Source organism: Heptranchias perlo, chromosome 3, assembly GCF_035084215.1.
Source record: "Heptranchias perlo isolate sHepPer1 chromosome 3, sHepPer1.hap1, whole genome shotgun sequence".
In the NCBI taxonomy this organism is placed as follows: domain Eukaryota; kingdom Metazoa; phylum Chordata; class Chondrichthyes; order Hexanchiformes; family Hexanchidae; genus Heptranchias; species Heptranchias perlo.
Window position 1 is genome coordinate 93,112,517 of NC_090327.1, and position 72,089 is coordinate 93,184,605.

The 72,089-nt window shown below is 43.4% G+C and overlaps 1 long non-coding RNA gene across 2 annotated transcripts; it reads left to right on the top strand.

Moving 5' to 3' along the window:
* The first annotated feature begins 15,292 nt into the window (after nucleotides 1–15,292).
* On the top strand, nucleotides 15,293–44,038 carry LOC137306877 (uncharacterized). 2 transcript variants are annotated; one of them, XR_010958960.1, is made up of 4 exons: nucleotides 15,293–15,417; nucleotides 15,631–15,828; nucleotides 25,260–25,792; nucleotides 43,943–44,038. It is a non-coding gene; the product is annotated as an uncharacterized lncRNA (long non-coding RNA). The 2 variants fall into 2 exon arrangements; XR_010958959.1 differs by lacking the exon at nucleotides 43,943–44,038 and having other exon boundaries at nucleotides 25,260–25,967.
* The last annotated feature ends 28,051 nt before the right edge of the window (nucleotides 44,039–72,089 follow it).

Genomic DNA, 72,089 nt, shown 5'->3' on the forward strand with positions numbered 1-72,089 from the left:
TATGATAACATAGCTTGTAGTTACTTATCTTGATCTTCGCAAACACATACCACCGAGTAAATAAATATTTTTAAAATTGTCATCAGTACAGCTGAAAGTAACAATGTAATGAAATCTTATTCCCTGATCATTTTTTAATTAAATTGCAAACTCATTTTAATTTTTGGAACTTCTAATCAGTTTGAGTAAAGTTGTAATCTTGCTGTCAGTAAAGAAAATAAGTTTTTACACACTTTCCTATGTTAGATTTAATTGTACTCCTCATTATTATATATGCTTAATGTTTCTTTCCCTTGTTTATTTCTTTCCCTGCCTGTTTTTGACTCATTTTTTTAATGTTTTTAATTTTTTTTCTTCCTTTCAATTTCCTCCTCTCCAGCGTTATGGCTCCAATGATTCTGGCTGCCTCATGGTAGCTTAAGCAAGTGACCATTCTTTATGTGTTGGCAGGATATTTGACTTGGAGGGCATCACACCCAAATTTGATTCTGTCCTTGTCCAATATCTACACACGAGGTCCAGATATATACCCTGAATGGATTTAAACCCTTCCTAGCCGCAGGTCATTGAGGTCAAATCCAGCATCTCAATGGTTGATTCAATCAGTATCAGTTAAGTAAGTCATCAGAGAAGCTAACAATTCTTTAACTTTTCATTTAAAAAAAGCAAAAATACCCAGGATGCTGCAAATCTAAAATATAAATAAAAAATGCTGGTAACACTCAGCAGGTGTTTGTTGCAGAGCGTTTCCTGCATTTACTGTTTTTATTTCTTTAATTTTTCATGTTTTTTGATCTCATATTATTCCGAGCCTATCAATGCTCCTGCCTCCCCTACCTCAGCTCAAATGCTGCTGTAACTCTCGTCCATGCCTTTGTTACCTCTAGACTTGACTATGCCAATGCTCTCCTGGCCAACCTCCCATCTTCCACTTCAGCTCATCCAAAACTCTGCTGCCCTATCCTAACTCGCACCAAGTCCCGTTCACCCATCACTCCTGTGCTCGCTGACCTACATTGGCTCCCGGTCTGGCAAAACCTCAATTTTAAAATTCTCATCCTTGTTTTCAAATCCTTCCATGGCCCCGCTGCTCCCTATCACTGTAACCTCCTCAAGCCCTACAACCCTCCGAGATCTCTGCGCTCCTCCAATTCTTGCCTCTTGCGCATCCCCGATTTTAATTGCTCCACCATTTGCGGCAGTGCCTTCAGCTGCCTAGGCCCTAAGCTCTGGAATTCCCTCCCTATACCTCTCCGCCTCTCTACCTCTCTCTCCTCCTTTAAGACACTCCTTAAAACCAACCTCTTTGACCAAGCTTTTGGTCTTCAGTCCTAATATCTCCTTATGTGGCTCACTGTCAAATTTTGATTGATAATCGCTCCTGTGAAGCACCCGGGCCGTTTTACTTTGTTAAAGGTGCTATATACATACAAGTTGTTGCTGTTGTTGCTGCTGTTGTTGTTGTTCTTGTTGTTGTTGTTTTCTATACTTTACATTGTTGCCTTTGATTTCACCTCTTCAAACAAAAATAGTATGGCCCCAAAAATCCATGTTAGAAGTCGCAAGACTGGAGTGTTTTGGGAGCGCAGCAGAATTTGGTGGCCTGTAATTGTTGGCAATACCGATTCCCACCATAGTTCCACCCATTTCTCAATCTTCTGAAGTATTCCATCAGCATGGGAGGTCGCAGGAGCTGTTCCCAGCCCATCACTGGTATGCCCATGCCAATGAGTTCTTTGTCCGAAGAAATCAGGGTGCCTGAGATGTGGACCCCTTATACATGTCTTTTCCATTGGGGAGAGTTAGACATATATAAATGAGGCACAGCGTTATCATCAGCTGACCTGACCAGCGGATGTGAATGTTTTAACGCTGCTTGTAGCATTCTGAACTTTTGCCTGTTTCTCATGTTTATTAACATCTTTTGAGAATTATTTCTTTTGCATTGCGAAGCTACTGAGCTGTGCTTCTAACTACCAGAGTGAGAGTCTCTCTGGAATACAGCCTTTTTTCAACCTCCACCTACACTTAGGGATACTATTGACCAGAATGGGATTCCCAATGGGAATTACTGTGTCTGCCATTCTAATGGAGGAGGAGAAGATCAGAAGGAAGCAAAGGAGAGTGACAGCATCAAAGGAGGATGATGCCCACTTTTACTCCTCAGAATGAGTATATAGGCTCTGTAGATCTTATGAGGTCTGCCTTCAGCGATTGGATGAGCTATGCTACCTCCTGCATGATGGCCTGCAGCCCAGAGTAGTTCTTGGCTGTCACATTGAGTACTGCTTTCAACTTCTTTGCCACAGGGACCGTACAAGCTACAAGGGACTTATACAATGTAAGCCAGGGAGCTGTGCAGTCCTGAATATAACAGGTCACCAATACTCTATTCAACAGAGCTTGGGATTTAATCCAGTTTGGCAGCATGACAGGGTTATTGAGTTCTTTAGCACTGCCTTCAGTACTATAGAACTCAAAGTAGCTGACCCTGCAATTACAGCAGTAGGGTCAGCCACTTTACATAAGCAGAGAAATGCTATCCACAACTGTAATGCTCACGTATACTAGAGGGTGGGGCAGAAAATAGCACAGGTGCAGGAATTAGGCCCCAAATGAGGCATGGAGAAGGTTGGGGGGGGGGGCGGTGGGGAGGTGGGCGGGCAGACAATACCTGGAGAGGGGAAGAGGGGAGGGGGAGTAAAGTACCAGGGGCAGAAAGGGGAGAAAGTGGTCGGGGCCAGAGACTCAACATGAATGTGGTGTACTCAGTGGAAGGAGGTGGCTGTGGCAACGTGTGCCACCTTCTTACACTTCAGGAGACTTTTGCTTTTACCTATTCATTCTTAGGATGGCCGGCATTTATTGGCCATCCCTAGTTACCTTGAGAAGGTGGCAGTGGCCTTCTTCTTGAAACACTAGTGATTTTTATACAATTAAGTGGCTTGCTAGGCCACTACAGAGGACATTTGATGTGCGACTGGACTCACATATAGGCCAGACCAGGTAAGGATGGCAGGTTCCCGTCACTAAAGGACATTAGTGAACTAACTGGACTTTTACAAGCTTCATGATCACTTTTACTGGTACCGACATTTTATTTCCGGATTTTCTAAACTGAATTCAAATTCTCAAACTACCATGGTGGGATTTGAACTCATCTTCTCTGGATTAGTTGTCCAATAACCAAGAAGCATTCAACACAATTCAGCAGTACCTGGAGTGGGTGGTGGCACCAAGAACATTCGCATTTGTCCCCCCTGATAGAGAGGCCTCCAGACTAGTCAGTCCATCCAAAGTGGATGCTTTCACCAGGGGCCTTCAGGCCTTGGAGGGTTGTTTAGAAAGAGCGATGGAAAGCGGCTGCCAGGAGCTTTCAGGCAATAGGAGAACATGGCATGTGCAATATTTGAAGACTAGAGTTTAATGGGGCTATCCCTTAATCAGCAGCTATCAGATAAAAGCAAAACAAGGCTAACAATAGCACACAATACCATCAAAAGTTAGACAGTAATTTCAGACCAAGCGGAAACCGAGTGAGGATTGTGACCCACAGTGACTCCCCACATCGCTGGCCAGTATTGTACACTTGCTGCAGGTGTAAAGGTTTACCCTGGCAGCAATTTCGAGGCTATTGTTTGTTCTTTGTGAGGAGTGTAACCACAAATAAAATCCTGATATTTTCAAAGGACTTGCTTGTGACATAAACAGTGTTTATGTCACATTTGAATGAACTTCAGTGTTGTTGCAGTTTTTAAAACAGGTTTTTACAGGTAACTTTTTCAGGATGATGCATGGCTGCAAAATCCTAGACATAAAAATGGCTCAATAGCACAATTAGAATAATCACTAACGTCAGCTTCCTCAGTGTCAGATAGATTAATCAGGATCAGCACTCATGTTTCTTATAAATTGTTCTGCTATTTCATGCATGAAAAATTACAGTTCCCAGAATTATTGCTGTAGTGCTGTAATATACTTTCCATAATTGGCCCAATGCTCTGATGACATCTTAAGAAAAGTATCCTGCATTAGATTTTTGATGTTCACTGTTTTAAACGCATGATACATTTGAGTGCACCCCTAACTTCACTCCAAACCACCAAATAAGAGTTTATAACAGCACAAAGTGGCTTACTTGTTTTACTATCTCATCAATGAGAAATAGCCCACGAGTCTACTTCATGCATGAAGCAGGCTGTTAAAAACTCATTCTGTTCATACCTGTTATATAAAGCACATTATACAAAGAAAGAACAGGAGTTAAAGTTCTCAATTGGGGAAAGGCCAAATTTACTAATCTGAAAAGTGATTTAGCAAAAGTGGACTGGAAACAGCTACTTGAAGGTAAATCAATGTCAGAGCAGTGGGAGGCATTCAAAGGGAAGATTCAAGGGGTGCAGAGTAAACATGTACCCACAAAGAAAAAGGGTGGGGCTGCCAAATCTAGAGCCCCCTGGATGTCAAGGAGCATATAGGGTAAGATAAAGCTGAAAAGGAAAGCTTATGTCAGACACCGAGAACTCAATACTATAGAAAACCTAGAAGAGTATAAAAAGTGCAGGGGTGAAATTAAAAAGATCAGGAAAGCAAAGAGAGGGCATGAAAAAATATTGGCAAGTAAAATCAAGGAAAACTCAAAGATGTTTTATAAATATATTAAGAGCAAGAGGATAACTAAGGAAAGAGTAAGGCCTATTAGAGACCAAAAAGGTAACCTATGTGTGGAAGCAGAAGATGTTGGCATGGTTCTTAATGAATACTTTGCATCTGTCTTCACAAAAGATAGGGACGATGCAGACATTGTAGTTAAGGAGGAGGAGTGTGAAATATTGGATGGGATAAACTTAGTGAGAGAGGAAATGTTAAGGGGATTAGCATCTTTTAAAGTAGATAAATCACCAGGGCCGGATGAAATGTATCCCAGGCTGTTAAAAGAAGCAAGAGAGGAAATAGCGGAGCTCTGACCATCATTTTCCAATCCTCACTGGATACAGGCATGGTGCCAGAGGATTGAAGAACTGCTAACATTGTACCATTGTTTAAAATGGGAGTGAAGGATAGACTGAGTAATTATAGGCCAGTCAGTCTAACCTCGATGGTGGGCAAATTATTGGAATCAATTCTGAAGGACAGGATAAATTGTCACTTAGAAATGCATGGAGTAATCAAGGACAGTCAGCATGGATTTGTTAAGGGAAGGTCGTGTCTAACTAACTTGATTGAATTTTTTGAGGAGGTAACAAGGAGGGTTGATGAGGATAGCGCGTTTGATGTAGTCTGCATGGATTTTAGCAAGGCTTTTGACAAGGTCCCACATGGCAGACTGGTCAAGAAGTAAAAGTCCAAGGGATTCCATGGGAGAGTGTCAGTTGAATCCAAAATTGGCTCAATGGCAGGAAGCAAAGGGTAATGGTCGACAGGTGTTTTTGTGATTGGAAGGCTGTTTCCAGTGGGGTTCCGCAGGGCTCAGTACTAGGTCCCTTGCTGTTTGTAATATATATTAATGATTTGGACTTAAATGTAGGGGGCATGATTAAGAAGTTTGCAGATGATCCAAAAATTGGCCATGTGGTTGATAGAGAGGAGGAAAGCTGTGGACTGCAGGAAGATATAAATGGACTCGTCAGGTGGGCATAAAAGTGGCTAATGGAATTCAATCCAGAGAAGTGTGAGATAATGCATTTGGGGAGGACAAACAAGGCAGGGGAGGACAAACAAGGCAAGGAAGTACACAATAAATGGGAGGATACTGAAAGGTGTACAGGGAGTGAGAGACCTTGGAGTGCATGTCCACAGATCCCTGAAGGTAGCAGGACAGGTAGGTAAGGTGGTTAAGAAGGCATATGGAATACTTTCCTTTATTAGCTGAGGCATAGAATATAAGAGCAGGGAGGTTATGCTGGAACTGTATAAAACACTGGTTAGGCCACAGCTTGAGTACTGTGTGCAGTTCTGGTCACCACATTACAGGAAGGATGTAATTGCACTAAAGAGGGTGCAGAGGAGATTTACAAGGATGTTGCCAGGACTGGAGAATTTTAGCTATGAGGAAAGATTGGATAGGCTGGGGTTGTTCTCTTTGGAACAGAGGAGGCTGAAGGGTGATTTAATTGAGGTGTACAAAATTATGAGGGGCCAAGATGGAGTGGATAGGAAGGACCTATTTCCCTTAGCAGAGAGGTCAATAACAAGGGGGCTTAGATTTAAAGTGACTGGTAGAAGGATTAGAGGGGAGCTGAGGAAAATAATTTTTACCCAGAGGGTGGTGGGGGTCTGGAACTCACTGTCTGAAAGAGTGGTAGAGGCAAAAGACCTCAACTCATTTAAAAACTACCTGGATGTACACCTGAAGTGCCGTAACCTTCAAGACTACTTACCAAGTGCTGGAAAGTGGGATTAGGCTGGGTGGCTCATTTTCAGCTGGCATGGACACGGTGGGCCGAATGGCCTCCTTCTGTGCCGTAAATATTCTATGATTTTATGATTCTTTATATTCCCTAATTGTCACCTCACGTCAGTCTTTTCAAAATGCTTCTGATGTTTTCTATTATTTTACAGATCATCACCATAATGATCGCTAACCTGGGCTCCTGTCTGTAGCTGTAATTCACTGAACCACCTTTAAAACGTGCGTTGTCTTTTTTATTAATAAAGAAGGCATATAATTGTGTCTGAATTTTCTGAAACTGCTGACAGATCAGTCTGCCAAATTATTGAAGTGTTAATATGGTACCCATTTGTGCCCCAGACCTGACTTAATAGTAACAGGGCTCTTAAGTATAATATTAAATTATTGCTTAGGAAGATTTACATGTTATTTAATGCACCGTGCTTTTCTAGTAACAGCAACTGATATTAATCCAAGGAGACACACCAAACAGTTGAATCCAACCCGTTCCAAACTATATTTGTTGTGTATGCCTAAACTATGGAGTAAATACTATAATTAACTGTAGTATGGTGTGTTGTTTACGGTTGTTGTGGAAACTGTTAATAGCCGTTTGATAAAAGCTGCTTAGTTATTTACTTCAATTGTAGAATGCTTCAAAATACATATGAACTTTCCTCTCTTGCTCTCCCTAAACTCAACTATTGCTCCTCCCTACATCGTCACCATATTGAAATCAAGACTTATGGCATCAGATCAAATTCTAATTCATTCTTTGTCTGAAAAAAAAGAAGATAGCTTAATGTTTCAGTTAGCCGAAGGTTAATGTTTCAGTTAACCAATGTCAGAGCTGAAAAGGAAGACAGACCCCTGTAAAGGGGCCTGCGTTCCTTTTTCAATTCCAAGTCTCAACTCAAAATATTGCCTGTCCTTTCTCCTTTAATATTCTGGTTTTCTGTTTTTATTTCACATTTCCAGCATTTGCAGGTTTTTTCGAATTCACTCTTCCCAGGTCCTCCAAACCATAATTTGTTATTTCTATGTCTTTCTTTCCTCTTACAGGCTTTTAAAATCCCAAGCTTGTCACCACCCAACCACTAGTTCTTGGCTTGCCGAGTTTTCTTTCCTACTTTTTTCAACCTCAGTAGTGTTCTGCACCAAGCAGCTTAACTTTCCTTCAATTTAACAAAAGCATTAAGAGTCTTGCAGGAACTGGAAAGCATTACAGAAGTTTCTACCAAAAGTAGAAAGCCTGCAGTTAATTATATCCCAAAGTTCTGTTATTCCTTGTCAGTGTAATATTTCCACATGATGTAAGACTATTCCTTCTGAATGTAACCAATTCATATATCAGTCTAACTGTTCATGCAATGTAAGGGTTTCCAATATGAATTACTAAAGTGGCACAGTGAATATTTGACTGAATACTGGAAAATATTCACCTTAACTAAAGTATGTGAGTAAATAAGGCGAAAACTGTTCCCACTGGCGGGCAGGTTGGTAACCAATGGACGCAGATTCAAGATAATTGGCAAAAGAACCAGAGAGGAGAATTTTTTTTTACTTAGCGAGTTTTTATGATGTGGAAGACACTAACTGAAAGGGCGGTGGAAGCAGAGTCAATAGCAATTTTCAAAAGCGAATTGGATATATACTTGAAAAGGAAAATATTTGCAGGCCTACGGGGAAAAAGTATGGGAGTGGGACTAATTGGATAGCTCTTTCAACAAGCCGGCACAGGCACAATGGACTGAATGGCCTCCTTCCGTGCTGTAAGATTCTATGATTCTATGACATTCAGCCAAGAATACTATGAAATAAATGGTAAAGATTTCCACCGTTCACTATTTATAGAAAAATCGTTAATGTGGGCATAAAGAAGGTATTTAGGATTTCACTATTGCTAGCAAACAGTGAAAATCTTTACCTAGAAAAACAGGAGGGTTCTCTCCCTGTCGGGGAACACTTCAGCAGTCATGGACATTCAGCCACCAACCTTCGGGTAAGCATACTCCAAGGCGGCCTTCGAGACACACGACAACGCAAAATCGTCGAGCAGAAATTGATAGCCAAGTTCCGCACCCATGAGGACGGCCTCAACCGGGATCTTGGGTTCATGTCACACTACACGTAACCCCACCAGCGAACAAATGTTATCTGTTTTTAATATAACGGGTCATTGACTGTCTTCCTTCTCTCTCTCTCTCTATTTTTTGGGGGGTTTGTATATTCCGTGGCCTTTTAGGTGACACCTTTCTGTCTGCTCACTGTGATTGCCTTGGCAACGGGCAGTAATCACCGGGCATTGTTCTGTGATTTTCAAATGCGAAGGATTCGAAAATGTCATTTCCATACCGTTCACCTGAGGAAGGAGGAAGCCTCCGAAAGCTTGTGGAATTTAAAATAAATTTGTTGGACTATAACTTGGTGTTGTGAAATTATTTACAATTGTCAACACCAGTCCATCACCGGCATCTCCACATCATAGAAAAACTAGAGCCATGCATGCAGTTATAGTGGTCCTGAACTAGCAGATCTATAATAACTTTTTAATAGAAAGCTGCTTATTCCTTTGAGGACCTCCTGAACCATATCCACAACATTACAGCACTAATGTGTTAGATGAAAATTTTCATTATTTAATAAATATGGATTTTCTAAGTTATATAGCAACACTTTCAGAATTGAACTTGTAGTGGGAGGAGACAAGGGGGTTGATTTTCCAAGCAGCTGTTTTTACCGGCCTATACCTCAGCCTACTAACACGACCAGAGTTGGATTAAGAATTCTTGGGGCCCTCCGCGCCATTCCTCCCAACCCCCACCAACATCACAACCCTCCCTGATCAATTAGAACATAAACATGGGCTCGATTTTAGCACCCGCGATCGGGTGCGTTGGTGGCAGGGGGGCTACAGAAATCGGCGATTCCCGGGGCGGGTCGGGAGCCCGGCTCCAACCCGCCCACTTCCGGGTTTCCCACAGACGCGCTCACATCCGCACGCAGCTCCCGCATGTGGGACTCCCGCCGGCAATTAAAGCCGGCGGGGTGCCACTTAAGCTATTTATTTAGGTATTTCAGGTCGTTTAGAGACCTGATTAACATGATATTTTAGGAGGGGTGGGATTTTGCAAGCAACTGGGACTGTTTCCCGTACTGGGGGAAACACTCCCAGTTCAAATGGACGTGTTGCTGCAATCAGCCTGTGGCAGCTGTAAAGGTCCATTTGACTGGTTGGGGGGAAGAGACCCTCACTCATTGCAGGAGGCCACTCTGTCACTTTGGACAAAGTTTGGCCTCCACCACCCTCCTCCTAACAATAAAATTCACCAACTTGCACACTTACCCCGGTGTCCAGACACATGTACCTACCTTGCAGACCCCCTCAGATGTATATCTTCCGGATGGGGGCCGCCGTAGCTGCAGTCATGACCTCCTCGGAGGGTGAACAGCATCACCAGCCTCGCCGGCCACGCCGTCCACCTCTGACACGTGGAGCTCCACAACACCGTGCTGTGACACATCCACCTGCATAGCAGGAGGGAGGGCAATGGCAGAGAGAGATGCGTCGCAGAGGGCACTACCCTCGCCACGGGGTCCACAGACCGAGGCTCAGCTTTTTGGACCTCTCTGAGCAGCAGTGCACATGGAGGCTCAGAGTCACTCGACATGTAGTCGTGGACATCTGCAGCCTCCTTCATGCCGAGCTTCTCCCGGCTGGCCCGAGCACCATCTTCTTACCTGTCGCTGTCAAAGTCACCACTGCCCTCAACAACTTCTCCTCCGCATCCTTCCAGGGTGCCACCGGGGACATCGCTGACGTCTCTCAGTCGTCTGCACAAAAGAGACCTGCAAATACACCTACACCCACTCTGCAGTGACACAATGGGTGGCATCAGTTGTGGGTCTTCATTGTGATCCTCAGGAAAGGGCAATATTGCACAAGCCAGACAAGATTCGCAAAGACGTGGCAGTAGTGGTGCCAATATAATATGTAATGTGAGGTGATCAGAAATTAAATATAAGTAACAACCGTGACAAACCCTCAAACACCCTTGTGCATCCCCTTCATGCTCACGACACGTTTGCCTTACGCTGCCTACTGCACATATGTGATGCATGCCCTGTGGCTGCAGCACAGGAAGTGGCAGGTTGAGTGAGGCTGACCGTGAAAGAGATGCACGAGAGGGTGAGTATGAGATAGAGCCATGAGACTGTATGAGGATTGGGTTGAGTGGTAGTGGCGGGATGAGTACTGGTGAGGTGAGTAAGTGCAGGTAAGATGAGGATGAGGTTTGAGTGGGTGTGAGGAGTGATGTGACAGAGTAGTGTTGGCAGTGCAGAAGGAGATGTGGGGTGGGGGCGGTGATGTGGCAGACGGAGTGTAGGGGAATGAGTAAGTGTACTCACTTTGGCTGACCTACTTAGGTCATTGCAGTGCCTCCTGCACTGTATGCAGGTGGGCGATATGTTGGTGGTGCAGGTGACCTCCTCTGCCACCTCGAGCCAGGCCTTCTTGGTGGCAGAGGCAGGCCGCTTCCTCCCGCCCGCCGGGGGGACGATCTCTGTCCTCCCCCTCCTCCTCACCCCATCCAATAAGAGCTGGAGTGAGGCATCATTAATCTGGGAGCAGCCTTCCCCCTGGGATGCTCCATGCTGTAATTTTTCCTATTTCTTGCAGCATCTTTCAGTGGAGGACTGCCCCTTTAAATAGAGCTTCTCCAGCTGACAGAGCTTACTGCGCATGCGCAGTCCGCCCGCTGCACAGCTCAGCAGCGGTGAACCCGGAACAAGAGGTATGTGGATCCAATCAGCCTGCGATTGCGCGCGGGGCAGACTGATTTCACCGGGCGTGTTACGCACGCGCCCAATCGCCCCCCACCGCCGCGAACCCGCCGCCCTGGTAATATTGGGCCCATGTAGTGAAATGCATGAAGAACTAGGCCTGGAGAATGTTGACACTTTGCATTAATAATAAAGCAAATCATATCACAATATGCTACTCTTAAATTAAATCTTCTTCATTTTGTGACACCCAAATAAAGTAACAGCTAACAGTAAATTCTGAAAGTTTATTACAGCAATTATCAATTATCAATATTGAATTATAATTAAGCATACAAAACACCAAACCAGTGAATATTTCAATTGCAGTATTTTCTCAGTAAGAACGATCCAGGATATATCTACTACATGCATCATCTCCTCAAAATAATTGAATTTGCCTGCTATCAGATATTTATTTCAACTGAATTTAACAGGAAACATTTTTTTGGGGAAGGAAGGGCAGGAAACAAATGTGGAGCGTTTATTAAATGCTAGACCGGAATCCATTGAGAGGCAGAAAATCCTGTAATTACCACGAATATTTAAGATTAATAGAGATGCTAAAATATTGCTCCTTGACTTTTAAGTGACATCATTTGCTCCTTGACTTTTAAGTGACATATATAAACAAAGCCTAGCCCATTGCTAACCCTAGAGGTCATACTGCCGTACCAGCCATTTCTCTAATGTTGACTGCTCCGCACAGCAACCTTTTGTGAGTTTTCACGAGACTGGCAATGGGAAGGATTTGGCACCAATAGCTGTCGCGCCTCATATGAGAAGTTCTGAGAACCGGGAAGCCACAAGCGAACACAAAACACAGGTGCAATGCATGAACCGTGAACTTTCCTGGTTTATTCGCAGCAGTGCCCGGGAGCTGAATCTTTAATTCCCGGAGTCTCCAGGACAATCCGGGAGACTGGACAATCCTAGTTATGGTGAGTTTTAGCGGGAGGGTCCCATATTTGCTCGAGGCCCCTGGGTACTGGCCCCATTGGCCTGTGTGTTAACCAGTCCCTGGGCTCTTCCTGATAATATGGTGTCAGCTTCGTTTACATAGCGTGGGTAAGCTCCCGCCCCATATTGGGCCTGATGTTGGAAGCTTACAAGAAGAGCATGGGCAATAGCATATAGTCAGCCCTTAAAGGGTGATTGATAAATTTAAATCTATGTGGCCACTTACCTTTAAGTGGCCACACCTTTTAGGCAGCTAATATTTTCATGTATATTTCAGCTTTTGCAAAGGCTGTCTGGGTAACAATCATGCCTGGCAAAACTTAATGGCTGGCACAGTAAATGTGGAAGCACAAAAATGAGTCTGTGGCCATGTGATGGAGTGGTGCAACACTGCAGTCCTCTGCTTAGCAAATTGAAAGTGATGCAAAATGAGGTAGTAGCGAGAAGGGTGGCCCTACTTGTCTCTCTCGACACCTTTCTCATAGGATACATCGTAGGGACCCAGAAGAAGACTGGGGAGTGCAGCGGACCATTATTGCCACTGGCAGTGCTATCCCAAGGTGCATGTTAACTGCAGGTGTCCTTGCAACAGATGGCACAGCTCCGTAACAGGCTGTAGGCTGACTTGGAACCCGTGCATCCAGTTCCACACAGCCATTGTTAGCTGGGTGTGCCTCAGCCTTTAAGTATGGGTGGGAATCCATTGGCAGTAGATGCAGCCTGCCTCTGGTGCAGTTTGACCTACCTGGCATCCTTCCATTATAACCTACCCTTTTTTTCTCCAAAAAATCATAAGTAAAGTAACTTGTCCCAATACTGTGGATGTACCAAAAAAATGGCAGTGTCAGAACACTTGGCACAAAGCCTCCTGACCAACAAAGTGGAAACAGGAAACAAAAAAGCCTCAAGATACTGCTACAAATCTTGCTATATGTCTTTTTAAATGCAATTCTATAAACAGCACCATGGCAGCCCTGGGTGCCTATTTTATATGTGCTTGTAGAGGATTGATTGCTATACTGGTATAAAAATCAGGAAATTGCAGGGACAGCTAAATTATATCACTGGGGCCTAATTTTAATATTATTAATTGCAAACTGATGGGCATGTCTGGAGTTAGTACAAAACCTGACTGGAAAATTTGATGGGATACCAAATGAGCAGAAATCTGATGTAATGGATCTTTGCTCATTATTTTGATCGCTGATGCTTATTTAATACCTGTTAACTGATTAGAAAATCGACCCTATGAGTCAGGTTTTTAAAATGCTGAGAGAAATGGAGAGTGTAGATAAAAGTTGATTATTTAACTTGGACTGTGAACATAGAACTAGAGGACAAGTATAAAATTAACAAGCCTCAAGTAAGTTTTGAAACTGGATGGAATTTTTTTTCCCAGCAGAATCATGGATATGTGGAATAGATGTCCAGATAAATTAGCGCTCGGTTGATTAACATCTTTAAGAAGGAATTAGTTGAATATCTGGTTCAGAGCAGGATTGAGGGTTATACAGATGGATATGATTGAATGCTACGTGTAACATGATGGTTCCAGATCTCCTGGGACTATTAAGATGTCATACCAAGAAAAGCAGCTGGTCCAGGATGTGTAATGTAAGTGCATGGTTAGACAGACATTCTGGAGATTTGCTTCATTTATCTTTGGAGGAACAGGGAGGAAACGAGCAGAACCTTTCCTTAGGCGATGAAATAGCTTCTGTAGAGTCAATGATAAACCAGTTTGTATGTGGCCTGTGAAAGAAATGGGCTTGATGGGTAGAATGGTCATTTCTTGTTCCATGCTATTTTTACGTTCTTCATTTAGCAACAGTTCAGTTGTTGAGTACTACAGGCCGACATCTCAATTACTTAGAAAATCCACATTTAAAATATCTGTCGCTGTGCCCTCACAGCAGGAGTCCATGGTAGCATGGTTTGCAGCTTTGGTGGAAGCTCAAATGGCTGCCATGCAGACTCTGGGCTCTACAATGGAGAGATTGCTGGATCGAATGGATAGGGACTTTGAAGGGGTTGGTCACCTTCTCAATCTGGCCTGTTTTTTACTGCTTCAGGAGCTCTCAAACCCCAATCCCGCTGGGTTTACTGGCGTTTCTGAGATTTGGCGGGGGATCCGCGATTTGGAGTTAAAATACTGTGGGTGCTGGAGTGATGTCATTGGAGCGCGACTTTGGCCTTCTAATTAAGGCGCCACTTGGCTGACACGCAGCCAGAAGCAGGTCAGTTAAAATGCTAGAGGTGGGAATGATGCGGGTAGCCCCTTGATGCAATTTTAACCCCACACACCCCTTTCCCATTGGGTGGGCTGGGTTAAAATCAGCCCTAAAATGTCTATTCCCAGGCCACCTCTAATCAGCAGTTTGAAATCTTAAAACACCAGTATGTGTACAACTATTTTCCTTTATAACATTGAAAGATTGTACAGTAATTCATTAGAATATACTTCCCCTTTAAACTTTAAGCAATTAAAGTGTCCTGTATCATACAGTGTTCAGCTCACTTTGGCACCTGCAGGAGGTAAATCAGATCACAACAAAGTGATGATACCAGCTTTTTTCAATGAATATCATGTATGAGTATGTAGTAATATGCAGAAAGTAATTTTTTAAAAATTGAATCCAGATCTACCAAAGTAGTTTTCTGCCTTCATTTCACGGGATTTATGCTGCCCGACCATGTTAAATAGTGTGATGTTATTATTTTGAGGAATACTAATATTCATATATGTATGCACAAGTTCAAAACGGCACCTAATAATAAAAGAAAAGTATAAACATTTCCAACAAGATCATCTCCAGTTTGTGTGTTTAAAGAATGCAACCAAAATGTGTTCATTATTAAAGATTATGAGACATCTTCCTAATGAAACATTCCACTGTGATTGAAAGGTCAGTGTGAAAGGAATTCAATGCTCTCTCTCACTCTCTCTCTCTTTCATTGTACCTTAACAGAACACTTTAATTTAACAAGATGAGTAAAGGACAGAATTAGCTGCAGTCCAGTCATATGACATCCAGTCTGGAAAATCAGTTAAGAGTCATGATAAATATTGGTCGTGGCCGTGCAATGGCACTTTGCCCTTAGGAAAGTGACCAAACATCTATTCCTGTATATCAAACGTGTATTGATAAGTTGTAAGAGGTGAGACCAACAAGGCTATCAGTAGAGGTTTTATGCTAATACTTGTCATAAGGAAAGTTTCAAACATCTGTTATATATATCAGGTATGCATATTTGAATCTTGCAAAACACTATGTACTCTTGAATATGACGATGCATGTTTGGGTAATCATACAGAAACATTATAATGTGTTGATTATCTTTATTATTTTACAGTTAAGAAGGGTGTGCAGTCTCAAATGATTAGTTTTATTGATCTTCCATTATGTTGTAAAGGATTTTTTTTTAAAAGATGAAACTGGTGCTTGTTTTTTCAGGGATAACTTGTTATCAATGACTGCTCTTGGTGTTCACTAATCGTATTTAAGGGAAGATAAAACACTTTGGGGTACAATCCCTAGGCCTGAATGATGAAGCCTGAGGCACCCCTGATATTGGACCTCAGGCCTCATTACCATCAAGCTGGCGTGAGTCAACGAAGATCGAGCTACTGTTAGCATCACAGCAGCCCTCAGGTTAGTGAAGGCCGGGGTGGGAGGGGGAAACGGAGGCGGGGAGGGAGATCTTGAGCCGGAGGGTGGGGGAATGGAGGCTGCGGGGGGAAGAAAAGGAGGCCGGGCGGAGATCGGAAGCTGGAGGAGGGGGAATGGGGGCCACGGGGGTGCGTGGGGAGATTGGAGGCCAGGGGGAATCAGAGGCCGTGGGGGGGAAATAGAGGTGGGGAGATTTCAGGCCTGGGGGAAGGGGAAAATGGAAGCAGGGGAGGCCGGATCGAAGAGATTGTACGCCAGGAGGATCGGAGAGATCGTAGGCCGGGGGGATCAGAGAGATTGTAGGCCAGGGGATCGGAGAGATCGTAGGCCGGGAGGAACGGAGAGATCATAGGCCAGGGAATTGGAGAGATCGTAGGCCGGGGGGGAATCGGGGAGATCGTAGGCCGGGGGGGAATCGGAGAGATCGTAGGCCAGGGAATTGGAGAGATCGTTGGCCAGGAGATCGAAAAGATCATAAGCTGGGAGGATCAGGGAGATCGTAGGCCGGGAGGGATCGGAGAGATCGTAGGTTGGGGGGATCAGAGGTCAGCAGTGATCAGGGAGCGAGGAGCGGCAGCAATCAGTGGTGGGGGAGAATGGCAGCAGCCCGAGTTCTTTAAATGTGGGGTCAGGAGGAGCACTACTGCTTGGTTTTCCTGAGTGCACTCAGAGCAAACCAATCGTGAAGTGGGGGCTTGAAACTGGCATTAGACCCCTTATTTGCATATGCAAAGGGTATAATGCCTGTTCCAGGCGTGGGCACTGCACAACAATATTTTTTTCTCTCCCAATATGGCGGGTGGCGCATTCTGCCCGGAAATGTGTGTGCTTCCTGCCCACCATATTGGGGGCTTAGTTGGCCAGTTAGTGCCGGATAAACAGGCATTGTGTGGCTGAATTTATAGGCCTACTTTAGGCTTTTTTAAAATGAGTATGACATGTACAAAATTACAATTAGCAACCTACTGTTTCACAAGGCAAAACTGAAACATCATTTCTGAATTTCTGCTATCTCATATAATCCAGTAACTACCTGCTTCCTCATTTAGTTCACAAAAACCCAAGCTTTATCAACATACTGCACGCAGAACAAAGAATTTGTTTTGAGATCTGGGGACTAGTATTATCTATTTGCGCCCATAAACATAAGCAGACGGAGTGCACTGGATTATGAAGTCAGGCAGCAATTAGTTTTGCTGGATGGCCATCTATGTTTGACCCTGCCCAAATTTCCAATTAGGCCTGGGTAAACTTTGGAAGCTCTGGTCAGAAACAGGCAAGAACTTCCTTGGTATATTCAAAAGTGGGCAGGGGAAGTTGTCACTCCATTTTGCTAGGTTCCCACCATGCCCAGGGGGACTTCAAATAAGTCTTTTTAGGCCATTTCTAGGCCTTTCCTGTTCATTTTTAAAGTTAATTTCCACTGGAATTTTTTTAGCCTTTGTACCAGATGTGGCTAATTATCTTTTGCCCCCAGTTCCCTTTCCTGGCACCAATGGGAATCCTCTGAGCTAAAAGGAGAGGAGGACCTCTGAAAGGATGCCAGGCAGGTCATACTGCCTTAGAGGTGCTCTGTACTTTCCTGCGAGTACTCATGAACTCACATCTGGGCGATGGAGATTAAATTACCTCTGCCGCAGCAGTAACAGCAAATCCCGATGGCGTCATTAAAATATATGAATGCCCGACTAGCTATTTTGCTGGATGGTTCTTCAAAAGCAGGCCTCACGGTACGTTATGCTTTACACGGCTCTGCGTGAAAAAAGGCATGCAAGGGTGATTAAGAGCGAGTATTGCCTGATTGGCTACAGCCAACAAGATGCCAGTAACTATTCCTACAGTCATTGGCAAACCTACCTACCAATGACTGCGGGGATCTGGGTCAGCAGAAATGGAGCTGACTAGTTGAGCTGTCTGCTGGAAAAGGACACCTGTGGCAGCCATGCCATAGAGGACTGGAACAAGCAGAGATGGCAATGGTCAGCTGTGGCCTGAAGCCTGGCCGCACCATCTTGTAGGCACACTACAATGCTGACCTATGGAATGGTGCTGTGGAGTGGCACAGTGAGCAATCCTCCTCCTAACTAACCCTCCATTTAACACCAACTTGACTTCAGCAGTCCCTTGACATCAAGGCAGCATTTGACCAAGTGTGGCACCAAGGAGCCCTAGTAAAATTGAAGTCATTGGGAATCAGGGGGAAACTCTCCAGCGGCTGGAGTCATACCTAGCACAAAGGAAGATGGTAATGGTTGTTGGAGGCCAATCATCTCAGCCCCAGAGAATTGCTGCAGGAGTTCCTCAGGGCAGTGTCCTAGGCCCAACCGTCTTCAGCTGCTTCATCAATGACCTTCCCTCCATCATAAGGTCAGAAATGGGGATGTTCGCTGATGATTGCACAGTGTTCAGTTCCAGTCGCAACCCCTCAGATAATGAAGCAGTCCGAGCCCACATGCAGCAAGACCTGGACAACATCCAGGCTTGGGCTCATAAGTGGCTAGTAACATTCACGCCAGACAAGTGCCAGGCAATGACCATCTCCAACAAGAGAGGGTCTAACCACCTTCCCTTGACATTCAACAGCATTACCATCGCCGAATCCCCCACCATCAACATCCTGGGGGTCACCACTGACCAGAAACTTAACTGGACCAGCCATATAAATACTGTTAGAGGGTATTCTGAGGGACAGGATCTACAGGCATTTGGAGAGGCAGGGACTGATTAGGAACAGTCAGCATGGTTTTGTGAGAGGAAAATCATGTCTCACGAATTTGATTGAGTTTTTTGAAGGGATAACCAAGAAGATAGATGAGGGCTGTGCAGTAGACGTGGTCTACATGGACTTCAGCAAAGCATTTGACAAGGTACCGCATGGTAGGTTGTTACATAAGGTTAAATCTCATGGGATCCAAGGTGAGGTAGCCAATTGGATACAAAATTGGCTTGACGACAGAAGACAGAGGGTGGTTGTCGAGGGTTGTTTTTCAAACTGGATGCCTGTGTCCAGCGGTGTGCCTCAGGGATCGGTGCTGGGTCCGCTGTTATTTGTTATTTATATTAATGATTTGGATGAGAATTTAGGAGGCATGGTTAGTAAGTTTGCAGATGACACCAAGATTGGTGGCATTGTGGACAGTGAAGAAGGTTATCTAGGATTGCAACGGGATCTTGATAAATTGGGCCAGTGGGCCGATGAATGGCAGATGGAGTTTAATTTAGATAAATGTGAGGTGATGCATTTTGGTAGATCGAATCGGGCCAGGACCTACTCCGTTAATGGTAGGGCGTTGGGGAGAGTTATAGAACAAAGAGATCTAGGAGTACAGATTCATAGCTCCTTGAAAGTGGAGTCACAGGTGGATAGGGTGGTGAAGAAGGCATTCAGCATGCTTGGTTTCATTGGTCAGAACATTGAATGCAGGAGTTGGGATGTCTTGTTGAAGTTGTACAGGGCATTGGTGAGGCCACACTTGGAGTACTGTGTACAGTTCTGGTCACCCTATTATAGAAAGGATATTATTAAACTAGAAAGAGTGCAGAAAAGATTTACTAGGATGCTACCGGGACTTGATGGTTTGACTTACAGGGAGAGGTTAGACAGACTGGGACTTTATTCCCTGGAGAGTAGGAGGTTAAGGGGTGATCTTATAGAAGTCTATAAAATAATGAGGGGCATAGATAAGGTCGATAGTCAAAATCTTTTCCCAAAGGTAGGGGAGTTTATAACGAGGGGGCACAGATTTAAGGTGAGAGGGGAGAGATACAAAAGGATCCAGAGGGGCAATTTTTTCACTCAAAGGGTGGTGAGTGTCTGGAACGAGCTGCCAGAGGCAGTAGTAGAGGCGGGTACAATTTTGTCTTTTAAAAAGCATTTGGACAGTTACATGGGTAAGATGGGTATCGAGGGATATGGGCCAAGTGCAGGCAATTGGGACTAGCTTAGTGGTATAAACTGGGCGACATGGACATGTTGGGCCGAAGGGCCTGTTTCCATGTTGTAACTTCTATGATTCTATGATTCTAAGAGCAGGTCAGAGGCTGGGTATTCTGCAGCGAGTGACTTACCTCCTCATTCCCCAAAGCCTTTCCACCATCTACAAGGCACAGGTCAGAGTGTGATGGAATACTCTCCACTTGCCTGGATGAGTGCAGTTCCAACAACACTCAAGAAGCTCGACACCATCCAGGACAAAGCAGCCCGCTTGATTGGCACCCCATCCACCACCCTAAACATTCACTCCCTTCACCACCGGCGCACAGTGGTTGTAGTGTGTACCATCACAGGATGCACTGCAGCAACTCGCCAAGGCTTCTTCGACAGCACCTCCCAAACCCGCGACCTCTACCACCTAGAAGGACAAGAGCAGCAGGTACATGGGAACAACACCACCTGCATGTTCCCCTCCAAGTCACACACCATCCCGACTTGGAAATATATCACCGTTCCTTCATCGTCGCTGGGTCAAAATCCTAGAACTCCCTTCCTAACAGTACTGTGGGAGAACCTTCACCACACGGACTGCAACGGTTCAAGAAGGCAGCTCACCACCACCTTCTCAAGGGTAATTAGGGATGGGCAATAAATGCCGGCCTCGCCAGCGACACATCCCATGAACGAATAAAAAAAAACAGGGGGTTAGGTGCTGGCTGTTCCATCACTTGTCTGCAGACACATGCCTGCATCCCCTTCAGTTTCTCTTGCAATTTCTTAATCCCCTGCCCCATCAGCCTCGTAATGGATGCTGATGGGTTGAGCTGTGTTTTAAAGCTTTCCAAAATGTTTATCCCCTTATCCATTGCGACATTCCCCTTTAATTATCCTCCACCCTTTAAATTTTCCTCTCTCACCACTTGTGTCTTCCCTTGACCTATCTGAGATTGCACCTGAAGTTATGAATAATTATTCAAATAAGCTTAGACCAGAGAATTCAGTGCTTTTTGCACTTGCCCTTTCCGTAGGGTTTGGCACCAGTTCTAAACCATTTAGAACTGACTTCGACCTGAAGACAAAAATTGGCCTCTTCCACTCAGTGCATTTAAAAAAAATAATGCCCCTGAAAATCCACGGGGCTATTTACAATGTTGTTATTCACGAAGGGCAGGTGATCAGAGGAGGTATTTTAGGTTTGGAAGAGTTAGCCCTTTATGAGGAGCAGGCCATTGAGCTGTTTTGGAGACATTCGAGTCTAGCCGTAGAGATGGCAAGATCAGTGCAACTGTGCAGGCTGTGGGTTAGTGGGGACAGAGCTAAGCATACACCAGTTGCAATGTTCTCAGAACACGAAAAATATTTCTTGAATAGATCAGTACTATGTACAGAAATAAAAACAAAATGCTGGACGTGCACAATAGGCCAGTCAGCATCAGTTCTGATGATGAGTTATACCTGAAACGTTTACTTTCCGTTCTTTCCACAAATGCCGACTCACCTGCAAAGTGTTTCCAGCATTTTCTATATTTATTTCAAATTTCCAGCATCTGCAGTTTTTTTGCTTTTTGTTTAGTAATATATGTACAGAATACTTCATTCTACATTTGTATGCATTAAATTCAGCTACTGTAGAACACATCAATAGTGTCAGTGATAGAATTAACGTTTGCAAACTACTTTCCACCCTTCATGCTGTCTGCCTTATAAAGTATATTTACATGCTTCATTTCTGTAAACATAATTAGGATTCTGTTCTTTTGTACTTTTATGTAAATGGATAGACAGATCCGGACAGGCTGATAAATAAATACTAAGTATATGTATGTATGTGTATATAGATAGACAGATAGTAAGAAGTACAATTTGTCAACTATATTTTTTCCAATTTTTCTTCTTTTCTGAAGAAGCTGACAGCTGCAGAAGAATGTTTCACGGACAAGCCTCAGCTATCTTTCTCAAGTGACCACTCTTTATTTGTGAGCCTGGGCGGTTTCAGTGGGCTATTTAACTATGAAGGTAGCTACATGACCTCTCAGCCAAGCTTGATCCTATCCTCAGGCAATGTCTAGGGAGTATTTTCCAACAGAGGTGAATGGATAGTTGATCAGGGGCAGGAAAACTAACTGATTTCTCCCTTCCTAGATAGAGGCACTTTGGCCAGTTGCAGTAATCCCACAATGACGACTGGTATGTCAATTAAACTTTAGAAATTGTTTCAGTCCATTATGAACTAATGCCATTCTCCTCATGCTATAAGATAGACAAAAGTGTCACATCTCTACTCACCAATTCTGTAATACTGTACATTGAAAAGCAACAGCATTCATTTTGTTATTTACCTACTGCTTTCATTATCATGTTTTATGGTCCTGGCCTCAACTTGCTATGTTAAGATCTGAACTCATGAATTATTGAGTTACTATTTCCAGTATGGTAACCACTAGGCTACTGTACACTGTGGGCTAATGGGAACAGGGGTCTTAAAACAATGGTCAGTCACCAAGTTCCCCATTCGCACAATCAGCTGTTCAAATGTCCATGTAGCTCCTATCGATCTGCTGCTAGTGATACCTTGTAATTATCACTTGGCCTTTCTAGGGTGTCAGAAACATTATAAATAAAGTAATCCTGTCATACACTTTAAAAATATACTGAATTTATACTAAGTAAACTATTCTTTAAAACATACCATCTATCTATAACCTATCTTTGTGCATGTATCTATGGAAATCATCTATTTATACATCTTTCTAAAGATATATTTTTGTGTATAAAAAGGTTTTACATTAAATTTCCCAGTTTTCAAAAATCCTTATTGTAAAGGTCACATTGCATTTCTACGGCTGCCTTCAATTGAGCCAATCTCATTGCCATGGTAATAATTTACATTAGGTTATTCTAAGTTGTTGCCACCTTTGTTGCTATCTCTCCACCTTCCCTGATGGGTGAACTCTGACCTTTCAGGTTATCTAAAGTAATTGTTGCTATATACCAGCCTATGACCATTCAGGTCATACTTCTGTATTGAAACTGTTACCTCTAAAACAATTTTTCATAGCATACAATTCCAAATATGGTCTAGACAAATGTAAATACATATAGATATATGGGTGTAAATTTGGTGGTTTTTCATTCATATTTTCAAATAAGGTATAAGTCGTGCATATCTCCTACAAAATGGTTTGATGATTATCCTCTATGCTTGACTATAGGTAGAACTGTTATCAATGTAACAAAAACAGCATGTTATTACTATTAGCATTTTTCAGTACAGAATCTTACTCTGCAAGATAACAAGACACAAGTGAGCTTATATTTTCTCTGAGCTGTTCACATACTGCTGAGAGTTGCTCAGCAATGATGTATGCTGTTATAAAAAGAAAATGTGTTTACACTTCTCTCTCTGCAGGCAAAGCACCTTTGATGTTCCTGTATCTCATGTCTGTATTAGAGTAATTGACAGGTTTACTTCAAGGCCAAAATGTATTTAATCATGAGGTGCACATGATCATCTGCACCCAGTTCTGCAGTAGGCTACACTGGTGCTCAATGCCTTGTAATGTGATCTGTTGCAGATTGTGCTTTAAAATAAACATTATACTGAAGCAGATTATGTGTCGCTGGTTTATTTTCCTCTCAGCTTACAACACAATGTATCCATATATGGATATATTATATCATGGAAGTGGTCCCAGGACCTGCTGAATACAATGGAATTTGGGGCGCCTTTGAAACTGGGCAGATTATCTAACTGTATCACTATTAGCTAACACTTGTACTTTTTGCAAGAGCGAGTACCCACACATATTACAATACTGAAAAATGGTCAAAAGTGGCGAAGATCACTTTAATGAAATAAAAGGCTGCTTACCTGTTGGTGACAGTCAACTGAATATCAAAGTATTAAGCTTATTGGTAAATCCCAACCACCACAACCAACGTATGACTTCCTTGCTTGCAGATTTTTGAGTCAGGTTACTCCCAAAATAGAATATTTTTGGTATTCAGTAGTTCCCTGCTGCATAACATTTCCATTCCCATCTTAAAGTTAAAATGATAAGTGAAATAAACAGGAATGCTTGGTGACACCTTTGAGCACCTATGAAATCTATAAATCCTTTAAAAATCTTAGGTGGCCATCATAGAATTTTACTGAGTATGTGTTTGATGGTGAGGAACACATTGCAGAAAATCATTTTCAGTCCACGTTGAATGGTAGAGGGTTTGATCTTCTGAAGCGCTGGTGCATACTCAGATAATTTGAGCCTAGCTCACAAAAAGAAGTTTATTTTCATGATAAAATGCAGAAGTTAAAAGTAAGGTCCTATAGTCTTTTTTGGTAGGGCACTAACAAATGTCATTGCGTAAAGAGCTTAATGTCAAATAAGTTGTTCAATCTGATCACTTAACCTTTGCTTCAACATGATACTGCTGGCACTGTACAAGTGCTAACTACAAATCCTGACAGCTTTAGAACACATTTAACAAGACCACACTCCCAGCGAAAAGCTTCACTCGCCAGCAACGCAAATCAGAAATTCAACCAAACATCGCCCGCCATTTTCTTATAGTTTGTATATTTTTACTCAATAGAGATGTATCCTGTAGACCTCACCCAGGCTGGCAGCTTCCCTAGATGCATGTAAGAAAAATATATCAAATAACCCAACCCATGTTCCAGTTGTAGCTCTTATCCATTTAGTATTTTGAAAAGTAAAAGAATTAAACATATTAATACAGCAAAACTTTTAGTTGGATCTCCCAGTTACTCAGTGGGTAAAAATATCACAAAACACTGTTCAGATCAACAAGAACCCAGGATCAATCTGTGATCTATGCTAAATTAACTGATCTCAAGTAGGAGCATGGTAGAGATACTACAAATGGCTTTGGTGTCATTAGGCTATGGAGCAAAGAAATGAGCCATAATTTCCACTCCTGATTGCTTGACAGTGGCTCTTACTTCATATATAAGTCTAGAAAGTAAGGCTTCGATTTTTGTTTTAAAAAAACTGCCCATTTTCAGGCAGTGTGCCAAATTAAAATGGGCAGAGGCCAAATCTCCACCCCTAAAAATGGCTGCCACGATTATTCTCCAGTGGCCCAGTTGTGACCCTGATCCGCCCTCGAACAGCATGCCCTACTGTATATACATGAATCTGCAGGGGCTTGGTCATGTGCCCTCCTCTCCTCTCCTCCCCCGAGATTTCCCTGTATTTCAACCCACCCAGCACCCCTGCAAATCACCACCACTATAAAGCTGGCAGTGCTCAGCCTGCACAGTGCCTCACAGGCAGGAGGAGATTGGGAAGGTGAAAGGTCACGCAGGAGTTCAATTCCACAATATTGTTTTGACTGGGAGTCACTTCCATTATTTTGAAGTTGCAGTTTCTGAGCATTTAAAGGTACTTTGTGACTTTAAACAGAGCTGTGCATGGTGAAATAATGATATCCCTTTTCCATTGTTCTGTGTTTTAAGGAGGAAAAGGATGAGGACATAGAGGAGGAAAGGATGGAAGCCAAGTGACCATCATGCATGTAAGCAACACCTGACCCGCAGGTAACCACATCACAGGGCATACAAACCGTGGAGCACTGATCTGAGTGCATGGATTCCCACAAATCCAGGGTGTCATTGATGCCACATATGTGGCTATAAAGGCCACGTCTGAAAGTCCCATCAACTTTATCAACAGGAATGATAGTAGCCACTGCATTATGTATGTCAATGCATGCTATCAGGGGAGCAGCCATGATCAGTTTATTCTCAGGCAATCAGAGATACTTGTACTGCTCAGCCAAAACAATGTGAAAGAGTGACTGAAAGGAAACAAGGGGAACCTACTTCAACCTTGGCTGATGACATCCAAAGACAGAGGCCGAAAACAGGTTCAAAAAGGCCTTGATTGCTACCAGGACCATTGTGGAACAGACCATTGGAATTCGCAAATCCCATTTCTGGTGCCTGGAAAGGTCAGGCAGAGCCCTGCAGTAAAGGTTTCCAAAGTTGTGGTAAGTTCCTGCAGTCCCATAATTTCGTCAAACGCAGGTAATGAAAAAGAGGAAGGTGCTGGAGATCAATCCCCTGTTTGCGATGACGTTGCCCAGGAGAGAGCGAGGAGGTGGATCCAGACATTCTGCTGACAGGAGTACATACCATCAGGCCAGACATCATTACCAACTTCTTCCAATAAAGAGGATACCCTCTATCTGCATGACACAATAAAACCCTTTAGGATCTCTTGCCTTGTTTTCAGACAAACATTCAGCTAAACTGTAATACCTTGAATATATACTCTGGGAGAGGAAAGTTAGAGTGGTAACATGAGGCTTCAATAGACAAAAGGCACAAACACACCATAATACCAGAAATGTGCAAGTTTATTACCATTGTGTACCTTCATTGCAACCTACCACAAAGCGACACTGCGACCATCTCTCACATACGCATATATATCACAGAAGGAGGCCATGCAGCCCATTGTGCCTGTGCCGGCTCTTTGGTAGAGCAATCCAATTAATCCCACTCCCCAGCTCTTTCCCCATAGCCATGCATATTTTTCCTTTTTGAGTATTTATCCAATTCCATTTTGAAAGTTACAATTGAATCTGCTTCCACCATCCTTTCAGGCAGTGCATTCCAGATCACAACAACTCGCTGCGTAAAAATATTTTCCTCATGTCGCCTCTGGTTCCTTTGCCAATCACCTTAAATCTGTGTCTTCTGGTTACTGACCCTTCTGCCACTGGAAGCAGTTTCTCCTTATTTACTCTATTAAAACCGTTCATGATTTTGAACACCTCTATCAAATCTCCTCTTAACCTTCTCTGTTATAAGGAGAACAACCATAGCTTCTCCGGTCTCTCCATATAACTGAAGTCCCTCATCCCTGGTTCCATTCTAGTAAATCTCTTCTGCACCCTCTCAAAGTCCTTAACATCCTTCCTAAAGTGTGATGCCCAGAATTGAATACAATACTCCAGCTGAGGCCTAACCAGTGTTTAATAAAGGTTTAGCATTTTTTTTATATCCGTTCATGGGAGGTGGGTGTCGCTGGCAAGGGCAGCATTTATTGCCCATCCCTAATTGCCCTTGAGAAGGTGGTGGTGAGCCACCTTCTTGAACCACTGCAGTCCATGTGGTGAAGGTACTCCGACAGTGCTGTTGGGTAGGGAGTTCCAGTATTTTGACCCAGCGACGATGAAGGAAGGGTGATATATTTCCAAGTCGGGATGGTGTGTGACTTGGAGGGGAACGCGCAGGTGGTGGTGTTCCCATGCACCTGCTGCCTTTGTCCTTCTAGGTTGTAGACGTCACGGGTTTGGGAGGTGCTGTCGAAGAAGCCTTGGCGAGTTGCTGCAGTGCATCCTGTGGATGGTACACACTGCAGCCACGGTGCGCCGGTGGTGAAGGGAGTGAATGTTTAAGGTAGTGGGTGGGGTGCCAATCAAACGGGCTACTTTGGATGGTGTCAAGCTTCTTAAGTGTTGTTGGAGCTGCACTCATCCAGGCAAGTGAGGAGTATTCCATCACACTCCTGACTTCTGTCATGTAGATGTTGGAAAAGGTTTAGGGAGTCAGGAAGTGAGTCACTCGCCACAGAATTACCCAGCTTCTGACCTGCTCTTGCAGCCACAGTATTTATGTGGCTGGTCCAGTTAAGTTTCTGGTCAATGGTGACCCCCAGGATGTTGATGGTGGGGGATTCGGTGTTGCTAATACTGTTGAATGTCATGGGGAGGTGGTTAGACTCTCTCTTGTTGGAGATGGTCATTGCCTGGCACTTGTCTGGTACGAATGTTGCTTGTCACTTATCAGCCCAAACCTGGATGTTGTCCAGGTCTTGCTACATGCGTGCACGGACTGCTTCATTATCTGAGGGGTTGCGAGAGGAGCTGAACACTGTGCAATCATCAGCAAACATCCCCACTTCTGACCTATGATAAAAGGAAGGTCATTGATGAAGCAGCTGAAGATGGTTTGAAAATGATTATGATTATAAATGATTATAACAGGATTATGTGAATGGATGGAAGTCCTTCCCCACCATTTTTCCAATGATCTCAGGGAAATCCAGCCCTAAGTGTTCAGGATTATTCTGGAGATGAAAAATGAATGAAAATGGAGTTCATGCTTAGCTGTGATATGTGACCCAACTGCATAGCTTGGTGGCACTTACTCTTCAGGATCATATATGGAGAAATGTAATTTGGGTTAGGTACTGGAGGCCACTGTGCCTAAGGAACTGCATCCTCACTTGAGGAGTATAGGTAAATTGTGGGGAGCTAGGGATGATGGACTTTTAACAGGATAGAAAAATAGGAATATACAGGACCATGAAAGACCACTTTGGTCCATCTGGCCAACCCCAGAGTTCAAAAACAGTTCAGTACCTATATCCCTCAATTGATTTTCTTACCAACTTCCAACATTGTCAAAATGCTCTTCCTACAATATAATGACCAGAACTGCACACAGACCTTCAGATGAAGACGAACTAACATCCTGTAGAGGCTCAGTATCACATCCTGTGATGTGTTCTATTCAATGCACTATACAACAATCTTATTGACTGCTACCACAGACTGTACACATAGTTACAACGATATGTCTACCAAATCCCCCCAATCCTTTTTCTGTGTTGTATTCTGTAGAGTAACACCATTTAGTTTATAGTTCCAATTCTTCTTCTTCTCTACCTTCATTGTTTTGCATTTATCCACATTGAATTTAATTTGCCATTTCTCAGCCAACTTTCCAATCTATCTAGATTCCTCTGCACCTGATCGGCCTATCCTTGATGGTTTGCAAACGCCACTTTGGCGTCATCAGCAAATTTCCCCATTTCCAAATCATTGACGTGCAACATAAATGTCAAAGGTGTTAGCACTGACCTTTGAGGCATCACATTAATCACTTTGCACCATTCTGACACAGCTCCATGCACAACCATTCTCTCTGTCTCATTTGGTAGAGCCAGTTGCCAATCCACTTCAGTAACTGCCCACCGATTCCATACTTTCCAACCTATTGGCAGGAATTTCTATCTGGTACAGTTTCAAAAGCCTTACTGAAGTCTAGATAAACAATCTCCACAGAGTTCCCTTTATCCAAAAGCTCCGTTCCCTCCTCAAAGAATTCCAACAGATTTTTCAAGTACGATCCTCACCCCAAAATGTTATGTTGATGACTTCATACTTCTCTAGGTGTGTAATAGGCTTCTTCAAGATAGCCTCTAACATTTTACCTGTGACAAATGTCAGGCTACTTGGTCTGTAATTTACAAGACTGTTCTTTTACCTATTTTTTAAAGATAGGTGTCGGGATTTCCACGGGGATTCTCCCGATCGGCTGCTATAGCTTTGGCGGAAGATCGGCGGAAACCCTGGATAGATGTGTAAATGTAAAATTCCCAACAAGGTACTACATATCCTTATCTCCACACTTTCCTTCAAGATCCAGCCAGAGTGTGACCAATTTCACTGGTATTTCCGTAAATACTCTTGTGTGCAGACCATCTGGCTACAGGGCTGTGAATGAAACAAAAAGTAACAGTGCAAGCAGCTTGGATGTTGGGAACAAAGATTCTCTAAAATATATAAACATGTAGCTGTAAGGAAGGATTGAGCTATAAGAAGGTTAACTGGAGTTCCCTTGGAAAGTTGATTTTATCCCTGTGTGTCTGTCTGGATTTACTCTATAAAGAACGAGGAACCCCTAAAGGCGAAGAAAGGAGCCACTTTTCCAAACCTGATTGACCAGAATACTTCAATAAGCAGTCTGTTGCAATACTGGACAACTCCCTCTAATCAACTTTAGTTACTGACTTTTCTGCCCTGTTTGTTGTATAAAGTAAACTCCCTGCTACTGTCAATGCCTATCACATTCCGAGCTTAACCAAGCCTGTTACAGGAAGCTAAACCCATAATGACATCAGTCCTTTTATAACACTGCTTACTTCTTTCCATTTTTTTCACTGTTAGTTTTTCCCTTTACTTTTGCTTTGGCTTACTTACCGGGTATGGTGGCATGGTGGTTATGTTACTGGACTAGTAATTCAAGGGGCCTGGAGTTATGAGTTCAGAATCCTACCATGGCAGCTGGGGAATTTAAATTCAATTAATTAAATAAAAAATTGGTATTAAAAAAAACACACTAGTATCAGTAATGGTGGCCCATGAAATACTGGGAAGGAAACCTGCTGTCCTTACCCAGTCTGGCCTATATGTGACTCCAGACCCACAGCAATGTGATTGATTCTTAATTACCCTCTGAAATGGCTGAGCAAGCCATTCAGTTGTTCAAGAAGGCAGCTCACCACCACCTTCTCAAGGGAAATTAGGGATGGGCAATAAATGCTAGCAATGCCCACATCCCATGAACTAATAAATAAAAAAAACCTTCTGCTTTGCAACCAAAAGGCATCTTTTTACTGATGAGAATTATTGGTGTGTGAGCACTGGTAAATCTTGTGCCAATTTTGTATCGGGAGGTTAATGTTTTTTGGATGGTCATTAAACAGCAAGCACCAGCACATGCTGATATCATATACTTAGAATCCTGAGCATGAAAAATGCGTAACGTATAGCAATGAATGTGGCACAAATAGCCCAGTCTAAAATGTAGCTCACACAGGGATAAGAGAAATGAAATAAGGGCCCAGAATTTTCTCAGAACGGCTCCTACTCCTCCACCGTGACTTCGCCGCAAGTGTAGCGAAACCTCACTTACGGTTTAAATGGCGTTTCGGCTGCTCGTCTGGCAAAGTTACAGTAGTGGAGTGGAAACAGCTCCGAGGAAATTCCAGGCCATTTATCACTGAGTAGAAATGTAAGTATCCTGCTCACATGTGACTTTGCATATTGTCTGTTAGCTACACTGTTTACACAATAGTTTCACATCAGTGGCTCTGTATTCACACATGTATAAAAATTCTGGATCTTTACATTGCAGTCAAGATGTGGAATGAGGTATCTTGTTCGCAGAGATATCTTTCTTTCCTTGTTTCCCTGTGTAAACTGCATTATACAATGGGTTATTCCATTGTCACTTTTCTCCCCACTGTTCGGAGAAATCTTGGTATGATGTGTTCTATTGTTTCCTCCTTCCCTCTCTCTTTAAGAGAAAGTGCCTCACATCCATTCAGTGCCATCCATGGATGGTACACCTAAGATCAGACACTTTGCCCCCGATATTACCAGGGAGGCGGGATGGCAGCTGGGTGGGGGGGCTGGCGACTGGGTGCGTGGGTAACCTTCCCAGTGAAATCGGTCTGTTCCCCACGCGATCGCGGGTAAATTGAAGGCACTTACCGTGGCTTCTGGATTTCCCGTTGTCAACCTGCGCAGCGGGCGGACTGCACACCCGCATCACAGGCTGTCAGCTGGAGGAGCCCTATTTAAAGGGGCAGTCCTCCAATGCGGCTCCTGCAGCAACCAACCAAAAGTGCAGCATGGAGCAGATCAGGGGAAAGGCTGCTCCCAGATTTAACGATGCCTCACTCCAGGTCCTGCTGGATGGGGTGAGGAGGAGGAGGGAGATTTTCTACCCAGCGGACAGGAGGAAGTGGCCTGTCTCTGCCACCAAGAAGGCCTGGCTCGAGGTGGCAGAGGAGGTCAGCAGCACCAGCAACATCTCCCGCACATGGATCCAGTGCAGGAAGTGCTTCAATGACCTAACTAGGTCAGCCAAAGTGAGTACACTTACTCATTCTCCTACACTCCGTCTTCCACATCACCGCCCCCACCCCACAACTCCTTCTGCACTTCCAACACTACTCTATCACATCACTCCTCACACCCATTCAAACCTCATCCTCAAATTACCTGCACTTACTCACCTCCCCAGTACTCATCCCACCACTACCACTCAACCCAATCCTCATACAATCGCATGGCTCTGTCTCATACTCACCCTCTGATGCATCTCTTTCACGGTCAGCCTCACCCAAAACAATGCATTCAGCGGTTGGCCACGTCACCATCCCTCACTCACGCCTCTCTACTTTCTCCACTTATAGGAGAAGAGAGCCCAGAATGCAAAGGAGAGGGCGAAGACCGGAGGGGGGCCACAACACCTGGTCGTCCTCACAGACGCGGAGCAGGAGGCTCTGGAACTAAGCCGCACCCTCGAGTGCCTGTCCGTCGGGGACGCCAAGACTGCCACCCGACAAACGGCTGGTGACAGAACTTTAACATTCAGCACTCACAATAGCAAATGATGTTAACATGCCTTGCCGCCTTCAGAGCCTCAACATCTGTCATCATGCTTAATATTGCCTTCTGTTCTCTTACAGGGCCTTCAGTGACCGCCGTATCAGCGGAGGGCGATTCCTCAGAGGACCTGCCAGCCTCTGAGGGGGCACCATCACATCTGAGCGAGCCATCCGCCAGCGCAGATACACACACCTCGGTGGATTCCAGTCCGCAGTTAGTTGGGGTTGCACATGGTAAGTTACCACACACGTGAGCACGAGCAGACACTGGTGGCAGGGGCAACTGTGGAGAGTCTGCGTCGGTGGGAGCACTTTTCTCCAGGCTCTGCTCAGCTGGACACAGATGCTGAACCCTGGGGGCCATCCTTTAAAAGGAGAATGATTGAGGGGCAGCAGCACATTTGCGAGTTGCTGGAACAGGTGCCACACGCACTCTCCATAATCGCGCAGAGGATGGAGGAGTCCAACTCCTGCATGAGTGGAATGATGGCACAGGTACAGGAGGGAATCTCTGAGATACTGTCACAGGGACGTGAGAGCATCTCCGAGATAGTGTCGTGGGTAAGTGCGGGAATGTCTGCGATGGATGGAAGGTTAACCTCCATCGAGCTTCAAGCACGGCTCACCAATGACTCCATTGAGGCCCTGACAACTGCCCTTCGGACTCAGGGTGAGCAATTTTCTGCCGCCTTAAACAGGCAGACGGATGCACTAGCACTGGCCTTACAAGGTTTCACACATGTCCATAAAACTGTCGACCAACAGGATGATAGGAGTGATGTGGGCCTGGCCCAGGAGAGGGATGATGGCGAAAGGGGACATGGAAGTGGGAACACCACTCAAAGCGCTCCCACGTCTCACCCGTTGCCCCCCTCTCAACCAGTACCCGCAATGCTGCCTCCTCTCCAGGTGGTCGAGTCTGCCCCTGCAGGTGGAGCAGTCTTTGGAGGGGCCCTCACGGGCACTGAAACCCAGAGGGCGTAGGCCCAAAGCGTCTAATCGGTCAGGGCATGGACAAGTGCAACCTGCCACTACCTCTGCTGCAGCCACAGGGGAAGCACCACGTAGGAGTACTCATAAGCATAAGGCCAAGATTTTGTGAGCATAAAGAGGATGCACGAGGGTGTTTGATGGTTTGTCATGTCTTTTATTTATATTTGATTTTTGTTAATGGCACATTAAATATTATTATTGTCACCACTACTGCCACGTCTTGGCCATTCTTGACTGGCTTGTGTAATAAGCCCCTTTCATGAGGTTCACCATGAACACCCACACTTGATGCCACCCATTGGGTCACCCTACAGTGGGTAGTTGCACGACTATTTTGTGCAGGTGCCTGTGGCGCAGCACCGTGTTGTGGAGCTCCACGTGGCCGAGGTGGACGGCGAGACTGGTGATGTTGCTCGTCCTCAGATGAAGTGATGAATGCAGCTATAATGTCCCCCATCCTGACAGTGGGAGTTTGAGGGGGTCTGCAAAGTAGGTAAATGTGTTTGCACAGCAGAGTTTAGGGTATTAATTAATAATTTTGAGTGGAAAGACAAAGGTGTTGCAGCCAAAACTTTGTCTGAACTGACAGAGTGCCTTGCTGCAATAAATGAGGTTATCCCCCCAACTGTCAAATAATGCTTTGCATCTTCCACTGGCTGCTGGCTGAAACACGTCTGCTCCAACAAGGAGTGTTTCCCACAGCACGGGAAACACGCTGAGGATCCTTCAAAATTGCACCCCTGCCAAAATCTCCACTCAATGAGGTCTGTCAAGTACCTCAACTACCTAAATAACAATGTAAATTATCATCCCGCCAGTTTTAATTGCCGGTGGGAGTCCCGCATGCGGGAGCTGTGCACGCACCTGAACGCATCATTGGGAAACCCGGAAGTCAGCGGGTTGGAGCCGGGCTCCAAACCCACTCCAGGATTCCGCCATTTTAGGAGCTCCCCCGTACCCAATGCACCCGCTCGGCCATCCAAAAATCGACCCCTTTATCATGTTTGGAATATCAGGCACAAACCCACAGCCTACCAGGCATAGTAGCTACATGTTTATCTACTGTACTGGTATCCTCCCAGGTACCCCTGTATACAAGCATGCACATGTGCAATGTCAAATCATGCTGGAAGGAATTTGTGAGAATCAGCACCCTGATAATTTTACCCTGTGTAGCGACGGATTAGTTAGTTGTCAAGGAGTGAGTTACAGTAATTATACGAGGGCCACAGGCTGTTCAAATTAGGGAAGTTAAAGGAGCTATCCTGCTAAAGATGAAGTCGCCAGCAATGGGAGTTCTAGTGCAGCAATTGTACTGCTAGCAACATGCAAACAAAGTACAAAAGCAAAATACTGCAGATGCTGGAAATCTGAAATAAAAACAGAAAATGCTGGAAACACTCAGCATGTCAGGCAGCATTTGTGGAGAGAGAAACAGAGTTAACGTTTCAGGTCGATGACCTTTCATCAGAACCCTTTGCCAAACAAAGGTTTGGTGGTACAGCAGAGACCTTTTGTTCTGCTCTTTAGCCAGGCCTGACCTTTTGGAGCTGTGCCAACTCAGGGAGCTGCAGCTACGTCTTGCTGTTTCATCCCAACTGCATGTTGACACCATTTCCCTGGCAGTTCATGGTTTAGGAACAGAATTCAGCGGGTTCACTGTTGCATGTGCCACTGGGTGACACTGGATGATGGAGATAGGAGGGTACAGCTGAACTGAGGTGTGCTGTGTCAAAATGTTTAAAGTAAGTTGTTATAAAAAAAAGTCCAGAAAATTAAGGATACATTGGAGGTGAAATTGGACTTTGTTTCACCTGTTTCTCGGATGCAAAATGGGGGCGTAAAGGTCTAAATCGCCATGTCATGCCCCAAAGTGCACTTAAAATGTATCCGACGCCTTATTGGCTCAGGTGATATTCAGGCATCCTTGGCGGCCACCTTAAACAGGCATTAGGACCCTTGCTTATGCCAATGAGGAGTGCATCACCTGTTGAAGGACCTGGAAATTGGTCAAAAAGTAGGTGGAGCTTGCCACTGCACAAGCTCCGATTAGTTTTCCCGGCTCTATAACGGCCTAACCGCCGGTTCTTAAAGGGAACACTGAAGGCCACCAAAGACGAGGAAAGTAAGCTTTTTTCCACTTACCTTAAAATGGAGCCAAGAGAAGCAGGAGCGCTCCTTGTGGCTCCACAGCAATACTGCGTGTCACCACCGGCCCATGCTCACCCCCCTCCCTTTTGACTCCCCCTCCTCCCAGGACCTACCTTAGGGCTGCTGCTGGCATTGCACGTAGCCCATGTTGGTCTGCAGCAAACCGGTGAGCTGCCTCTAGACGCCCGATTGGCTTGCCGGAATTATTCAGATGAGGTCCGAGGCCCAATTTCGGACCAGCCTTGGGTTGCTAGCTTCTGGCGTGCACTCAGAGTGTGTCGACCATTTTGCGCCTGAAAATGGATCTAAACAAATTTCTCCCGCCTTCTGTTTTATTATTGTGCTATGAATTGTTTTTCTGTAAAAATAAGTATTCGGTTTTAAATCAAAAAGCCTTGGATAAAGACACTGGGATCACAGAAACTGGATTCACTCCAAATTCATTTGACTACATAGTAAAAATCTACAACTACTGGATTCTCCTTTTAACACAAGCCCAGATGACTCTGTAGAACTATGAACAGAGCAGCACATGTACCCTGTGCAGAGTCTGCGTACACTTCTTGTGCCAATCAGGCTAAGATTTCTGCTCCTACCAGACAGATGTGTATTTTAAGTTTGCTGTAACTTAAGAAAGGCCTTTCAGTTCGAACACCTGTAGAAGGTCATTAGTTTATAACCCTTCACATTTGTGGATTTTTCACTAAACTGTGTTGCTCAGGTCAGGGCAAGCTTGCACCGCTGGAATGTTTGAATTTATCATCTCGACTCCCATTAGCAAATGCCTTTTGTGATGTGATCATACTCTCCTAATGAGGCATAAATTTCAGTGCCCGTGTTACATCCACAACTGGATCCAGATAGCTAAATATTTGTGCCTATCTGGAAGAAAGCCATGCGCACCAGAGTTTCTGGGGATTACTTGTAGCATCCTGATTGATATGCAGTGTTTTACTAACACAAAAACCTCTACACAGCTCAGCACTTATCCCAGACATAACACGGATGCCTTACATTTAAAAAAAATGAGCCTTCAATAGAAAATAACCTACTTTTCTCACAAACATTCTACGATCAATCTTGACTTTGTGCGATGGTATAAAACGGACGATAGCGAATCGGCAGCCCATTTTACATCTCTCCCGATTTTCCTGATGAAGTCAATGGAAATAACAATCGGGAGAGATGTAAAGCGGGCTGTCAATTTGATACCTTTTGTTTTACATTAAAACCCCACAGTCAAAATTATCCCCCACAGTCTATTGATGCTGCTTAAGAGTGGGCCATGAATTCTGTCTTGATGCCACAGTATGATGAATATAAAATAAATTTTAAGGATTCACGCTACTGATGTGAAGTTTTGCACACTGAGAAAGCATACTGGGAATTTGGGAAATGAAGTAATGGACAGAAACCCTCCAGGGCCTGCTGACCTCTATGCCTGAATTCCCAATATGCATTCCTGCTAGGCAAAGCTCCATGCCAGGAGCGTGAACTCACAAGTCACTCCTTGTATGTTTCACTGCCCAGTGTGTAACTGAGCCCTATAGACCAGGAAGGTTCCAAGTTCGATCTTTGTTCTCTGCGGAGTTAATTGATCTCAGCCAAGGCAGCAACAGGCGTATAAAATCGTTCTTCGTAGCCCTGGACTGAAGAAGGGAAAATAATTAGCTAGAATTTGCTGGCAGAATAACAGCGAATTTAATGCACACGCCGTTATTAATGTGTAAATTGTCCAGCAATTTGTGGCGAGGAAGAGATACCCCATGAGTTGCGAATTGCTGGACGATTGCTCTGTCGTTAGCCTCACGAAAATGGCAGCTCGCCATCAACATCCCCGTGAGTTTCAAGAAATTGCTGCAATTACGCATTAATAACCAATTAAACAGATTGCAGAAAGTCAGGGCTGGTACTTAATAGCATAAGCACCCTTTCAATGAAGAGATTTATGATCCTGCAATGCCACTCAACCTCTCTGGCCCAGAAAGGGAACAATTGAAACTGTGGCATCTGATTCCTGCAGATAGTAAATTGTGCTTAGAGAATTTTTAAATTTATTAATTTTTTTTAACTTTTCCTTTCTGTCTCTTTTTTTTCTCTCTCTCTGAATCCAATCTTTCTTTCCCTCACTTTGGGCTTGATTTTAAAAGTAAAAAACGGGTGGGTTGGGGGCGGGGGGCATTGAAAATTGCCACCATTTCAGACCCTCCCCCAATCCGCCCACTTTTGGTTTTCACAAGGGCGGGCGACCAACCCACTCCCAGAAGGCGGGTCGGGTATTAAAACCTTTCAAGGAGGCTTCAGGCCTCCAATTTTCACTAATTTCCGATTTCAACCCCAGGGGGCCAGGATTCCTGGGCCTTCTGTTTCACGCCTCATGATCCTCCCCCTCCAACCCCTGAACCCCTGACCCCGATCCCTGACCCCCATCCTCCCCCTCTGACCCCCGACCCCAATCCTCCCCCTCTGACCCCCGACCCCGATCCTCTCCCTCCGATCCTGACCCTCCCCCTCAATGGTCGCGGACACCTGCGATGACCCCCCAATCCAGCCCCCTCCATGACTGACCCCTGATCCCATCCCCCCTGCCCACCTGTGCCCCCCATGACCACTCCGAGCCCCTTGTCCACCCATGCTCCATGCCCCCCCATCCATGCAAACAAAGACTTACCTGCAGACTTACCTGAAGACGTCCTCTCCCTGGCTGGTCTCCCGTCCGACTGAGACCAGCCTGTCAATCAGCCGGTCAGTAGGACGGAAAACCGTCAAAAAAAAAGACATCCTTACGTCAAAATCGGAAGGATATCCAGGAAATATCCTTCCAGGCTAGGTTAGAATAGAATCATAGAATCATAGAAGTTAGAACATGGAAACAGGCCCTTCGGCCCAACTTGTCCATGTCGCCCAGTTTATACCACTAAGCTAGTCCCAATTGCCTGCACTTGGCCCATATCCCTCTATACCCATCTTACCCATGTAACTGTCCAAATGCTTTTTAAAAGACAAAATTGTACCCGCCTCTACTACTGCCTCTGGCAGCTCGTTCCAGACACTCACCACCCTTTGAGTGAAAAAATTGCCCCTCTGGACCCTTTTGTATCTCTCCCCTCTCACCTTAAATCTATGCCCCCTCGTTATAGACTCCCCTACCTTTGGGAAAAGATTTTGACTATCGACCTTATCTATGCCCCTCATTATTTTATAGACTTCTATAAGATCACCCCTTAACCTCCTACTCTCCAGGGAAAAAAGTTCCTTTATTTCTCTTTCTGTACCTGATTTGACTCTAATTCACCCTATTTCCTTCTCTGTCCTTGGTCCGTTTCTTTCTCAATCCTTAAATCTTATTGGTTAAGGAGATAGACTGTTGGTTCCGTCGTTCACTAAGGTCCCAGATGCCCGGCTGACCTCGCCACGTCGTTATCAGCTTGCACTTCCAGCACAAAAAAATTTGAGCTGAAAGGTGAGGGAAAAAGTCTAACTAACGGGGATGCCCCACTCCAGCAAATTCTGGGCCAATAAAGGCTTGTCCTCCTGATCAGTATCCAGTAACTTTCATGTGTGTGAGTGTTGGATGAGGACATTATTGGGCTCAACTGTAATATGAGCCCACAGTCAAATAGCCTGTCATTACTCACTATCTGGGCTTACACAAGAATAATTGCCATTTGGGTGAGGGCAGCTAGTGCCTCTAGAACTATAACCTTGCATGACTCAAATAAAAAGAGAATATATGTGAGCTAAAGGAGGAAAGTGATAATATCAGGTAGGTTTGCAAGTACATATCTTTGGGCAACACAATGGTTGATCTGGAAAGAGAAGTGATCCTTTCAGAAGTGATCCCCGAAGCCCTGTACGAAGTGAAGGTTTCACCCATATCCAGTCGGGTTGCCATGGTTTTCCTTCCAACAAATTGGATATTTGAACTGTTTCAGGCCTTTAATTGTGTCATTGAAGAGTTAAGAATGACAATTCTTTAGTTACTTTATCACCAAAGTAAAATGAAATACAGAATAATTTTGGAATGCTAATTTTAAATGTAATAAGACTGTAAATCATGAAGATCAAAATGCAATTATATGGAAAGAATAACTAAATATTGAATGGGCACAAGGCTATTTATAGGATTTCTTTTTACTTAAGTCCAGGAGATAAGGTGAGAGTTTTTCATGTGACACAGAGTGTTTGTAATGAGAGGGAAAATTCAAAGGAGTTTTAAATTGCCTAACACTAACAAATAAAAAATTTAAATGCCACTGAAATGATATTATTAAATATGATGTAAAATGGTTTTCTCATTAAATGTGCGGTAGATTCTGCACCCACCTGTGCTGCTTGTGAGGCACAAAACAGGGGCAGGGATCAGAAAATTGGACAAACAAGCTTTACACATGTATTGCAGTCAATCCCTTCGTGCTCACAATTTTCCAGCTGGCTAAATTTTGTGTCCTAAAGTACTCATTAAACCTGCAGAACACATTGAAAAATATTTAAATGAATACCTGGTGCAATTGGTATCCTGATTACATTTTTTACCTTCAAAGTCCATTTTAAAGGGAAACTCCTTGTGATGGAGCTCTTAAAGGGAACAGATTTTGTATCATTTTGCTGTTGCAATATGTTTTTATTAGATATTTTTCAATATTTCTGATTTTTTAATTAATAATTATTTTTAGAATATTTTTGTGGAGAACTATTTTTACTTATTCATTACATTGAGTTTGTTCTTAAAATGCTGGAAAAAATTCAATTTTTGACCATAAAGTTACTTGAAAGTGGACTTCAACAGAAAAGGAACAGATAAAAAAAGAGGGCACATGAAAAGGGGTTCTTCCAAAACCAACTTTCATGGGAACTCGGGGAGCCATGAAGCATCCAAATGCAAGATACAGAATCCCATGGAGGACAGCATGTGAAGATAAAGTTAACAATGATGATTACTTTGGGTGGGTATTTTACAGTATTTTAGGGTTGAAATTATGCAAAAGAAGGAATGCCAGGAAGATCAGCTGGCCCCAGAATTGGGTTACTTGAATGCAGCATTATGCCACTAGCCATATCTGCAGGTCCTGACGATGATCACAAGGAACTGGCCCCACAGCATTCAGGTCAACATAGGGTCAGTTGCAGAACTGTGCCAACTGTTGCAAAGATACCTGCAGCCAATCTGCACCACAGCGAAGGCACTGTAAATGCCAAACATGAAAATTACTGGCAAAGTGGAGGTGTCATTGCATGAGGTGGATGTAAGAAGGGTTACCCAGTTTGACATTTAAGGCACTGTCCCCAGAGGACAGTGGGACAACGTGCTTGGCATGAGATGGCTGAGGGAAGACCTGACCTTGACTGTCACTGACAGTACCTTCGCTGTGGTGCAGATTGGCTGCAGCTATTTTTGCAACAGTTGGCACAATTCTGCAACTGACCTTACGCTGACCTGAATGCTGTGGGGCCAGTTCCTTGTGATCATCGTCAGGACCTGCAGATATGGCTAGTGGCATAATGCTGCATTCAGGTAACCCAATTCTGGGGCCAGCTGATCTTCCTGGCATGCCTTCTTTTGCATAATTTCAACCCTAAAATACTGTAAAATACCCATCCAAAGTAATCATCATTGTTAACTTTATCTTCACATGCTGCCCTCCATGAGATTCTGTATCTTGCATTTGGATGCTTCATGGCTCCCCGAGTTCCCATGAAAGTTGGTTTTGGAAGAACCCCTTTTCATGTAACCCTTCTTACATCCACCTCATGCAATGACACCTCCACTTTGCCAGTAATTAAGCAGGGGATTTGAGTGTCATGCTACTTTTTCACTTGCTCACAGGCTCAGTTTCCTGCGTCTACATTTATTTTGCCAGCTATTTTCTGTGTCCCAAACAACTTTCGGAAAGGCTGAAACATACATTGAATGCTTTTTAAGGGCAAAAAAAAAATCTTGCCCATATGCAGCCACTTACCTTTAATTGGCTTTAACATTTAATTCTTTCAGCAGCCCTTCAAGGGATCCCAGTGCATACAATTTCCCATCCTACCTATTTGGTGATCTCCCATCACTAGACCTAATATGGGTGGGGAGCTCATTGTGGATAAATAAAGAGGGCCAACCTCAGGCAATCCTGGAATGTTGGCCCTGCTAGAAACTGGCATGTATTGTGCCCACAGTTTCTGTGGCCTCATAGATAATTATCCCTATAAACGAATACAGTAATTACAAGCCGATAGCCCGGTCAATAGGTTTGGAAGAAGTAGTGACCAATGAGAATGAACTTTGAACTGTTTAGAACCATCCTCTAAACCCAAGATGAGATTGTTATGGAAGCAAAGTCGTGGCACACACAAAGTTGTAAGTTATAGATCACAGGAGATACAGCCTATGGAAACTTCACTTTGCTGTGAACATGAACTAAATAGAGTTGAAAGGGAGTCCAAATTGTAACACTTTAAAGTGAAAATTTAAATTCCCCCTCCACATATCATAGCAAAGCTGGAACACCAGGTAAGCACAGGCATTTCAAGAGCCCAGTGTTGCTAGAGTGCAAATAATAGGAAAAACATTGGATGATGTATTCCCGTCATTCGCCTGTCGTTGAATATGCCTGCTCATATTTGGGTGCACTAATCGATGGCCCTACCACTTCCAGCAGAAAATCCAGAGAGCAGGGAGCCAGCAGATAAGCTCCAGGACCAGTTTTCCACTCCCATCTGCTCGAGTTATACTGAGGAGCTGATGTAACTCCAGTGAAAAATCCTGCCTCATGTCTCCTGGGGGTACTTTAACTGGAAAGAATTTTAGGCATTGTTTCAGGCAGTTCACTCAAAATTCTTGACAGTGTGACATTATTGGCACATACAAATAACTGTGCATCTGACTTCCTGGGGAAATGGGGGCAGTAACGTAATGGAAGCAAGGTCCCCACCTTGCTTTGAATTATAAAATCTTTGCATAATTTATTTTTCACATGCAATTTTAGCCTGGCCCATTGCGAATTTAAGATGAACCTACTTTCTAAAACAAATTCTGTTATCTTTTATGGGAGGAAGTGAGACAATGCACATATCTGTCTCGAGATAGTTATTGTTTTGGAGGGAAGGTGGTTAGCTGGTTCAAGCCAGCTCATGATGTTGTTGATTGCCTATATTTACAAACTAATTGCATCAGAAATTACCTCAAAGTTTTGAAATGTTGATGCCGTGTAATTTGCAGTCTCATATTGGTACAATGTTATCAGTTTGAGAATAGCCAAGCCAGTTGGCTTACACGTCTAATGTAAGAAGCAACCAAAACCCGTTAAATACCGAGAGGGTAGAAATTGGTTTGCACCCGAGCGTGAACCCAGTGGCGCACTGAAACTGATATGCAAGAGGACCATTCAAAATTGGCGCCAGTCACGCCCCAGCAGGCAGTGCTCCGGACTTGAAGAGAATGAAAGTCAGCTGGAAGGGACGTCGGCATTTGGCCTCGATCAGTCCGGGGGGAGATGGGAGAGATTGGGAAGGGGGGCACGCTGGGGCCAGAAGGGGGCACGCAGTGGCCAGCAGCGGCCCACAATTTCAATGTGAAGCCAGATGAAGCCCTCCTGTTCCTCCTGGTTCCACATTCAAGTAAGTAAAATATTTTTTTTACTTACCTTTTTGTGGGCAGCCTAAAGGACTGCTGGTTTAGTTGCTTTAGACCCGAGAAAACCGAGTGCAGCAAGCGCAGCACATGCTGTAGTCAGTCGCGATCAAATATGGGAAAGGGGTCTGAAACCGGTGTTAGGCCCTGGAATTGCATTGGAAATAGGCCTAATGCTGGTGGGTGCTGTTGGCGACACCAGGAAATCCTAACCAATTTGGCAAGCGACATTCTATAAGTGCGGAATGAGCGTGCGCATACCACGTGCAATATTGAACCTTCAGCGCATGTTTATTGGGCAATAAATGGGTGCTGCCCAATCCAATGCCTTGGCCCTCAAGTCTGTTGCTTATAATCAATCTGCATCAATGTTAAAAATGGTTTGAAACATGTTTATATCTTGTACAATAATTATTTTGAACTGTGATGTCAAAAGTTAGCTTTGAGTAATAAAAGTGTAGCTGGCTTTCCCTATACTGCATTTACCTTCACCCTTTAATTTCCACATCACAACAATGAGACAGAACTCTGTGGAACAGGAGCATGCCCATGTTATACTCATCAAAGTTTCTGTTAATAAATTCAGAAAAGGATTCTAAGATTTCAGACATTTCATTACTTGTGTAAGTCAAGCACTGTATCGCTGTTTGTCTGCTACATTCCTTTTGTCCCCAAGTAATTATAAATCTTGTAAGTAAATGTATCTACTAGTTTTAGCCTGAACAATATCTCTGGCAGCATTTTGCACCTTTTGGAGTAGACTGGAGTAAATGGTGTACAACCCAAGCAACTTCTATGTTCCTCTGACTCTGGCCTTTTGTGCAACCACCTCCCTTCACCGAACCCTAACACTAATCCTTTCCCTTCCTCCCACCATTAGCAGACGTGCTATCAACCATCAAGGGCCCATGCTCTGGAATTCCCTTCCTAACCTTCTCCACCCTTGCACCTCCCTGCTTTCCTTAAAGGCCCTCCCTAAAACCCTGCACTTTGATCAATCTTTTGGTCACCCCTCCTAATATCTCCTTCTTTGTCTCTGAACCCAATTTTGTCTGATTACGCCTCTGCCTTGGAACATTTTTCTACAGTAAAAATGCTACATAAATGCAAATTGTTGTTGTTTTTGTTCAAATAATGTAATATAAGAGTTACTGTTGATCCTGTGTCATTTATTTCCATTCACAGCATTCATAGGGATGTACCATTCAGAATATAGAAGATTTGGGTCTACCTATGGAAACTGTACTTTACTATGAACACAAATAAAGAGTTGAAAGAGAACCCAAATTGTAACAGATTATGATTTTGAAATCAATCTCTAGGAGCCATTATTGTTTAGAGTTTCTCTCTGTTGTTTTAATTTTGTGAGGTTCTGTTCTATTTTCTATGCTGACACTGCTGTCAAGTGTCAGCACCAACTCTTAATGTGCTCCATTCTGTTGAAGCACCACGATATCTATGCTAGAAGATCAACAATGCTGACATTTTTCCCTGCCCCCCCGATATAAATTTGCAGAAATATGTATTAAAACTGTCCCAGTTTATAATGTGGATTAACAAATATTTTCTTCAAGAGTTAGTGCTGTGCAGAGCAAACACTACATTTGTCCAAGATCTCATACATTTTGATATGTGTAATGTAGCTGCTGTTTTTCTTGCCTAGTATTAGACCTTTTACATCAAGTAGCTCTGTAGAAGGAACAGGTGCATGTCGGCGTGTTGTTAACCAATTATTGTATAAACAGCTGACCCAACAAAACACAGTTAACAGCATCTTTTGTCCTCACATTTCAAGACATTCATCCTCTCTGATTCACCTTGGCAACCATTTAGAGAGTGGGCAGTAAAATCTGTCTCACACCAAAACTGAATTAATGTAGTAGAACGAGGTAGAATTATTTTAAGTTCTGAGTAGTTTATATGATTTGTTCTAACAGTTTATCACAGGTAAAAATAATTATGGTATTTTCATAACACTTATCACGTTGTAACTTCTCAAAGCAGTTCACACAGAATGAATTATTTTTGGTGTGCAGTAATTGCTACAGGCAAACGGAGGCAAACACAGCAATAGAATCCCACGAACAGCCATGAGATGATTTGTCAGTTAACCTTTATTTTTGATGGGATTGGTTGAGGGAGGAATGTTGGCCTGGATATTGGGAGAACTCTCTGCTGTCCTTCAAATAGTGACATATGGGCCCAATATTAGCAGGGAGGCGGGTTGGCAGCGGGGGGCCATTGGGCGCATGGCAAACCCCCATGAACCAAACTTACTGTTGCCGACACGATCGCACGTTGATTGATTGTGGTTAATGTCCTCTCCGGGTTTCGCGCCGGCAGCTAGCCTGATTGACAGGCTGGCTGCCATCAGGAGCTGCAATACGAGGTGGGGGTGGGAAAGAGAGAGAGCCAGATGTCATCCGACGCTGGACTGGAAGATCGGGGGGGGGAGAGGGGAAGACCGTGGGTGAGGAGTGGGGAAGATCGGGGGGGTAGAGGGGAAGACCATGGGCGAGGAGAGGGGAAGATCGGGGGGGGGAAGAGGGGAAGACCGGGTGGAAAGAGGGGATGATTGGGTGGAGATCAGGGGATGATCGGGAGGGTGAGATCGGGGCGACATCGGGGGGAGATCGGGAGGGTGAAGAGGGGGACATTGGAGCAGGAGATATCGGACATCAGAGCAGGTTTTAAAAATAGGTGCATTTAGTGTTTTCACTTAATTGCATGTTTTTTTATTTAATTTATTTAGTTTCTTTCTCCCTGATCCAGCCCTTCAGGCCTGGTTTCACCAGAAGCGGTAAGCAAGTCGTCCAGGTAAGTTAAAAATCTTTCTAATCACTTACTCTGTCACAGGTAAAGTGCCGTAAGTACCTCAATGAGGTACATTTGGCTCTTTAACTGTCATCCCACTGGCTTTAATTGCCGGCAGGACCTCCGTTTTCGGGTCGCCTGCGCGCACACAGGTGGGTCCCTGGGAAACTCGGAAGCCAGCGAGTTGGAACCGGCTTCCAAACCCAAACGGGATTTGCCCGATTTTTGGAGCCCCCAACGCACCCTCATTTGCCTCCTAAAATCACCCCCATGACCTTTAAATTTCATGTGAGCAGGAAGATGGGACCTTGGTTAAACACCTCATCTGCAGTACTGAAACCCTGAGACTCTTTAATTACTTCTCTGTTAATGTTAATTTTGTTAATTCGCCTTTATTAATGTTGATCCTTCGCTCTAGTACAGCACTGTCCAGTGTGGGATTGATTCATACAGTACAGGAAGATTCCAGCTTTAATTCTTGTCTACTTGGGCAGTGGTAGGGATGGCATTAATGTATCTTCAGCATCTCTAAGTTAGGAAGGAGGGCAGAAAAAAATTGGTCATCTCCCTGCTGGAAAGTGCTTGTGTACTGATGTCAGGTGAGGACAGGATGCCTCATACATTTAATAAGCCTGCCAACACTCACAGCCTAGACTCACCAACAGAATAACCACTTGATCATGGTCAGCATCCTAAGGAGGGGAGGGAAGAAGAAAAAACTTCAGTAAATTGTCTACTGTTGTTCCAAAATTAATATTTTTATGACAAACAGGTAGAAGCTAAGGAAGCCAGTCTGTTAAAATGTTCTCTTCCTCATCAATAATAAAGATAATCATGTTTTCCCAGCAGAGGTCAATTTAAGGAAAGCACTGTTTGTCTAATTACACTGCTGACCTCTGCTCTTCACCCCTGAGTTCCTGCCAATTACAGAGCTAGAACCCCAGAGGGAGGGAAGAGAGGCAAGGTCACACCAGGAGTATACAAATCATCTGTTCCTGAAATTGATCTCCGCTGCAAAAACTTGAATACCTTCGTAATGGATGGTGCTAGTGAGACATTTGTTTTAACAGGTTGGCTTCAGAAAAAAAGAAATAATAACAACCGTATGCAATGCAGCTTTAATTGTAGAATATTCCTAATTGGCATATGGTTCAGAACTTCCTTCAACTTTGTGATTTTGATATTATATCGTAAAATATTCTGTTGAATGAATGAAATTTTAAATCCAACAATGTAGTGTATTGAAAAATATACCACAGCATATGTGGTATACAGACTGTCAGTCACCCTCTGTCTCCCAAGCACCAGTCCAGAGACACCCATCCTGGGAGCATTAATTAGTGAGCCAGAGGGGAGTGCAGAAAGTCACGCACGGAGTACAGGTGGGAAGGGGAAGCTAGGGGCAGAAGATGATGAGGCAGACAGTGTTTGTTGAAGGGACAGGAGACATCTGCCCTTGGCTGAGGGACTTCGTGAAACAGATCTCAGAGATCCAGTTTTTAAAAGAAGGATGCCAGCAGAGCATAGAACATATGTGCAAACACCGGGAATGGTGACAGGTGAATAGGAGGAGTCCGCACCACCATCATGGATGTGTGTACAACAATGGGTTAAGTAGGAATGCCTGGGTCTGTATATTCTGGAATTAAGGGTACCAATGAGTCGGTCTCGAAATGCCTGGCCAGCCTGGCCCTCCTCCTCCACTTCATTCTTCTTCCTTCAAATAATATAGATAGATTCCCAAAGGAAAACCCATCTGTTGAATGGTTCAGGGGTCAATAATGGAAACCACAGAGCAGAAAGTCGAAAGCCAAATGTTGAAGCAGTAATGGGCAGGTGTCAGGCATAGCAGAGCTTGATGCAGAGTCTCCTCTACTCTGCCCCAAAAACATGCTTCAGACCCAACCACAGAAGAGTACACCAACTAAACGATGTGATTTTATTTCTGTTTCCTATACCAGCCATCCTGTGGCATCTCTGAGTGTAGTTTATAGCCTGAGATGTATCTCAATTGGTGCTGAATTAGTGTTAGTTTTGTGATGTAGGCCATGTCCACTAGAAACTGGATTGAGAAGCCAGAACTCATTTTACATGGGACCCTTACAGCCTGCGGAGAGAGAAGACTTCCATTCCATCAATATGGGATAGATTTGCTAGATTTGAACCCATGTCCCAGAAGTGAAAGGCCAGTACTTACCCACTGCACTATCTAGTTCCCATCCCAGGCTTCTTTCAAAAGACCTCCACCCATGAACTTGAATCAGGTTTATCACTTCTTGGGAACAGTAAGCTTGTTAGACAAATTTCATCCACACTTGGCACAGAAAACTAAATTTTTCAGGGACCTTCTGGATAAAATCAATATATGAATATGAACTAACAGATATCATTCTGAGGGATATAGGAAGGATTAAATGCCTTACCTTAAGAGACCAACATGTTTCTGTAGATGCATTCTTGAAATAACAATCAAAGCTACAGAAGTAATAGCAAGGATAATGGGATATGCCTTCTGATCAATCAGTACCACAGAAGGAAGATAAATACAAGTAGAAGCCAAGGCTCTTGGGCATATGAGAAATTTCAGGAGTATTTAATGGAAAATCTTCCAATGTTAAGACTGACTACAAGCTATTAATACTTCAAGTGGAAAATAAAGAATTGATCAATTGCTTCCAAGAATACGAAAGTTTTGCCTACATTTTATAAAATTCCTGTACACAATTTCTTAGGTACCAGAGAAAAGCCTGATATCAGCAGATGCCTTGTCATGAGCTCCAATATCAGGAGAGACGGGAACCGATCAAAGTGGAGCAAAATTTATATGTGGATGCAATTTCACAGTGCAATCCAGCTACACAAAATTGGTACAGGAGATAAGGAAGAAGCTTTAAAATGAGAAAATTTGCGAGCTGATTGTAAAACAATGTAACAGGGATGACTGGAAAAATCAAAACTAGTCAACAGATCAGGTGGGCGAAGAGGCATTCAAATTGATTACTAGTAAAAGACACTTGTCTCGTAATTTACACATTGGTGCATTCTTTAGACAGGCTACATTCCAAACACCAAGGGATCCAAAAATAGATAGAACTAGCTAAGCAACGTTTTTGGAGGCCAGACTTGGGCAAGTGGCTTGAACAAATCATCAGAAGCTGTCCCAAATGTGCAGAGTAAGAGAAAATTTAGCTGAACCTATGATTCCTTTTGTCCTACCAGTGTGTCATCGACCGAATTTGAAAGGAGATGCCCTTCTTTTGGCTGTAAACTACCAGATATATTTTCAACTGGGTGTAAAACTGGAGTTGTCAATCAGCCGCCCATTATAGAATCCACCAGATTTTCATTTTCATTGATATTGATGAAAATGAAGATCAGGCGGAAAATCTTCCTCTGCTTGTCATGACATATAGAAATCATCCTATTAAACAAAACATATCGTTAATTGATATTTACCCACCATGGGGCACTTGAACAAGTGATCTCAGACAATAGATACATGGTGTAAGTACTTGTTAGGTTTAGAAGGAGTACCTTACCAGTAGCTCTAAATATCCACAGAGAGAGAATGGTCAACATTCTAAAGGATCAACTAAATAATCCGAAGACCCATACATAGCTCTCTTAATGTTTTGTGCTATTCCAATAGCAAATGGCTCTAGCCCAACAGATTTGCTAATGGGAAGTTGGCTAAGAACAACCCTGTTAATTTTGCCAAGAATTCTCACTCCTCCATGGTCACATTTCACCAAATTGAGGGAAAAGGATGAGTACAAGTTCTGCAGGTAAAACACTAGGATTTCAGTCCCACATTGAGGAAGTTCCTGAATCTGAGTGAAGGTGACCAAATCTGACTAAGGGACAGTGCGACAAAAAAAGCCTCAACACTTCAGTTGCGTGTTATTCAAAAACATAATGGTTTCACACGGAGAAACCAATGTAATTTTGTTCACATTCCTAAAGTATCAACCTTTTATTCCAAGGGACACAGATACTCAAAGCAAAGAAGACAGAAGCTCTCTGGAACTGGGTCAGATATCATTTCAGTATCCCAAGGTACATGATGATGCAGGTACTAGAAGAACTGGAAGATTATTTGTAGAAGACTAGATTTATAACTGTGTTTATCAGAGAGGTGATATTTATTAGAATTTTCCTTAGAAAGAGAGGTGTAGGATTTTCTAGATATGATATCAGATAAATAGAGGGGAAGACAATACAGACTGATGGGAACTGGTTATGGGTTAGCACATCTCAGACTGGGGAATCGAGAAACTGAAAGAGAAGCACCTCAGAATAATGTACTGTGTTGCTATCCGATGTCAGAGTCTATCCTAATAAAATAATTAGGTAAGCAGTAAGGTATGCTTCGGTAAGCATAACTAAGATAGGGAACTTAAAGTAAGGAGTTGAATGCATTGATCAAGCTGATTGTTCTCAATTCCAACCGACTATATGATTGTGCATCTAGGGCTGTTAGTTAATCACTCTTTAAATGTTTCAGTATTTCCAGTGTAGATTTTTTGTGTACTTTTAAACATTTTCTTATGCAAATCAATTACTGCCTGACTGTACAGCCCAAAAGAAATGAACATTTAACAACATTTAATTATATTTAGTTAAATGGCTGTCGAAATGAACATTTTTTGTAAGACTATCAGCTATCACTTCTGTACTTAAGAATTATTTACCAGGTACACATTGACAGTAATTTATATACATTTTATCCAATTTCCTGTGGCATACATAAGCCTTCCTAATGGATATCTGCAGTGGCTAAACTAATGTTTAATAAATGCTAATGTTGGAGAATTTTAAAATTTAAACCAACACTAAGAACAAAGTTCAAAATAAAAATTTAGAATGAGGTGCCTCCAGTATAACCTGCCATGCTCCTGTACCTGCTATTGTTGTGAATTCATCCCTTAAAGATCTGTAATTTGTCTTCCAGATTTCTAGTCTATTTAATTTGATTACTGCCATCTTTTTACCAATAAATCAGCCACTGCTCTTCATGCTGTTCAAGGCCAGTATCAATATGCAATTACCTTTAAAAGGACCAAAGCCATGTGAGCTGTCAAACCTTCATGTTGTGGATTGTAATGTTTTAAGCTCCAACATTCTAGTAAATGGATAAATGGGCAGACGCTGAAGTGAGTTGAGAAAAGGGACACTGTTCCAAACATTTCTTATGCTCTTATATTCTGAACATAATACCATTTTTGTTTCTATATTTGTTGACCCTTCTTTACAGTCCCCCCGTCCCATTTAGCTTTCCCACAATGTAATTTCCTCTTCCCCTGTGTAGACATATATACTTGCTGGGTAAGCTACTACTGAAGCTTTGCTAATGCCACTCTTGAGCTAGAACATTTGTGAGTGAAGCCCAGGTTGACTTGCACTCCAGTGTTCCCTACTCCCTGGACTCTGCTCACAACCTCCCACTACAGCGCGGCTGAAGTCACGAATCCGTTGGTTCGGGAATTATGATATAAATCTGAATTTTAATGTAATTTAAATTCGACCATTAATATGTATTAACACCTGGGAGCTGATTCTGCTGATAGTGCATGAACACGACTACTTTCAAGCTTAGGAAGAATTATTTACAGGCATACTGTTTGTGCAGTTTGACTCAGAATGTAAATTTGGAATTGCCCAGCTAAAATATCTGGGTTAAATCCTTACTTCAGTGGATTTAAATGGCAATAAGAATCTGCACCCCCGACTGCACTCCAGGAAGCATAGAATTAGATAGAAATTACATCATGAAAGCAAGTTGTTTGGCCTAACCAGACCGTGTTGGTGTTTATCCTCCACATGAGCAGTAGTCCTAATCCTATTATCATATGCCTTTATCCTCCTTTCCTTCAAATACCTATCTAACCTATTCTTAAATGTTGACATGGTCTCTGCTTCAATTACTAGCTCCAGTACTCCATCCCACAGCCTCACCGCGTTCTGTGTAAAAATGTTTCTCCTCCTCTCTGTTCTAATTCTCTTACATTTAATCTTATATCTATGACCCCTCATTTTAGATCCTCCAATCACTGGAAACTGTCTGTTTCTAGCTACTCTGTGCTAGCCCCTTATAATTTTAAACACCTCTATCAAATCGTCCCATAATCTTCTCTGTTCTAATGAAAACAGCCTCAATTTTTCGACAGTGATGAGGTGGTCAGAGCTAGATTCAAACCCAAGGTTGCAGGACCATTTCCTAATTTTTTAAAAAGCACAATAAACAAGATTTCCTATGTATTCTTCAATCTCCCTACTAGTTTCCTCATTAGGGATCCTCAAAGTAGTTGTTTAAGGTAAAATGTTGGGTCATGCAGATCCAAGTTGATAGTAGTGTTTTCTTTTCCAGGCTACAAGCCAGAAAACAGGAGATAGAAATGATGATGGTGACCAAGAGAATGCAGTCCCTTCTACCTCTGGCAACACTGGTATCGACCCACCCACCCTTTCATTCACCCACTTTCTTCTGCTGCGCAGTCCAGAGACATTCAATAGGTGGGGGGGTGGGGGGCGGAGTGGAGGGGGGGTGGGGTGGGTTGTACAGATAGTTTGGATGAGGAATTGACAGACAATGAGACGTAGAGCACATGAAACTTGTGCTCCAGAACTAGCTGCACCTCTAGCCAAACTGTTCCAGTACAGCTACAACACTGGCATCTACCCGACAATGTGGAAAATTGCCCAGGTATGTCCTGTCCACAAAAAGCAGGACAAATCCAATCCGGCCAATTACCGCCCCATCAGTCTACTCTCATCATCAGCAAACTGATGGAAAGTGTCGTCGACAGTGCTATCAAGCGGCACTTACTCACCAATAACCTGCTCACTGATGCTCAGTTTGGGTTCCGCCAGGACCACTCGGCTCCAGCCTTGGTCCAAACATGGACAAAAGAGCTGAATTCCAGAGGTGAGGTGAGAGTGACTGCCCTTGACATCAAGACAGCATTTGATCAAGTGTGGCACCAAGAAGCCCTAGTAAAATTGAAGTCAATGAGAATCAGGGGGAAAACTCTCCAGTGGCTGGAGTCATACCTAGCACAAAGGAAGATGGTAGTGGTTGTTGGAGGACAATCATCTCAGCCCCAGCACATTGCTGCAGGAGTTCCTCAGGTCGATGTACTAGGCCCAAACATCTTCAGCTGCTTCATCAATGACCTTCTCTCCATCATAAGGTCAGAAATGGGGATGTTCGCTGATGATTGCACAGTGTTCAGTTCCATTCGCAACCCCTCAAATAATGAAGCAGTCCGAGCCGGCATGCAGCAAGACCTGGACAACATCCAGGCTTGGGCTCATAAGTGGCAAGTAGCCTTCATGCCAGACAAGTGCCAGGCAATGACCATCTCCAACAAGAGAGAGACTAACCACCTCCCCTTGACATTCAACGGCATTACCATCGCCGAATCCCCCATCATCAACATCCTGGGGGTCACCATTGACCAGAAACATAACTCGACCAGCCATATAAATACTGTGGCTACAAGAGCAGGTCAGAGGCTGGGTATTCTGCGGCGAGTGACTCACCTCCTGACTCCCCAAAGCCTTTCCATCATCTACAAGGCACAAGTCAGGAGTGTGATGGAATACTCTCCACTTGCCTGGATGAGTGCAGCTCCAACAACACTCAAGAAGCTCGACACCATCCAGGACAAAGCAGCCCGCTTGATTGGCACCCCATCCACCACCCTAAACATTCACTCCCTTCACCACCGGCGCACTGTGGCTGCTGTGTGTAGCTGCAGGATGCACTGCAGCAACTCGCCAAAGCTTCTTCAACAGCACCTCCCAAACCCGCCACCTCTACCACCTAGAAGGACAAGAGCAGCAGGCACATGGGAACAACACCACCTGCACATTCCCCTCCAAGTCACACAGCATCCCGATTTGGAAATATATCGCCGTTCCTTCATCGTCGCTGGGTCAAAATCCTGGAACTCCCTTCCTAACAGCATTGTGGGAGAACCTTCACCACACGGACTGCAGCGGTTCAAGAAGGCGGCTCACAACCACCTTCTTGGGGGCAATTAGGGATGGGCAATAAATGCCGGCCTCGCCAGTGACGCCCACATCCCATGAACGAATAAAAAAAAACGGAATTGACAGACAGTGAGACGTAGAGCGCAGGAAACCAAAGGATCCTGTAGAGGCTGAAGAAATGGCAGCCCCTGGCTAGAGAGTATGATGATCTCAGTGGTTGTGCCACAAAACAAAGGATGGAAGCGACGCATTAAACACATATGGAGGTTCTGAGAGTATTTCTCAAGATGTGCGGCAGATGGCTGGGATAGCGGTGGAGTTCACTGCTCTACTAAGTGCAACATCAGAGAGGATTTCATATCATTGCAGTGCATCCTGAAAAAAGTGGCAGCTACAGGATCATCTTCAAACCTTCCCCCACTCCATGAGAGATCCAGGCAAGTCAGCCAATTTAAGTGGAGGCACTGAATGAAGGAGTGTGGGCATTGTGGAATGGTTTAGAGGGATCTAGGTCCACCAGATTGCAAAGTATACACGGCACCATCTCAGATGGACTAGAATTTATTTAGTTGACTCTCTCTCAGCAGTGAAGGATCTTTCTGTTTTCATAAGGTCAGTTCTCCCGCTGATCAGAATCCTGTTCCCAATACCAGTGGAATAGCTGGTGTGTCCGCCAATAAGGCTGCTTTCCGTCATGACAGCAGCACACCATCAGCTCCCTGCAGAAGCCTACAACTTTGCAGAATCAGACTGCCACAGAGCCTATAACAAAGAGTCAGCCTGTTGCATGTCCATCCCAGGTCTCAGGGTCTCTGAGAGCACAGCCACCTCCATCCCAAAAGGTTCATAGTAGTTTTGAGCAGCCATTTCCATCTCAGACTCCAGGCCCTCAGGTAGCACATAGAAACATAGAAATATAGAAATTAGGAGCAAGAGTAGGCCATTCGGTCCTTCGGGCCTGCTCCGCCATTCAAAATTATCATGGCTGATCGTCTAACTCAGTACCCTGTTCCCGCTTTTTCCCCATATCCCTTGATCCCTTTAGCATTAAGAAACATATCTATCTCCTTCTTGAATACATCTAATGACTTGGCCTCTACTGCCTTCTGCGGTAGAGAATTCCACAGGTTCACCACCCTCTGAGTGAAGAAATTTCTGATCATCTCTGTTCTAAATGGCATACCCCTTATCCTGAGACTGTGACCCCGGTTCTGGACTCCCCAGCCATCGGGAACATTCTCCCTGCATGTAGTCTGTCTAGTCCTGTTAGAATTTTATATGTTTCGATGAGATCACCTCTCATTCTTCTAAACTCTAGTGAATATAGGCCTAGTCGACCCAATCTCTCCTCATACGTCAGTCTTGCCATCCCAGGAATCAGTCTGGTAAACCTTCGTTGCACTCCCTCCATGGCAAGGACATCCTTCCTTAGATAAGGAGACCAAAACTGCACACAATACTCCAGATGTGGTCTCGCCAAGGCCCTGTATAACTGCAGTAATACATCCTTGCTGCTATACTCAAATCCTCTTGCAATGAAGGCCAACATGCCATTCACCTTCCTAACTGCACCTGAATGCTCGCTTTCAGCGCATAGAAGAAGTGTTAGAATAGAGCAAAGATCACATAGTCACAATGGGCATGCACAGTGAAGAAATCAAGTAATATTTTTGTAAATACTTGTAATAAATTACTGGAATTATTGATGAAATGACTGCTTGGTGTTTGGTCATGAGTACTGTGCTAATGTTGAGCCTCGTGTTTATGACCTGATGGCTAATTGTGAGGAGAGAGGATTTTACTTAGACCCTAGACACTTTAGTGAGAGGAGGCTGGTCTTTATTAAACTGAGACCTCCAAAAAATGTTGGTCGAGGCATCTGTGAATGTGTCCTGTATGAGTCTGACTCTCAGCTAACTACCAGTCCTCGCCATTGGAACTGCTTCATGATCTTCATGGGCCTGGTCTTCAGCATCAGAAATCTCTGTGGAATCCTCCAGGACATCTGTCATTAATCCTTTTTGAATAGAAAAGTTATGAAGCACAAAAGGATGCTGGGTCAATTGAAATTTTCAAGACTAAGGTAGATAGATTTTTGTTAGGTAAGGGTATTAAGGGATATGGAACAAAGGCAGGTAAATGGAGTTGAGGTATAGATCAGCTGTGATCTAATTGAATAGTGGATCAGGCTCAAGGGATTGTTTACTTGTGTTCCTACGTTTCCACCTCGCACATTACCAAAATTGGTGCATACTGCAGGGCACCATTGGACCTAACCAGGTACTGGAACTTTCCAATTGCTTGTTCAACTCTAATTCTTGTCTTGGTGCATACTTCATTGTAACACTCCTCTGCCGCAGTGGTGGTCAAATGAAGTGGTACCATGAGCCATGGGAGCAGCAGATATCCCGGGCCATCCTGCCCGTTGCCCTTGTTGCTGAAATAGAGCTGGGACACTGGAGTGGCAAAATATAAAAGCATCCTGACAACTCCCAGCATATCAAGAATTCATGTGTAGGAGGTTGTGCCTATTCTCACAAATGAGCTGCATATTTAGGGAACGAAAGCTTTTGTTTTAGGGGTTTACATTTGGAACACACAATGACACCCGAGTGCGATCAATAACCCACACATCTCTGTGGAATCCAGCAGTTCTGAAAAAGTTTACTGCCCTCTCACTCATTTGTCTCAGACCACTGTTGAAATCTATAAGCTGAACTGCCCTGGCAAAGGCAGCATTGATGACTTTCCTTACTCAAGAATGCACAGCGAATTAACTGATCTGGCAAAAGTCTCCTAAGCCTCCCTGGAATGAGCCTTTAATGTAAAAGTTGAGAGCTGTAATAGCCTTCTCTGTCATAGTCAGAGCTCTCCGTGCAGTGGAACTTGTTTGAAGATCTGGCTACAACAGTGAACAGAGTTCTTCCAGGGCTACATCACCAAAGCACAGCCTCCAGAGACACAGGTCATGTGAAAGATCTTGGTGGCAGAAGGTGCCCTACAATTGGCTCAGTGCCACTGTGCTATGGACAGTAAAAATCAATTCAGGTTCCCACTGCTGACCCTTTCTGGAAACTCCACTTGAGGACAGAATCAGGATTTGATGGCTTCAGTCACTGTTTAGACTTGTAAAAGAATAGGTCACAGCTGGGCAAGGTGCCAGAGGTGCCGTCGGCACCCATGCAATTATACCCCAGCAGAAGTAACTGACTCTGGGAGGAAAGAGGGAAAAAATGGAAATGGTTTCACGAGGCAATCTGACTCCTGAGCACACTAAAGCCAGGACATGTAAGACCACCTCCAGAAGGTAGTCTCACACTGTTTGGTATTCATACTAGGTGGAGTATAACTCCAGCCTGGTACCAGGCCTTGTTTTAAAAGCACCCAATCAACGCGTTGAGTATTCAGGGAACTTCTTAAACTCAACATGAAATCTTTTGAATGTTCAGAGAGAAATGCTGCTCACACAATCTTTCCACAAACCATTAAAGATTACCTATCTGGGGAGAAAAGTTCAATGTGAGGTGCAACCATTAGTATAACTTGCATCTGTCGGCTGCGCATTGCACCTTGAAGATACTGCTCTGGGGCAAGTAATATAACAGCACCTAAGACTAAAGTGCCTAAACTTTTCAAATTAAGGGCGAATTCAGCAAAGCTCTTCTCCTGTTGAGGAGCATCGCTAGATGAACTGCAGATTGGAGTTAGGGCTGTAACACTGATACTCAATTACCTGGTCTGCAGTCCCATCTAACAAAAATCCTCACCAGGAACCACACCTTGCTGAATTAACCCTTTACTATCAATTCACAGAAGATAGAGGCAGGCTTGCAGTCTCCACCATCTTGAATGTGGAAATGTACACGTTTTGTTTACAGTTAAGAGACTGAAAATCTTAATGACAATATGCCTTTTCCTTCCAATTTTGACCCATTTCTGCCTTCCTCTCCTGAGTGCAGTGACTCAAACTGGGATATATCACCACAGGTATTAGTGCCCAACATCCTCCTTCTCCTGGTGCAACACCCAAGTGATAATTCCGCCAGGTATGAGTTGGATACTGAATGTTAATTGGCTATTCAACTATACGAACCATCACAGGTGAGTCAAATTCTGTCCTCATCCAGTGACCACACACATAAAATTCCAGCAGGGGGTTTTGGAGCAATCAGGATTGTGAACCATAACCAATCCAAGACACTAAGAATAATTGTAATTCCTCAACCATCAACCCAACTGATATCAGCTAACTTAGCACAGTCCAGTTATCAACCTTGGGATCTTCTTTATCAGTACAGCTCAGTAGCACATTGTATGATCTATTTACCCACTGAGCTATCAGGGTACCTTTAATAAGATGTGCAAGATTTCTGGTTTATGCCAGGAATAACATTGTCCTTATAATGTAATATTTTTTAAAAGTAGTTTAACACGCATTGTGGAAGAGAGAAAATACAGAGTAGGGTTTACTTATCCATATCCCTAAATATTCATTAGTTAGCATTAACATACTGCATGTACACTTAGGCACCATTTGATATTTTCTATCATCCATCCTATCCAATTACCTCCCCATGTCTCCTTCCTCTTCCTTTGTAAGGTCCATGAACACACCAGTACTACCCAACTTTGCATCTATTTCTCCCATCACTCCCCATTCCTGTCCCTTCACTTCACTTTTGTTCTGCTGCAGCACTGAGACAAAGTGTGACTGCATCCCCTCTCAACCTCTCCACAGCCTTCATTATGGTCAACCTCCTCATCTTCCTCCATCGCTTTTCTTCTGCGATCCGCCAATGTAGCAGCACTCCCATTTGCCCAGCATTGCTCTTACATCTCCTACAGTGGCTCCTCTTCCTACGCTCACACAATCACTCTCTGGCTCCATCCTTAGCCCCCCTCCTATTCTTTCATATACATTGTCCGTAAGCATTGGGGTCAGCTTTCATTAGTATGTTGATGACATCCAGCTTTACTTCTGCACCAACACCCTCCATTCCACAACTAAGAACAAGCCAGAACAAAGCCATTCTGTTTAATTCTCTCTGGAAACTTTGCACTCTAGTCCTGGATTCCATCCCCTTCACTGGTTGCTCACTTAGGCTGAAACTGGTGTCCCGCTTGACTCTGAGTTGTGTTTTAAACTACACAACCAGTCCATTACCAAGACCACTTATTTTCACCTCTGCAATATTACCTGCCTCCATCTCTACATCATCCTCACTGCCACAGCAACCCCCATCCACACCTTCATTACTTTCAGGCCTGACTTCTCTAAAGGTCTCCTTGCTGGCCTCCTGAGCTCCATGCTGCACAGACTCCAACCCATTCAGAATTACAACCCCTGTAATGAGTTACATCAAGTTACATCGAAACTACAGCACAGAAACAGGCCAATTGGCTCAACTGTTTATGCTCCACACGTGCCTCCTCTCTCCCTACTTCATCTAACCCTATCAGGATACCCTTCTATTCCTTTCTCCCTCATGTGCTTAACTAGCTTCCCCTTAAATGTATCTATGCTCATCGCCTCAACTACTCCTTGTGGTTGCGCGTTCCACATTCTTACCACTCTTTGGGTAAAGAAGTTTCTCCTGAATTCCCTATTGGATTTATTAGTGACTATTTTATATTTATGACCTCTAGTTTTGGATTCCCCCACAAGTGGAAACATTCTCTCTACGTCTACCCTATCAAATTCTATCATTATCTGACCTCTTCAAGGTCACCCCTCAGCCTTCTCTTTTCTAAAGAAAAGAGTCCCAGCCTGTTCAACCTTTCCTGATAAGGATATCCTCTCAGTTCTGATATCACCCTTGTGAATCATTATTGCACCCTCTCCAATGCCTCTATATCCTTTTTATAATATGGAGACCAGAAATGTGCACAATACTCCAATTGTGATCTAATGAAGGTTCTATGCAAGTTTAACATAACTTCTTTGCTTTTCAATTCTATCCCTCTAGAAATGAACCCCAGTGCTTGATTTGCCTTTTTATGGCCTTATTAACCTGCATCGCTACTTTTAGTGATTTGTGTATCAGTACCTCAAGATTCCTTTGCTCCTCTATCCCGTTTAGACTCTTATTATCCAAGCAGCATGTGGTCTCCTTATTCTTCCTACCAAAATGGACCACCTCACACTTATCTACATTGAAATTTATTTGCCAATTACCCACCCATTCTGCAAGATTATTAATGTCCTCTTGCATTTTGATGCATTCTTCCTTTGTATTAACTACACCCTCCAATTTGGTGTTGTCCACAAATATTGAAATTGTACTTCTGATTCCCAAATCCAGATCATTAATGTAAATTGTGAACAGTGGTCCCAGCACCGATTCCTGAGGAACACCACTTCCCACCTTTTGCCAGTCTGAGTAGTTACCTTAGCCCCTACTCTGTGTTTCCAGTTTTGTAGCCAACTTGCTATCCATTCTGCAACTGACCCCTGACTCCACATGCTCTGATCTTAGTCATGCGTCTACTATGCGATACCTTATCGCTTTTGAAAATCCAAATATATTACATCTACTACATTACCCTAGTCTACTCTTTCTGTTACTTCTTCAAAGAATTCAATAAGGTTGGTCAAGCATGACGTTCCCTTTTGAAATCCGTGCTGATTATTCTTTATTACATTTTCGTTCTCTAGATGTTTTTCTATTACATCTTTGAGTAATGATTCCATTATCTTTCCTACCACCAATATTAAGCTAACTGATTTATGGTTCCCTGGACTTGTTCTATCTCCCGTTTTAAATATAGGAATAACATTAGCTGTCCTCCAGTCCTCTGGAACTATTTCCTTTTCTAGTGAATTTTTATATATATGTAATAGTGCCTCTGCTATCTCCTCCCTAACTTCTTTTAACATTCATGGATGGAATCCATCTGAACGAGGGTCTTATCCTCCCTAAGTTTGATTAATTTATCAATTATCTTCCCCCCTTTCTATCTTAAATGCTTTAACATCTTTTTCAATCTCTTCTTCTAATGTCCTGCCCACCTTGTTAGTCTCCCTGGTAAATAAAGAGGCAAAGTAACTATTCAATATTCCTGCCATTTCATTGTTGTTACCTGTGAGTTTATCTTGTGTATCCCTTAGTGGCCCTATCCCTATTCTGATTTTTCTTTTGTTATTTATGTGTCTGTAGAATACTTTACTATTTCTTTTTATATTCCATGATAATTTAATTTCGTAGTTCCTCTTTGCTTTCCTAATTGTTTTTTTGACTTCTTTCCTAACCTCTTCATATTCCCATTTGTCATCCTCTCCTTTATTGTCTATATACTTAGTGTATGCTTTTTTCTTTCATTTCAATTTTACCCATATCTCCTTATTCATCCATGGTGTTTTATTATTGGCTAGTTTGTTTTTGCTTTTTAGAGGAATATATTTCTCCTGATGTCCATTGACCACCATTTTAAATATTACCCACTGCCGTTCTATTTCTTTGTCAATTTTTTTTCCAGTTTACCTGCTCTAGTTCCATTCTCATCTCCTCAAAATTAGCTTTTTTTCCAATCTGTTACTTTGGTCTTTGCCTTAATCATGTCTTTCGCAATCATTAATTTAAACGTTATTATGTTATGATCGCTATTGCCCAAATGTTCCCCAATGTTTACTTCTTTTATCTGTTCTGGTGCATTTCCCATTACGAGATCAAGCAGTGATTCCTCTCTTGTTGGGCTTCTCACATACTGGGTAATATAAGGAAAGGGTTCAAACCCCATTTTAATATGAACTGATGACCTACTGGATGAATCAAAGTAAAGGGTTAACTATGTTAACTGTATCCATGTGATTTATATCAATTAGCATTAATTGTAATCAGGTGGTGTATATCAATTGGGAATGCTCTTGTACCCATTTATAAGAGAGCGAATCGAGGATGTGGGGGTGGTAATGTGAATAAAAGCTTGAAGCAACTGAAGACGAGGTTGTAGTATTCTATCCTTCATCACCAAGCTATCCAGTTTATAACAACCTAGTCCCTTTAAGGATTTGGACATTCACTTCGACAGTACATTTGATAGCAAATGTTAACTCCCCCCTTGACATTACATTTGGACAGAATAAATGTAAAACAGCAAAGACAGCAAAGAGCAGTCAGTTTAAAACTGGGCATTTGGACATCAGTTTAAAACTGCAAAAGCAGCAAAGTACCAAAACTTCAACACGCTGTGGTTTTCATAACAACTGATAAGCATGAAAGACAGAAGCTTTCGTCACCTTCTAGAAGCTTCAAGAAATGTAAAGTTCAAACAGCTGTATTTTTATTCATTCATGGGATGTGGGCATCGCTGGCAAGGCCAGCATTTATTGTCCATCCCTAATTGCCCTTCAGAAGGTGGTGGTGAGCCGCCTTCTTGAACCGCTGCAGTCCATGTGGTGAAGGTTCTCCCACAGTGCTGTTAGGAAGGGAGTTCCAGGATTTTGACCCAGCAATGATGAAGGAACAATTATATATTTCCAAGTCAGGACGGTGTGTGACATGGAGGGCAACGTGCAGGTGGTGTTGTTCCCATGTGCCTGCTGCCCTTGTCCTTCTAGGCAGTAGAGGTCGTGGGTTTGGGAGGTGCTGTCGAAGAAGCCTTGGCGAGTTGCTGCAGTGCATCCTTTGGATGGTACACACTGCAGCCACGGTGCGCCGGTGGTAAAGGGAGTGAATGTTTAGGGTGGTGGATGGGGTGCCAATCAAGTGGGCTGCTTTGTCCTGGATGGTGTCGAGCTTCTTGAGTGTTGTTGGAGCTGCACTCATCCAGGCAAGTGGAGTATATTTCATCACACTCCTGACTTGTGCCTTGTAGATGGTGGAAAGGCTTTGGGGAGTCAGGAGGTGAGTCACTCACCACAGAATACCCAGCATCTGACCTGCTCTTGTAGCCACAATATTTATGTGGCTGGTCCAGTTAAGTTTCTGGTCAATGGTGACCCCCAGGATGTTGATGGTGGAGGATTCAGCGATGGTAATGCCATTGAATGTCATGGGGAAGTGGTTAGACTCTCTCTTGTTGGACGTGGTCATTGCCTGGTACTTGTCTGGAGCAAATGTTACTTGCCACTTATGAGCCCAAGTCTGGATGTTTTCCAGGTCTTGCTGCATGCGGGCACAGACTGCTTCACTACCTGGGGGGTTGCGAATGGAACTGAACACTGTGCAATCATCAGCGAACATCCCCATTTCTGACCTTATGATGGAGGGGAGGTCATTGATGAAGCAGCTGAAGATGGTTGGGCCTAGGACACTGCCCTGAGGAACTCCTGCAGCAATGTCCTGGGGCTGAGATGATTGTCCTCCAACAACCACTACCACCTTCCTTTGTGCTAGGTATGACTCCAACCACTGGAGAGTTTTCTCCCTGATTCCCATTGACTTCAATTTTACTAGGGCTCCTCGGTGCCACACTCGGTCAAATGCTGCAGATGTCAAGTGCAGTTACTCTCACCTCACCACTGGAATTCAGCTCTTTTGTCCATGTTTCGACTAAGGCTGTAATGAGGTCTGGAGCCAAATGGTACTGGCAGAACCCAAACTGAGCATCGGTGAGCAGGTTATTGGTGAGTAAGTGTCGCTTGATAGCATTGTCGATGACACGTTCCATCACTTTGCTGATGATTGAGAGTAGACTGATGGGGCGGTAATTGGCCGGATTGGATTTGTCCTGCTTTTTGTGGACAGGACATACCTGGGCATTTTTCCACAGTGTTGGGTAGATGCCACTGTTGTAGCTGAACTGGAACAGTTTGGCTAGAGGCGCGGCTAGTTCTGGAACACAAGTCTTCAGAGCTACAGCCGGGATGCTGTCGGAGCCCATAGCCTTTGTTGTATCCAGTGCACTCAGACGTTTCTTGATGTCACATGGAGTGAATCGAATTGGCTGAAGACTGGCTTCTGTGATGGTGGGGATATCAGGAGGAGGCTGAGATAGATCATCATAGAACCATTGAACCATAGAAAAGATACTGCACAGAAGGGGGCCATTCAGCCCATCGTGTCCGCTCCGGCTCGAAGAACAACCAGGTGCCCATTCCGATCCCACCTTCCAGCACCCGGTCCATAGCCCTGCAGCTTACAGCACTTTAGGTGCAGGTCCAAGTACTTTTTAAAAGAGTTGAGGGTCCCTGCCTCTACCACCAATTCGGGCAGCGAGTTCCATACACCCACCACCCTCTGGGTAAAAAAAAATTTCCTTCAGTCCCCTCTGATCCTTCCGCCAATCAGCTTAAACCTATGTCCTCTAGTTCTTGAACTCTCCGCTAGGGGAAACAGATACTTCCTGTCTACTCTATCTAGGCACCTCATAATTTTGTACACCTCAATCAAGTCTCCCCTCAGCCTCCTCTGCTCCAAGGAAAACAACCCCAGCCTATCCAACCTCTCCTCATAGCTGCAATTTTCAAGCCCTGGCAACATTCTTGTAAATCTTCTCTGCACTCTCTCCAGAGCAATTACTTCCTTCCTGTAATGTGGTGATCAGAACTGTGCACAATACTCCAGCTGTGGCCTTACCAGCATTTCATGCAGTTCTATCATTACATCCCTGCTTTTGTATTCTATACCTCGGCTAATAACGGAGAGCATTCTATATGCCTTCTTCAAAATCTTATCTACCTGTACTGCCACCTTCAGGGACCTGTGCACATGCACTCCAAGGTCTCTCACTTCCTCTACCCCTCTCAATATATTCCCGTTTACTGCCTATTCCGTTTTACTGTTAGCCCTCCCTAAGTGCATTCACCGGGTTGAACTCAATTTGCCACTTTTCCGCCCACTCCACCAACCCATTGATATCTTCTTGGAGTCTACAGCTATCTTCTTCACTATCAAATACACAGCCAATTTTTGTGTCATCTGCAAATTTGCCAACCGTGCCCCCTACTTGATGTATACCACAAACAGCAAGGGACCCAACACTGAGCCCTGTGGCACACCACTGGAAACAGATTTCCATTTGCAAACACATCCATCGACTTTTACCCTTTGTTTCCTGTTACTGATCCAATTTTGGATCCAATTCGCCACATTTCCCTGTATCCCATGGGCTTTTACATTTCTGACCAGTCTGCCATGTGGGACCTTGTCAAATGCCTTAATAAAATCCATGTAGACAACATCCACTGCACTACCCTCATCAATCCTCCTTGTTACTTCCTCAAAGAATTCAATCAGATTTGTAAGGCATGACCTTCCCTGAACAAATCCATGCTGACTATCCCTGATTAAACCATGCCTTTCCAAGTGACAGTTTATCCTATCTCTCAGTATTGATTCTATTAGTTTGACCACCACCGAAGTAAGACTGACCGGCCTATAATTGTTCGGCCTTTCCCTCATACCCATTTTAAACAATGGTACAATGTTTGCAGTCTTCCAGTCCTCCGGTACCTCCCCTGTATCTAGTGAGGATTGGCAAATGATCCTCAGAGCATCTACTATTTCCTCGCTGGTTTCCTTCAATAGCCGAGGAAACAATCCATCCGGCCCCGGTGACTTATCAACTTTCAAGGATTCCAGTCCCTCAAGTACTTCCTCTCTCTTTATGTTTACCTTATCCAATATTTCACACCTCTCCTCTTTAACTACTACATCCGGATCATCCCTTTCCTTTATGAATACGGAGACAAAATATTAATTTACAACCCTACCCACATCCTCTGCTTCTACACACAAGTTACCCTTATCATCCCTGATAGGTCTCACCTTTTCCTTAGCTATCCTCTTGTTCTTAATGTACTGATAAAACATCTTTGGGTTTTCTTTAATCTTACTAGCTAATATTTTTTCATGCCCTCTCTTTGCTTTCCTTATTTCCTTTTTTACGTCATCCCTGCACTTTCTATACTCCTCTAAGCTTTCTGCAGTATTTAGTTTTCTGTGACAGTCATAAGCTTTCTTTTTCTGCTTTATCTTGCCCGTTATACTTCTAGACAAGCAGGGGGCTCTAAATTTGGCAGTGCCACCCTTTTTCTTTGAGGGGACGTGTCTGCATTGTACCCATAGAATTTCACTTTTTAGTGCCTCCCACTGGCTTGCCACTGATTTCTCTTCAAGTAGTTGTGTCCAGTCCACTTCTGCCAAATCACCTCTTAGTTCTGTAAAATTTGCCTTGCCCCAATTTAAAATGTTTGCTCCTGATTTAACTCTGTCCTTTTCCATAATAATGCTAAAACGAACTGAATTGTGGTCCACTCGACACTTCTGGCTGAAGATGGTTGCAAACGCTTCAGCCTTGTCTTTTGCACTCACGTGCTGGACTTTGCCATCATTGAGGATGGGGATGTTCACAGAGCCTCCTCCTCCCATTAGTTGTTTAATTGTCCACCACCATTCACAACTGGATGTGGCAGGACTGCAGAGCTTTGATCTGATCCGCGGGTTGTGGAATCGCTTAGCTCTGTCTATAGCATGTTGTTTCCGCTGTTTAGCATACATGTAGTCCTGTGTTGTAGCTTCATCAGGTTGGCACCTCAATTTTAGGTGCACCTGGTGCTGCTCCTGGCATGCTCTTCTACACTCCTCAGTGAACCAGGGTTGATCCCCTGGCTTGTTGGTAATGGTAGAGTGAGGAATATGCCGGGCCATGAGGTTGCAGATTGTGCTGGAATACAATTCTGCTGCTGCTGATGGCCCACAGCGCCTCATGGATGCCCAGTTTTGAGCTGCTAGATCTGTTCTGAATCTATCCCATTTAACAGTGATAGTGTCACACAACACATTGGATGGTGCCCTCAGTGTGAAAACAGGACTTTGTCTCCACGAGGACTGTGCAGTGGTCACTCCTACCAATACTGTCATGGACAGATGCATTTGCGACAGGTAGATTGGTGAGGACGAGGTCAAGTAATTTTTTCCCTCGTGTTGGTTCAACTGTTCATCTGTTAAGATCACAGCTGTAGAGAAGTTTCAAGAAGTTTCGAATAACGTCAGTTCTCAGGACATCTTTGATGCTCAAAAACAACCTGGTTCTCAAAACAAAAGAGCTCACTAAATGCACCTGGGTTCATATGGAGAAGAAGATACAGTGGATTCACACACTTCTTGAGTAGTCCAACCAATCGTCCATCATTACTGGTACGATGGGTGAGTGGCCAAACTGGGCCTTCTCGTAACATGGATCACACCCTATCAGCTAAGAATCATATAAAGATAGGACATTGGTAGAAGCTTCAACAGTCAACAATTGAAGGAGCAACAATTGAATAACAATGCTCCTTCAACAATGATGATACGACAAAGAACTGTGACATATCACTCAACGATGCATCATCTGCAGCAATCGACACATTACTTCTAAACCTAGACAGCTGCTTTGATGCTTTATAAAGGGTGTATGTGTTGCTTTGCTTTATGCCTACTTCTATGAATCGGGTAGAGTAATGCACATACTGATTGATTTGCTTCATGCTTATGTGCACTTTAAAAATCATTAAATAATCACTTTAATTAATGAAACCACCCACGTAAGGGAGTCCTTCTTTGTCTGAACTATTGTCCAGGTCCACGAATCACTGGGAAGTACCATTTCCCTACAGTATGACAGGAGTTATGTACATAATGGAAAAACTCCATTCCCTTTTCTCCTTTCTCTACTTCTTCTTGCCAGTTTATTTGGGGGTAGTTGAAATCTCCCATGATTATTATTTGATGATTTTTACTCATTTCATAGATATGTCTACGTATTTCTTCCTTCACTTCCCTTCCATTATTAGGTGGTCTGTAGAATATACCTGTTGACATGATCAATCCCCTCTTATCCTTTGCCTCAATCCATATAGATTCTGTTTCCATCTTAATGTTACCTATGTCCCTTTTTTCTATTATCATTATGGTGTCTCTAATTAGTGCAGCTACTCCACACCACCGCACCCCCCCTTTTTCCTTCCCTATCTTTTCTAAATACATCATGTCCTGCACTATTTAACTGGCAGTCCTTTTTCCTGTATCATGTACTAAGTCCCATTCGCCAGTCACCCCTATCCTTGCTGAGCTTCACTGGCTCCCAATCCCCATGCCTTCACTATATCCTACTTCTGCAACATCCTCCAACCCTAATATACAGCTTGCATCTTACACTGTTCTGAGTCTGGACTTTCACTTATCTCTGTTTGGTACTCTCTAGACATCTCTGCCTAAAACCCTTCGCCTTGCTTCATCTCTACCCATAACATCCTCAAATTTACATCTTTAATCTTCCTTTTAATCACCTCCCCCAACTCTTCTTCCAATTCCTATTTGGTTTCTTCCTCCCTTGTAAAGCACCATGGGACATTTTATTACATTAAAGATGCTACATAAGTGTAAGTTGTTGTTGTATTTATGAAATTTTGCACCACCCTTTCCTTCAGTCATCCAAAACATACTTGTTTCTTTTCACTTTAAAATAAACATTAAAATAATTATTCCAGTTGTCAAAACTGGCAATAATCAATACTGGGCAGACAGGTTGATATGGAAGATATAAAAATCGCTAATGGAAAGCAGCAGGTCAGTTTTGGTAAGTAGCAAAGTACTAAAAACTATTTTGAAATTAATTGCCTTTTTATAGGTCTTTGAAGAGAAGAGTTCCAGTTTTTAGACTAGAAAAATAAATAAATTTATAATGAACACACTGCCTATCAACATTTCCTTAGTCAAATATTGAAAAAAAACTCTCAGTATATGATAGGACAGCATTGAATATTGAGAAATGAATCATCATAAAGTGTGTGCTAACTTGAAAATATTTACTTTATAAATCTTCAAAGCAGAGAGAATCCTTCTATAGGTGGTTTGTGGACCAAAAATGGCCAACGTGACTTGGCCTCATAAGTTTCTGATGATAATGTAAATATATATATTGGGGTAGAGTTTCCCCTTTGGGTGCAATCGGTAACTGGGCACAAATTGCGGCCGAAGATTGTGCCAGTTGGGTTACAGTTTGAGTTACCGCTAAAATGTATTTGCATAATCACAAACGTAAAAGCTTCCATGAACCAGCATAATCTGGCAACCTAACAGAGCGTAATCATTTATTTTTTTCCTTTACAATAAAAATTATTCGTTGGTGTATTTAAGAGTGGTAACTTGGTGCAGTTTTATTAACACTGCTGAAAATGGATTTATCACAAAAAATAAATATTTTTAATAAGTGTCTAGTCCTCCAACTGTGAGTAACCTGATTTAAAATCACTGAAAATAACTTTAAAAAAACTATACTGAACCATTTACTACTTTCATTGGTGTACAACAGTCAGTTTCTTAGTAAATTAAATATTTTTTAACATGTAAAACTGTTTAAAACGTGCTTACTAGTGCCTGTGCACCTAAGAAAACTAGCTTAATTTGAAGACCCACCTCGAACGGATGCAAACGGCCGCAATCGGCAGAAACTTGCCATCCTTGATAATTCATTCGGGGGACGTGGCCAGTTTTGTAGGCGGGGCCGCCTTCAGTGCAATGATTTTTGAACCAGCGCAAAAGATAATTACCAACTGATAAGACCAGTGCAATCTAGCGGAAACTACCATATTACTTTTGTGAGTAGCTAAATAATAGTGAAAGTTTCACTAGTTAAAATATTAGGAAGTTAGGAGTAAGAAGGAAAGTCAGACAGAATTCTTTCACCCTGGGCTAGTTAAATTGTAGATTAACTTACCTTGATTGACCCTTGATGCAAACCATATAAATTGATTCAAGAGACAATTAAGGGGGTAAATTTTGTGAGGCTCAAATACACTGGCAGGACCTCATATGCAGCAAGTGCATATTCTAAAATCATGGGCAGCATGCCTGGCTGCATCCGAGGCCCAGCGAGCGTCACGGGGCCGCACAAATTTATCCTTAAACACACTTCAGGATAGAGAAGGAATTGAACGATGTGATGAGAAGGCAGCTAGATGAAGTTGACTTACCAAAAAGGGATGGACTTGTACCTAATGTCCTTTTCCTGTTCTTAAAAAATGATGTTCCGATACTATTAAAGAATTTTCTTTGGTTGCGCACATTTATTGATTTCTGCTTTATAACGTTCATTAAATATTTATAAGAAGTGATTTGTACAGATGTTCTATGACAGAAATTGATGTACATTATTAAAGCTGAAAAGGTCTTTTGAGATTCAGTATTAATAAGGTTAATCTTCTGTTGTCCATAATGACAATTCCAGTTCTGAGGTAAAAGTCATTTTGGGTTCCTATGGATTTTGAGTACGCACAGAAGTAAAGATAGGCACTGTACTCACAAGGCATTACTTGTGGAAACTTGAATGAACAGACATTTTTATGTAATCTAGGTGTTGAGAAACCAATAAATAAATTGTGAGGCAGACCACATTCTTTCCAATGAGACACATCTAATGATCCAGCTTTATTTTGAAACATTATTACTTAATGGTAAACATAATCCAGATGTGAGTTCAAATTACCCTCAATACTTTCTTTCATTTCCCCACTTTATTATTTCCTGATTTTACAGATTTGTTTTCTTTCTTTTCAGCGGAGAAATAAAATGCCAGGTAGGTAGCTAAAAACTGCGTTCACTGCAAATAGAAATGTTAATTAGTGTAAAAATAAATAGTATTCTCTGTAATACTTTATTCTGGTGGAAAAATGTTATACTTCACTCTGTTTTGCTGTGCCTTTGGGTATTTTTCGTGTTGAGAAAGAACGACGATTTTCCTCCTAATCTGTACATCTAAATCTCTGTGCACTGTGCTATCCCCAGCCAAAAGAAAGAAAGAAAGAAAAACTTGCATTTATATAGTGCCTTTCATGACTTCAGGATGTCCCAAAGCACTTTACAGCCAAATGAAATACTTTTGAAGTGTAGTCATTGTTGTAATGTAGGAAGCGCGGCAGCCAATTTGTGCACAGCAAGGTCCCACAAACAGCAATGTGATAATGACCAGATAATCTGTTTGTGATGTTAGTTGAGGGATAAATATTGGCCAGGATACTGGGAAGAATTCCTCTGCTCTTCTTTGAAATAGTGCCATGGGATCTTTTATGTTCACCTGAGAGGGCAGACAGGGCCTCAGTTTAACGTCTCAAGTGGAAGACGGCATCTCCGACAGTGCAGCACGATCTCAGTACTGCACTGGAGTGTCAGCCTTGATTTTGTGCTCAAGTCTCTGACGTAGGACTTGAACCCACACCACACAGAAGGGAAGATAGGTGTGCCTATTCCCAGGTATATGCTTATATGTCTCTATGAACATAGGGAGTGTGGAAGAACAGACCAGAGTTACCAGTCCTTTGATTTTTTTTCCTTCCTCATTGCGGGGAAACACCTGGCTGCTGTTTGCTGTTGTGATTGAGAACTGCTCATGTGTTGCACTATTGCAATGAAAGACTGCTACTTAACCTTATGGTGGTGAGAATTCAAGGTAATACTTTAGAATGGATAAGAATCTTGGCTGAAGGATAGAAAGCAGCAGATATTTGTTTGGTTAGTGTTGTCGGGGGAGTGCAGGTGTTATACTGATGGCATGCCCCAGGGATTGGTGTTGGGACCTTTACTATTTATAATTTCCATTAAACTTGGATTTAGAAGCTCAGTGCAAACTGATGATGCAGATGATAACGAACTGGGATGGGGTAGGTGAGTATTAGAAGGCAGCCATGAATCCAGTGAATGATTCAGATCAAATATGTAAGTGTAGATTAAATTTAATATGGACAAGTGCAGATGGGGAGAAAAAAATGGATGCTAAATGCACTCAATAAATGGTGCCAATATTAACCAATCAGAAAAGAAAGTACAGAACTTGCATTTATATAGTGCGCTTCATGTCCCCAGGATGTCCCAAAGCATTTCACAGCCAATGAATTAATTTTGAGATGTAATCACTGCTGTAATGTAGGAAAATACAGCAGCCAATTTGCACATAGCAAGATCCCACAAATAGCAATAAGATAAATGATCAATTAATCGGTTTGGGGTGGCATTTACTGAGGGATGAATATTGGCCAAGACACTGGGAGAACTCCCCTGCTTTTCTTCAAATAGTGCCATGGGATCCCCAGGCAGATGAGGCCTTGGTTCATCTGAAATACAGCGGGTGTGATTTTCAACTGTCGTGCAAATCAGGCGGGCATGGTCTGCTATGCCAGCCCGATGGCACCAGTAGGAAACCTAAAACATTTTCACGGTTGGGCTTCACCTGCACAATATTGACAAACTGCCAACACTCAACAAGCACTGACTGGCAGTCACCAGTCGAAGGGCTCGAAAATCTGGCTGCTGCACCATGGAGCTGAGTCGGACATGTGTGCTTAAAAGGGCGTGCAATCCCGGGGGAGGGGCATAGAAAGACCAGCAGTGACCGGAAGATTTTTTGAAAACTTAGGTGCAATGTTTCCAGAGCAGTCTCCAACAGTCTCTTTAAGGTCCGCTGGTTAGGCAGCGCTACATCCAGTACCAAAAGAGGGAGCATTTGCTGTGCACGTTCTGTCCATTGGCACCTGAAAATTGCATCAGGGTCCTACAACCACTTGATTTAAATATTTTAATAAGGCTCCGCCTGTTTTGGGCTAGAG